General features: G+C 41.2%; 1 protein-coding gene across 1 annotated transcript; it reads left to right on the forward strand.

Moving 5' to 3' along the window:
- The first annotated feature begins 18,948 nt into the window (after positions 1–18,948).
- Positions 18,949–38,549, forward strand: Mex3c (mex-3 RNA binding family member C). Its single transcript, XM_055622944.1, has 2 exons — positions 18,949–19,705; positions 35,555–38,549. The coding sequence occupies exons 1-2, from the start codon at positions 18,979–18,981 to the stop codon at positions 36,778–36,780; spliced, it is 1,953 nt and encodes a 650-aa protein (XP_055478919.1). The 5' UTR covers positions 18,949–18,978; the 3' UTR covers positions 36,781–38,549.
- The last annotated feature ends 33,540 nt before the right edge of the window (positions 38,550–72,089 follow it).

A 72,089-nucleotide genomic window follows, 5' to 3' on the forward strand; every position in this document is an offset into this window, starting at 1 on the left:
TCTTATTGCCATCTCTCCATTTCTGTTTAATGAAACCCATTTCCCAGAATATTCTCCACTGCCTCCAATTCTGTGAGCTTTTTTAATTTGTCTGTGCAAATTCTAACCAACGTGCATTTCCCCCTCCACATACATACACCATGTCTTTATTAGTCACTCCATATTCATCAAAGTCATGGACTTGGCTGCCATAATGTCATAATGTGTATATTCATGTAACCTTCATTTTACTTAATAGACAACCCAAAGCAGAGGAGTAGTAATACTGGCAGTTATATGTTGCAACAATATTGTAATAATTGTCCTACTTAATTGTTACTCATTGTTAGTCTTTTACTGTCCCTAATTTATAAGTTAAGTTCCATCATAGATATATTTAGGAAAAATACATTATAGATAGTATTTTGGCATCTATAGGAATCTTGGAATGCAGACACATGAATAAAGGCAATTACAGAAATTTAGAGTTCACACTCCCAAAAAATCTTCATTCAATATTACTTTTTCTATGAAATCTTTTCTTCTCAGAAAATAGTATTTTGTCTTAGGAAATCTATAATATACTTATCTGATGGCCATTTACTAAATTTTTATTTTTTATATCTTCCTGTGTTTTTACATTTTGACCAATCTGCCTCCTAGATTTTGAGCCTCTTCTTGACTAAGCCATGACTTTGATTTTCATATTCCCCGCATGCTTAGGTCAGAGGCTTAGAAGGTAGCCAGTACTTACTGCCCCATGTCCTTCTCAAGAGTGTTGTATTGAGTCAGAATGATTCAGAGTCTCCCATCCCTGGCAAAATCTTAAGAATTTCAAATCTTTGGACTTCCCAATTAGGATCAGTGGTTTTCATGAATAAAGATAATAATTGTCATAAAATTCTAAGATTAAAGATAACTTTGGGAGCCAGGTGGTGGTGGTATATGCCTTTAATTCCAGCATGTGGTGGAGGCAGAGGCATGTAAATTTAAGTTTGAGGCCAGGCTGGTCTACAGATCAAGTTTCAGGACAGCCAAGGGTACACATAGAAACCTTATCTCAAAACAAACAAAGAAAAAACAACAAAAAAGATAACATTGGGAAGTTTTCACTACATAAATTCAATTTTGCCCGGTAATAAACATGCTACTAAACACAGAGAGGGAATTTACTACTAACTAAATTCCACTCTATGTGAGGTTTGGGTAATATGCCTTTAAATAGTTCATACCAACTAAGGAGATGGGAAATTAATTTTACAGGACATTATTAAGCTTTTTATCCACTACTGTTTGCTTTCTGAAAGGCTTTACAATATTTCATACAATAAATAGAAGTTACTAGAAAATAAACTGGTATTGGAAACTGTGGAAAAAGCATCCAAACAGTGGTTTATATGGAGATGGGGTTGGAGTATCTTTTTCAACTGACATTGTTTTGAAAATTGCATGAAACGTTGGAGATGATGAATGTTTACAATTTGCATCCATATTGTTGCTAACACAATAGCCTGTTAAATCCCTAGCCAGGCATATGAGCAGACTGCAGGCCATCCACATTATTCATCAAGAGGGAAAAATACATTATTCACAAATTTTAATTGCTCCTATGGCACCAACATCTTGAAAATGAAACATAAGAATTCGGCCTTGGGGAAGTTTTGCTGTGCAATGACTTTAGTGCAAACCCGACCAGGGGGACCATTGTCTGTATCACAGCTACCCAAGGACCTGAATAAAATAAATTAATAGTTTTAGCTCAGGTCCTTAGTGGACAGCTGGTATATTTTAAAACTCATTTGATTCACAGTGGAGCCAATGACTTCTACATGTGACCCAAAACAAATAAACCAGAGGCACGATTGACATAGCAGTGGTATTATATATACTCATCCTTAACAGAAGTTTTAAACCAGGTCAACATTCAAATACTTCACACAATGTTTTCACATTCCTCTTACCTAAAGAAGTGAATTCTCCAATGTTTCAAAATTATCTCCAAATTTGCTTCCAAAAACTAAATTACTACAAACATAATTTTGAAAATGTATTTATTTGTACATATGTATGTGCATAGATGAATATGTGTATGTATACCTATGTGGAGCTACCCACAAAAGCTAGAAAAGGGTGTAGATCCCTTGGGACTGCACTTACAGGTCACTGTGAGCCCCTCAGTGGGGGTTCTGAGAACCAAACTCTAGTTCTTCTCTGCAAGAGCAGCAAGGGTTCTTAATGATTGAGCCATTTCTCCAGCCCCCAAACATGATTTTTATGAAAAACAAAACAAAACATTCATTTTAAGAAAAAGCAAGAGTTTATTTTTCAGGTAAGAATCGCACATTCTCTCCAAGACATGCCCCAAAGGACAATTTTGGGAAGGGAGGTTGCCAAAATTAGGCTGGCCTTCTTGCCCAGAGGGTAGGCAAGGAGAAGGGGGGATTGAGAACACAGGTGGTGAGAAGTACCAAGCAGAGAAGATATCTTCAGATTCAGACTACAGAGGGCATGAAACTCTTGAAACCACAGAACTACTGGGCCCTATTCAGGTTGCCTGCAGTCTCTTCCAATGATGGCAATGCTGTCCTGCCAGTTGTGTAGGCAAACAATCTTGTCATCACATGGCTGTCTTCAAAAATATGTCCTACTACCCATAGCTTTGTTGCAGGGTTTTTTAGTACAACATAATCATTCTTGTCCCAGTGTCCTGAGATGCAGGACACTCAACAGTCACCAAAGGTTAGCCTGAGACAGTGATGCTGAGTTCCTTGCCTCAAGTCAATGAAGACTAAAGATGCAGACTTTTGTGCAGAAGCCACAGAGCAAACGTTATTAAGATTTACAGAAAAGGGGGAGATTGAGAAAAAATAAGAAATTAAAGAAAGTGATAGAAATTCCTAAAAGTTGGGAAGATTCCCAAAAGAGAGGGGGGACAAAAACCCCAAAATTCTTTATGTGGCAGAAACTGGACAAAGGCTGTGCTAATCTCCATTGAAATTGTTTAATTCTCTGGGATATCATAAGCCAAGTCAATGAAGGGCATACACACTCTATGGTTGTCCCCTAACCCTGTGCTGTTCATGTGTAGCCCATCCGGTTAGAGGAGATTGAAGGCCCTTCTGTCCATCTCTGACTTGTGCTTTGTTAGCTGTTGACTTCGACTCCCTCCAAGCTACTAGTCATTGGCTGATGTTGCTATCTCTGGCCTTGCAGGTGTCCCAAGTGCTGTTAAACACACTAAACTCTATTTGTACAGCTCCCAAAAAGTTATCTATGTTGTTCTTGAAGCCCCTGTCTACAGGATAGATTGTAGTCTCTTTCCTGGAACAGGTGGAGGTCTTTGTTAGGAGCTATCCTTATTTACAATTCACTCTAACAAGTAGCTCCATTAGAAGCAGAAATATATGAAAAGACAATGATGCTTTATATGTTTTTTGGAGGATTGTGGAAGAAGGGAGGCAGTCATACTGCTGTCATGGGCCCAAAGTCCTGTCCCTCCTCTGATCTGCTCGGTTTGATTGTCTCACATCCAGTTACAAGGCTCCTTATTATATTCAGTGCTCTTAACACTGCTGTTTTATTCTCTACCTTTTGACCCCAGCTTCTGTACTCACTGCAACATATGTAATTTGCAGTTTTTTATAATCTATAATTAATCTTATTTATTCCAATAGTTATTTTATCCAATAATTGCAAACACACTACAAAATATTTTCAGATGATTTCATAAAGAAAAAACAATTCACTCTGAAATCTTGCAATGAGGTTTAAGCTGAACTTTCCCATGTAACAACTCTGTAAATCAACAGTCATTAAAAAAAACTGAATTGAAAGTACACTTAATGCATGTTAACGCACAGCAAAGACACTAGATCTGCAATTCTACTAAATGTCAGTGGTTCTGGAGCCCACTTATTGTGGAGTCAGAGATGATGAAACTCCATTTATAATGGAGCAGAATGGAAGTCTACATGACGTCAAAAGAATATAATGCACAAAACGCAATTCAGTAATAATGAATAGCCATTCATTATTACAAAAAAGATTGTGGTGAAATAATTTCACTATGAGACGCTGATATTGTTCTAATATACATGCTAGATTTTAACACCAATAATTTACAGAATGAAGTACAATAAATTCAACATCCTAGTCTAGAAAACCATACACAAACCTATCATGAAAGAACAAAAATATTAATAAGAAATGAGGAAGTATAGATTCTAAGTTGTTTCTAACCATATTAATGATTGGAATAAGAAATAAATTTTACAAGTTAATGACTGACAGTTATCTTAAGCACATGATAAAATGATATATGTTTTACTCTGGAGAGTATGAGAAATCAATATATTTTTTTATTTAATTTTATTTTTTATTTAATTTTATTTTTATATTTTTCAGTTACATTTTATTAACTCTGTATCCCAGCTGTGTCCCGCTCCCTCATTCCCTCCCAATCCCACCCTCCCTCCCTCATCTCCACCATGCCCCTTTCCAAGTCCACTGATAGGGGGGGACCTCCTCCCCATTCATCCGATCCTGTTTTATCTGGTATCTTCAGGACTGGCTGCGAAGCCCTCCTCTGTGGCCTAACAGGACTGCTCCTCCCTTGGGGGGTGGGGAGGTCAAAGAGCCAGTCATTGAGTTCCTGTTAGAAATAGTCCTTGTTCCCCTCACTGTGGGAAACCAATTGGTTACTGAGCTACCACAGGCTACATCTGAGCAGAGGTTCTAGGTTACATTCATACATGGTCCTTGGTTGCATGTCAGTCTCTGTGTCCTGTGCCCAGATATATTTGGTCCTTGTGGAGCTCCTATCCTTTCCCCGTAATTTGCAGTTTTGACATTGGCCTATCTTTCACTTTTAACCTAGAGAGAACCAGCTCCTGAATCAACTTCTTGTCGTTTGCTTCTCTTTCTTCTTCCTACAGCCAATTCTCATTATCTTTGTCATGTCACATCTTAAGAGTAAAGTCCCATTTCACATGGATTAGCACTAAGGTCCTCCAATGTCCTACAGTGTCACCCTTATAGAATATTTATTCCCTAGCCTACTAGATGACTAAACTTCCTAACTGCCAAATCTGTAAGCAGGCATCGTCGTCTTGATGGTCTCCATGCTTCAAAATGCAGCCTGGCCCAAACGACTGTAGTTGGTACACTTCTTCCTCTACCACACTCTTACTTTTTGGTCATACATATATGCATTTCTAACCATATATACATATACGACATATATGTAATATTATCACCTTCTAACACAGTGATTATTCACTGTTTAGTTTCTGTGTCTTCCTTGTAGAATGTGTAAGTTCCATAAAATAAAGGATCTCTTTTTTACTCACTAATTTATTCTAAATACTTAAAACAGCAACAGAGATATAGAAAAGGCTGAACACTAACCTGCTAAATTAATAAATGAGGCACAGACTAGGTAACTGAGTCATCAAGCTAAAAACTAGCAAATTCCCTTTGCTGAATCCTCTCCATGGACTCAGAAAAATATATTCTATGGGTTAGGTTATTCTAGTAAACTGATAATTTGGCAAACATGCTCAAGTGAATTGGCAAACCTCAGAAGATTAAAAAAAAATTCTCGTTATATGGTGATGAACTTGGGAGACAGAGACAGAAGGACCAGCAGTTTAAGGATATCCTTAGCTACATAGTGAGTTCAAGATTAGCCTTGGCTACATGAAACTGTCTAAAAAAAGGGGGGGACATCATTTTACAATTATTAAATATTAAAAACTCAGGGAGATAATTAAAAGTGGAGAATATAGGAGAGTAAAGAATTTCAAGTCAGCTGATAGCATCCAGAAGAGCACAAATGAAGAAAGTGATAATGTTTATATTATGAGTCAAGTTTCTTTAGTGTAATCTAGTGTTTTTTAATGTAAGTTTAAAATGTATCATGTTTATCAGGTCTCCTTTGAATCATGTAAATATGTTTTTCTTGACTCTGCATCAACTACCACTTACTTATATTCAAGACTGATTTCAGTATGATATTTTCCTCTTTCCTTGCTTCCTATACTCTGTTACCTTCTTTAGCTTTTCCTGTTAATTTTTGTTTTTTTGTACACTGTATGTTTTATTTTCCATAACTTATTTCAACAAACTTAACATCTTCAGACAGTTTTTTTTTTTTTTTAAGTAGCAGTAAAAATAAACTTTTTTAAAATAGCTATGCCAGTGGAGGGCTACAGGAGTCTGTAGATAATGGCGTATACAAAGCTAATCAGAACTTTAAAAGGTGAATGATTTTCTTCCTGTTCCTCATATGTTCATTCAGTGTCAAGAAGAGAAAAATTGAAACAGGAATGAGTTTTGACATGTGTAGTCTTTCTGTCTTACCAACATAAAATGAATTGCTTAGAATTGTTGTTTTAGTTAAATTATTTTTATATTAATTACAGTTTATTCACTTTGTTTCCCAGCTGTAGCTCCCTCCCTCATTCCCTCCCAATCCCACCCTCCCTTCTTCATTTCCTCCCATGCCCCTCTCCAAGTCCACTGAGGAGGTCCTCCTCCCTTTCCATCTGACTCTACCTTATGAGGTCTCATCAGGACTGGCTGCACTGTCGTCCTCTGTGGCCTGGCAAGACTGTCCCCCCTCAGGAGGGTGGGTCAAAGCCACTGAGTTCATGTCAGAGACAGTGCCTGTTCCCCTTACTAGGGTACCCACTTAGATACTGAGCTGCCATGGGCTATATCTGAGCAAGGGTTCTAGGTTATATCCATGAATGGTCCTTGGTTAGAGAATCAGCCTCAGCAAAAAATCCTGTGCCCAGATATTTTGGTTCTGTTGTTCAACCTGTGGAGCTCCTGTCCTCTCCAGGTCTTACTATCTCCCCCTTCTTTCATTAGATTCCCTCCACTCTGCCCAAAATTTGGTTATGAGTCTCAGCATCTGGTTTGATACACTGCTGGGTAGAGTCTTTCAGAGGCCCTCTGTGGTGGGCTCCTTTCCTGTTCCCTGTTTTCTCCTTTTTCCAATATCCATCCCATTTGTCTTTCTGAGTGAGGATTGATCATCTTACCCAGGTTCCTGCTCTTGCTTAGTTTCTTTAGGTGTACAGATTTTAGTATGTTTATCCTATATTGTAAGTCTAGTATTCACTTATAAGTATATACCATGTGTGTCTTTCTGCTCCTGGGATATCTCACTCAGGATGATCTTTCCTAGATCTCACCATTTGCCTGCAAATTTCATGATTTCCTTGTTTTTAATTGCTGAGTAGTATTGTGTAAATTGTGTAAATGCACCACAATTTCTGTATCCATTCCTCAGTTGAGGGACATCTGGGTTGTTTCCAGGTTCTGGCTATTACAAATAAAGCTACTACAAACATGGTTGAGCAAATGTCCTTATTGTGTACTTGAGCCTCTTTTGGGTATATGCCTAGGAGTGGTATAGCTGGATCTTGAGGAAGTGCTATCCTAGTTGTCTGAAAAAGCACTAGATTGATTTCCAAAGTGATTGTAAAAGTTTACATTCCCACCAGCAATGGAGGAGGGTTCCCCTTTCTCCACATCCTCTCCAGGATGTGTTGTCACTTGAGTTATTCATCTTAGCCATTCTAATAGGTGTAAGGTGAAATCTCAGGGTCGTTTTGATTTGCATTTCCCTGATGGCTTAAGGACATTGAGCATTTCTTTAAGTGTTTCTCTGCCATTCGATTATCCTCTAGAGAATTCTCTGTTTAGCTCTGTACCCCATTTTTTAATTGGATTACTTAACTTGTTGCTTTTCAAGTTCTTGAGTTCTTCATATATACTGGATATTAGCCTTCTGTCAGATGTAAGGTTGGTGAAGCTCCTTTGCCGGTCTGTAGGCTGTTGTTTTGTTCTGAAGACAGTGTCCTTCACTTTACAGAAACTTTTCAGTTTCATGAGGTCCCCTTTATTGATTGTTGATCTTAGAGCCTGTGCTATTGATGCTCTTTACATTTTTGTGTGGGTATGCAGCTTTGCTTTACAGTATTTTTGTATTAGAATAACTAATAATTTACATTGAGTGTTTTAAATTTGTTCCCTTCAAATTTAGCAATCAATTGTACTAATCCCCCCCAACTTCGAAATCTGAACTTTTGAAGTTAAGATTGTCCTTCCCTTTAGATTCTCAATTAAATTTCCACATGTATTAGGAAAGTCCATCTAAAGTAGTAATATTCTCATTCCAATCTATATGTCTATCTCTTTTCTCTCACGATTATTAAAACTCTTCATACTATGTCAAGTGAGAGTAGCAAGGATGCAAGCATTCTTGCCAAGAGAAAGAAATTTTTCCACTCTTAGCTGCAATGTTAGACATAGATTTTAGTGGCCCCACAGAGGAGTACACAGCCAAGTATGTTAGCTAAGTTTCTGCTGCTATGATGAAACACCATGGCCAAAAGCAACTTGGGAGGAAAGGGTTTATTTGGCTTACACATCCATATCACAGTTCAACATCAAAGGAAGTCAGTGAAGGAACTCAAACAGGGTGGGAACAAGAAAGCGGAAGCTGATGCATCAAGTGCGGTACTGCTTACTGGCTTGCTCCTCATGGCTTGCTCAGCTCACTTTGTAATAGAACCCAGGACCACCAGCTCAGTGGTGTTCCACTCACATGGGCTGGGATCTCCCCACTAATCCTTTTTTTTTTAATGCCCAACAGCCATTAGGGGTGCAGATCAAATATCCTGTATATCAGATATTTACATTATAATTCACAACCATAGCAAAATTACAGTTATGAAGTAGCAACAAAATAATTTTATGGTTGAAGGTCACCACATGAGGATGTGTTAAAGGGTTGCATTATTAGGAAAGTTGAGAAGCACTAAACTACATGATCAGGATTCAACCTGATCTTATGGACTCATTTTTTCAATTGATAATCCCTTCTTTCAGATGACTTTAGCTTCCATCAAATTGACATAAAACCAGCCAGGATAGTGTGCACGTATGCACATGTGTATTTGTGCATGTGAAAGCCAGAGGACAACCTCAGGTGTTGTTCCTCAAGTTCTGTCCTTTTTTTTTTTTTTTTTTTTTTTTTTTTTTTTGGAGACAGGAACACATCATGTAGGCTAAGTTGGCTGGCCAGTAATTCCAAGGGTTCTGGTTGTCTCCTCAGTTCTGGGATTACAAATACCTACCACTATCACTAACTTTTTTTTTTTTTTTAATTTGGTTCCAGGAATCAAACCCAGGTCCTCAAGCTTGCAAGGGAGGCATTTTACCAACTGAGCCATCTTCCCAGTCCTTATCTTTTGTAGATAATCTTGATCCAAGTCTGAAAGATTTTATTATGAATAGATGTCAAGTCATCACATTGTTTTTCCTATACCAATTTATATGACTTCCTCTTTGGACTACTGAGTATATTGATTGACCTCATTATATTGGTCTCCTCTGTCTCTGTGTGTGTGTGTGTGTGTGTGTGTGTGTGTGTGTGTGTGTGTGTGTGCTTGGTGTGTTTGCAGGCACATATGTTCCATGGCACTGGTGTAGAGGTCAGAGGACAATATGTGAAAGTCCACTTTCTCCCTCTACCGTTAAGGTCCCAGGGATGAAATTTGGGTCATCAGACATGGTAACAAATGTCTTTACCAGCTGACCCATCTTACTGGCCCCCACACTGATTGATTTTTAAGTCATAATTCATTTAAAATCGATACAATATCGTGTATAATCTGCACTTTAGTATATTTACAAGGTTTTGAACCATCACTATCAATTCGAGAACATATCCATTGTCATACCAAGAGAACTTGGTACCTAATAGTAGTTACTCCTGTTCTTCCTCCTCTCCAGCCCTTAGATGTTCTAATCTTCTGATTACATCTACCTAATATGAAATTTGATAGAAATGGAATCACAATGGGTGGACTTTTATGATTTACTTCTTTCATTTAACAAAGTGTTTTTAACATTTATGTGTGTTGTATCTATGGAATTGTTTCATTCTTTCATGTAAATAATAATATTCTAACTTATTGTCACATTTTTTTTATCTATTAGTTTATGGGCTTCTGATTTTGTTTTTGCCTTTTAACTACTATAAAATATTACTGTAATGGACATTACTGTACATGTTTTTGTCTTTTCTTTTGATAGACGTGAGTGTGCATGAGTGTGTGTGTTTGTGTTAGTAGATTAAACCTTGTGAATACTAAGCACTCTACCACTAAACTACACCCTCAGCCCTCTGCATTTTTATTTTGAAAGAGGATCTTGCTAACTTTTCTGTTGTTGCTCTCAAACTGTGGTCCTCCTCCCTCACCCCTTCAAGTAGCTGGGATCATGGGCATGCTGTGGCACACGTGGCACCATTGATGGACTTTTTCCTACTAGGTAAGCCTTAAATATCTGAAATACAGTCTCTTCTTTGGTTTGGTAATATTTTATTGAGTTTTCTGTGTCTGTTTACATGAAATATTTTCATTTGTAATTTTGTTTTGTCTTTGTCTGGTTTTACTATGGGTACCAGACTCATAAAATAAAAAGTTCTCTCTCCTCTTTTTCTACAAGAGACTTTAAGATTGTATTAATTTTTCTTTAAGTAATTAGTAACTTTCTCCAGTGAAACTTGAAGGCATCTTTGCTGGGAGTCTTTCAATTATGAGCTCCATTTTATCAGATTGTATGTTTCGTCTGACTTGAACTTTGGCACTTTTAATGGCTGCATAATCTACACTGACTACCTCCATTTTGTTGTAGATATTGACAATTTGTGTCTCCATTTTGGTAAATATTGATAAAGATTTGTCAATTGTGTTGATCTTTTTTCCTGAGAAATATTGGCATTGATTTTCTCTGCTGTTTTCCCTATTTATAATTTCATTTATTTCTACTTTTTATTATTTCCTTCTATTTATGTATTTATTTTGCATATTCTAGTTTTTTGAGACTTTTCTCTAATATAGTTAGTGCCGCAAATTTCTAAGCTCTGCTGCATAAATTTTATTGGTTGAGCTTTCTGTTGCTATGATAAAAGCAACTTACAGAAGAGCAGGTGCATTTGATTCGTGATTCCAAGTTAGTCAATGATTGCAGGGAAGTCATGAGGCAGAGACTCAAAGCAGCTAAGCCACAGCCATGTCAAGGGCAGAGAACAAAAACAAATATATCCACACTAGCCAGTTCTCAACTCACTGTCTTCTTCTTTACAGTCTAGGGCCCAAACCCAAGAAATAGTGTCACCCAGTTTTAGGCTGGTCTTCCCACATCAGTTACCATATGACTATCTTTCAAAGTCATGTCTATTGGCCAACCTACTCTAAACAGTCCCTCATTGAGACACTCTTCCCAGTGGTTTTAAACTGTGTTAAAGTCAAAATTAAAAGTAACTTCAAATTAATGTATTTTTTTGTTTCCCGTGAGACATTTCAGTGACCCATGGGTTTATTTATGTGTTCCATACCTTCTGTGTATTTAACTATTTTCTCATTCTCTTTCCGCTACTGAGTTCTAGTTTGATTTGATTATAGCTAGTTTATATTTCACATAATCTTGACTCTTACATTTATTGAGTTTTTTTATAATTCAGATATGGCTTACATGTGTGAATGTTACAGTGGGCACTTAAATTTATATCCTCGTATTGCTCAGGAAGCACTATGTCAATATCAACTAAATTGTATTGGCTTGCTGTGTTGTTTGATTAGTTTTGTTAATGTTATTCATCTGTGTAATAATGGTAATTCTACTAAGTACTAAGGGAGACATGTTCAAGTCCTCAACTACACTCATGGATTTATCTACTTCTTTCAATTTTGTCACATTTTCATATTCATGTATGTTTTAAGGTCTGTTAGGTGAACTTATTGTCAAGACAATATGTTGTAATAGTCTATTTATCTGAAGCAACATTTTTATAGTTCTGTGTTGTACAGCATAAGTAATTTATACCAAACAGTCTAATTGCACAAACCAGATTCTTGGATTATCAGTAGACTTCATTTTTAAAGCAGTTTTGGAAACCCATCAAAAGTGAGCAGAAAGTAGAGTTCCTGCACATCTCTCTAGAGTAGCTTCACTGCCAGTGAAATCCATTATGCTCCAACTTTTCCTTCCTCTTTCCTCCTTAATCTCTAGAAATCACTAAAATTTGCACTTGCTTTTTACAAATGAAGGGGCTTTTGTCTGGTATCTTGTGCTAGGTAAGATAACTGCTATAACAAATGGATAAAAAAGTATACAATATTTCAAACTAGAAGACTGTATCAGTTTTTAGTGCTGTGACAAATATCTGGGAAAAAACTAGTTAAAAGGAGAAATATTTGTATTACCTCACAGTTTTAGAAATTACAGCCAATGGACGGTTGATTCTATTGCTTCCCTTGTGCTGAGACACACTGTCATGATGGTAAAGCATAGAGGAGCAAAGATGCTCACCTAAAGGCAGCCACAGAGCAGAGAGCAAGCAGCCTTGCCCTAATGGGAAGTTTCTGCTTTTTACTCTATCCAGTCCTCCACCCTATCCCATGGTGCCAGTCCACATTCAGAACGGATCATTTCCCACAGTTGCTGACCAGAATGCCAAGTGTTCTGAAATATCCTCATAAACATATACAAAAGTATCTAATCTCTAGGCATCTCTCAACCCATTCAAACTGATAATTAACCATCACACTGAGGCACTGAGATTAAGAGGATCACAGACTGGGTTACATAGTGAGATGCCATCTCAAAACAAAAAGCAAACAGACTGGCATGAAATAAAACTAAAGATTTAGATGTAGTCCAGATGCAGGCAACCTCATAAGTTTGTTAAGGAAACAGGTGGCCATTCGCAAAATAATAGTATTATGTTCTCCCCTGGGGTCTATGACCTAGCCAGCCAGGAGTCTGGGGCAATTAATGGTACCAGGTATACATTCCACTTTGTGAAACTGTCTTTAAGTCCAATCAGAGTGTGGTTGGTTAGTCCTATAACATTCGTGCCATTATTCTTCAGTGGGCATATCTTGCAAAGCCAATCATTATATTATAGATCAGAGTGCACAGATGGGTAAAAGTACCAACTACTTTTCTCCCCCAATAACATGCACAGAACTTTTTAGAACTGTGAAAGCTATTTAGTTGGAAAACCTCCCCTCAACCTTCATCAAAGAAGCTTCCTTTTACAAGGATTCGTTATGATGAATTTAGATTGAGGTTGAATCTGAGTTGCCAAGTGGATATACCCATAAGGTGGCACGATGTGTATATCTGAACTCAATGGAAAGAACAGTAATGGGAATACAGATCTAAGACTTGTTAAGATACCTTGGGATGGAGCAAATCTCTTATGTGGAAAGACTGGAATAAGCAGAAAGCAAACGAAGAGAGATCCTGAACGTGTACTAAAATGTAAAGTGAGCCCACAAAGTAACTGGAGGCACACTGTGGAAACAGGTGGAAAAAAAAACAAAAAACAGAAGAAGTCTCCAGAAGAATGGAGAATTGCTTTCAGGAACTGCCAAAACAAACAAACCAACCAAAAGCACCAAGTCCTGCATGGGTAGATTAAGGCCCAGAAAAGTTAAAAGCACCCACCAAGGACTAGGAATATAGCTCAATTCATGCACCAGTTTCTGCATCAACTGGGTGTGACAAATGACTGTAATCCCAGCACTTACAAAGTGGGAGCAGGAGGATCAGGCATTCAAAGTCATCCTTGGCTACATAACAAGTTCAAATCTACCCTGTGCTTCATGAGACCTGAAAACAAAACAAAACAAAAAACAAACTTAAGGATCTGGTAAAAAACGATTCTAGTGAAGCACCGAGAGCCATGGCTAGATTGTCATGTAGAGTGAAGAAACACATTGAGTACTGACAGTTTATCTGGAATAGATATGAGATAGTGTGGCAAGAGGAAGTGTGATTTCAAAGGAGAGTTTCTGTAATACAACAGATTTGAGCATGTTTCTGGGACAATTTTGAGCATACTGAAGAGCCTGAAATCCAAGGTAGCCATCCCCAAGAATTCTAACTCCCAAGGCACCAAGGAGCTATTATACTCTTAATTTTGATACTCCCTGAGGAAGCACACACCCACAGGTTAAGCTCCTTCATTTTGAGCTCTTTGAGCAGGTACCATTGATCCTGACCCTGCAGAAACTCAGCCTGCCTTGAAAAAAACAAAGTATCGTCAGCTCTGGGAAAAAAAAAAAAAAAAAGAAAGAAAGAGGGTGGAAGAGAAAAAAAAAGGCAGGCAGGAGGGAGGAAGGAAGGAAGGAAGGAAGGAAGGAAGGAAGGAAGGAAGGAAGGAAGGAAGGAAGGGGAAAAAGAAAGAAAGAAAGAAAGAAAGAAAGAAAGAAAGAAAGAAAGAAAGAAGGAAAAGAAAGGAGGAAAAGAAAGAAGGAAAAGAAAGAAAGGAAGAAGAAAGAAAAGAAAAGAAAGAAGGAAAGGAGGAAAAGAAAGGAAGAAGAAAGAAAAGAAAAGAAAGAAAGAAAGAAGGAAAGAAGGAAAAAGGAGGAAAAGAAAGAAAGAAGGAAAAGAAAGAAAGGAAGAAGAAAGAAAGAAAAGAAAAGAAAAGAAAAGAAAAGAAAGAAAGAAAGAAAGAGAAGAGAAAGGAAGAAAGGAAGGGAGAGAGAGAAAGAAAAAGAAAGAGAACCAAAAGTATGTGTTAAATAACTTTTATTCGCCTGATTTATTGTCAGTCTCTGAGGCTTACTGCCTGTCTGCTAACCTAGGCATAATCTTAGAAGCTCCTAGCCTTTACACAATCTGATCTAGGCCTAGAATGTTTTCAGCCTCTCAGACTTACTGCTGAATAAGCTCACCTGTTCTAGTTCTTTCTGAACTCTGGCTGGCTGATTCAACTCAGCTGTTTGGGGGCAAACTCCTCTCCAAGCCAGACAGAGTCAGTATGTCTTCTTTCAGTTTCTCACTGAGAGCTCTTCTTGACCTCAAACTTACTCTAGCAGTATGTTCTACTCTTTTGGCTCCTTCTCATTCTCTGGCTCGTTCTGTCTTCACCTGTATCTAGCTTGTTCTCTATTCAACCTCTGTCTGTGAAACTCTGCAGGTAAAAACTGCCTCCTCTTTTTTTCTCTCTGTGCTGCTCTCTGGCTTCAACTGCCTCTGATGACCTGCACTGAACTCAAGAGCGAACTTCAACCTGGCTCTCAACTCACTGACTAGAACTCAAGAGATCTGCACTCTGTCTCCTGAGTGCTGGGATTAAAGACAAGTAACGCTGGATGGGACTGGGAGAAGAGGGAGGGGGCTACAATCGGGATATAAAGTAAATTGTAAAAAATAAATATTTTTTAAAAAAGACACCACACCAGGATCTAAGCTTTTCTTTACCTAAAACTTGCTCCATACCAGGCTGGCCTTGAACTCGGAGATCTGCTTGCCTCTGTCTCCTGGGATTAAAGGTGTGTGCCACCACTGCACAGGCATGTCTGCATTCCAGCTGGATCACACCCAGACCTAGGTTTTTCGGTGTGATCTCTTGCCAGAGCAGCTATGTTCTAAATTAAAATTCCTCTACAAGTATGTGTTTAGTTTAGGCTACCGGGAGAGGAGATCTCATTTTCAGTAATGCACTCTTAACAGTCCTCATGACAACTTCACACTTCTCCGCTGCTTTTCTGCAAGGACAATTCTTCAGTTTTCCTTGGTTTGTAGTTGATTCAGTCTTAATATAAAACTGGACAGATTTAAAAGTTCAACAATCAGCCTGCTATTGGGTACACAGTAGTTTCAAATAACCTCAAAACAAATGCTCATTTTACTGAATTGCAGCAGCAGCAGCAGCAGCTAAGGAAAAAAGGGGAAATACTACTCAGCTGCAAAGTTAATGTATTGCATGGCTGGGGAAGGGCAGAAGGAACTGGCTTGTTTGACGGATTTAAATGGAAAGCCCAGGTATACATTATAGCAAAAGAAAAACCAGAAGTTGCTTCATAAGCAAGATTTAATACAATAAGTTTAGGCCCAAATGGGAAGGTTGGTAAGTTTCAATATCTCCTACCTTGTTCATAAATCACAATATTGATCACAAATAAATTAAAGCATGAATATATATTTGTGTATGGGGAGCATGAAACCTCATTTATTATGTGAAAGTGAAAGAGAAAGCAAGTTTTAAATTGTGAACACCAAAGTTAAACCATTTAACATCTTTTTAAAAATCTTAAATGAATCTTATTTTTATAAACCCGGTGGACCAGCACTCCAGCTACAACTTTTGCTTTGGGTCCTGGGAAAGAGAATTTAAGACAATTCACAAAAAGAGAGACTGCCAAGAGTTTCTATTTGCATTCTACTATATTCCTTCCCAGTGACCAATATATCCACTACATGTTTTATTTGGCTTTGCCCCTTTATGGATATGCTTTTGTAAAAATCCTACCCAAATAAGCTGAAACATCAGGCAATAAATACTGCATATTCTATAAGTGAATGTGTAGTCATTGGTTATTCACTGATATGTTTAAAAGACTCAGGCCCCTTAAGACACCATTAAATATGCCCTTGAGGTAAATCTCCGTTGTGGTAAACTAGTGAAATGTCTGCCTAACTGGAAAAGCAGGTAAGATCACAGTGACTGGAGAGAAAAAGAGAGGAAGGACAGACGAAAATGACTGGTATCATGGAGGAGAAAATGTATTATAAAAGGGAGAGGGTAGATAGAGGCAGGGACATCTGGGAGAATCCAGGGAGGAAATGACCAGACAGAGCTGGGCCATGTAGGAAGGAGAAAAAAAAAAGAGATGGGAGAACCAGGTGCAGCAGCCAGGCGGCAAAAGGAGCAGATAATCAAAATGCCTGGCTTACACTGAAGAGCCTCTAGGGGAAGAACAGCCCAGCCTTTGGGCTGCTCCGTTCAGGGTAGAGTGTGCCAGGTAAGCTACCCATACCCTGTAAGACATTAGGGATTGGGGGCGGTGGGAGAACCTAGAAGCCAAATTCGTCTTGATATGTTAAATAGGCAACTGAGCTGATTTATCCCCCCAGGTTTGAAACTTAACACACACTTCATACACTCTTAGTAAGACTTCTATAAACCCGGTCAAACTTTTGAACAGTGTTTTCAACCCGTAGTGCAATTTGAAAACAAGCTGTTTGTTACAAATTCAGGCCCCCAACACAGGTATACTAGACCAAAATAGTCACAATATGCTTCTTCCTATGTGAGTGGTGGTCATTGTCTTTTAAAACTTGATTTGCCTATGTGAAGCTAAGGCTGGCCAGAACCGGAGGGCAGTCAAGAGCCCATTCTCCTAGGACTGTCACTGTAGCTCTATGCCACCACGCTGACACTGCTTCATTCCATGCTCCACAGCTACAGCTACAGCTACAAACGAGCATACGGGATAGCTAGAATGCGGAGTAACAGAGAAAGTTTAGTATTAGTTAAAATTCTTCAGCACTTCTGATGGGAGATGGAAAGAGGTTTCTGCAAGGTTCTTGGGGCACAATAATAGTGAATGGGGAGTCACAGCTCAAGCTTCCTTTGTGCTGTTGTCCTGATAGGAGCCAAGACTACAACAGGCATAACTTTGGGCAACATGATTTATCTAGTAAATGAATCCAAAACAGTGCGGGTCTTAAGATACATATCACACCTCAGGAGATCGAGTTTTTCATGGTAAAATGTACCTGAAACGTGGCTGCTGAGAAGCAAAATGAATCGACATATGCTATAGATGGAAAATGCACGCTGCTCTCAAAGATTTAGCATTAAGAAAAAAAAAAATCCACTAACTGTCCATGTCAAAATGACAATATTTGGTACGCACTTGAGGAGGTGTTATATTAAAACCGTCTCTTTCTACCAGAAACTTTAGGATTCCACTGTTGCTCGAATTCTCTCACTGGGACCACGCGGGGGGTTAAGGCTAACCTGAAAAGGCCTAACTGGTACTAAAGGGAGGGGTAGGGCCTGGGTACAGCTGTGGAAGAGCAGGCACACCCAACCTATTTCCTCTCAAAAGCCCCGAGGACTTAAAACTCGGCCCTCCCCGGCCCCAGATTCAGGAACCAGCGCCGCCGGGGAAGTTGGACCAGCCGGGCGTGGGCGGCCAACCTGAGGGAGGAGCATCCCGGGGAGGAAGATCCTGAGAAGGCCCGGGAGCCACGCGGCTCAGGAAACCACCCCCGCGAGGGGACAGGAGGACGCCGCGGCTCCGCCCCCGGCGGCTCGGAAGACAGTCGCTTCCGCGCAGCGGCCGGCGGCCCCAAAGCCCGGCCCCGCGCCCCGCGCCTTCCCCAAAGCCGCCCCGAGCGGGCCACAGAGAGGGAAGGCGCGGGGAAAGGACCCCGAGTGTGCGCTTGGACCGCTCGCGCCTGCGCAAACCCCCGCTCTGCCCTCGTTTCCCCCCCCCCGCCCCCGCCCCTCGGCTGGCACGCCTTCCTCCCGCCCCTTTCCCCAGGCACCCGGCTACGTCAGAAAGAGTGGCGTCTAGCTCGGACAATCACAGTCGCTCCGCTCGCGAGCGCTCCGGGCGAGAGGAGGGCGGGGCGTAGAGAGGGGACGGAAGGAGCCGGCTTCGAGGCCCGCCTCGGTCTCGTCATCCAATCAGAGCGGGCTGGAGTGCGAAGGGGCGGGGCCCGAGAAGAGGGCGGGGGCGGGGCTGAGGGAAAAGGAGCAAGAAGGCTGCGGGACGAGAGGGCGGGCTCCCGGAGATTAAAAGCAGCCAATCAGAGCGCGCCGGCTTCATTCGGAGAGCGGCGTGGGGCGTCGCCGCCGCCGCCGCGCGCGCCGGGGGCTGGTTAAGGCCATGAAACAAAAGAAACCCTGAGAAGGGAGCCGCTGCCGTCCCCACCCACCCACCTAGTTACCTACCTCGGCTCCGGCCCCGGCCCCTCCACCCCGCCCTCGCGCGCTCCGGCGGCCCTGGCGTTCCTCAGCCCGGGGCGCGGGCGCCGCCGCCGCCGCCTCCCCCGAGGAAAGGTGTTTGCGCGCTGAGCGGGGCCCGGGCCCTGTCCGCCATGGGGCCCGCCGCCCGCCGCGCCTGACGCGCCCGCCGCCGCCGCCGCCGCCATTGACAGCGCGCCGCCGCGATGCCGAGCGGCAGCTCCGCGGCCCTGGCCCTGGCGGCGGCCCCGGCCCCCCTGCCGCAGCCGCCTCCGCTGCCGCCGCCCGCAGGGGGCCCCGATCTCGAGGGGGACGGGCTGCTGCTGCGGGAACGCCTGGCCGCGCTAGGCCTCGACGACCCCTGCCCGGCGGAGCCCGGCGCCCCGGCGCTCAGGGCCGCGGCGGCGGCGGCGCAGTGCCAGGCCCGGCGAGCGGCCGGGCTGGCTCCGGAGGAGTCCGCTCCGCCGGGCCGACCGGCGACCTCCGAGCCGGCGGAGCTGGAGCTGGAGGAGGACGAGGAGGAGGGGGAGGAAGCGGAGCTGGACGGAGACCTGCTGGAGGAGGAGGAGCTGGAGGAGGCTGAGGAGGAGGAGGACCGGCCGTCGCTGCTGCTGCTGTCGCCGCCCGCGGCCGCCGCCTCCCAGACCCAGCCGATCCCGGGCGGGCCCCTGGGGTCGGTGCTGCTGCCCGCCGCGGGCTTCGATGCGCGGGAGGCGGCGGCCGCGGCGGCGGGAGTGCTGTACGGAGGGGACGATGCCCAGGGCATGATGGCGGCGATGCTGTCCCACGCCTACGGGCCCGGCGGTGGCGGGGCCGCCGCTGCCGCCCTGAACGGAGAGCAAGCGGCGCTGCTGAGGAGGAAGAGCGTCAACACCACCGAGTGCGTCCCCGTGCCCAGTTCCGAGCATGTCGCCGAGATTGTCGGACGCCAGGGTGAGTGCGCCGCCGAGGTCTAGCTGGGCACGGCCCTGGGCGTGGGTGGGAGACGAAAAAGACGAGTGTGCGGCGGAAGAGCGAGCGAACCCGGAGAGTCCGCTCCCGAGGCCGCCGAGAAGGGGTCTGGGAGGAACCGAGGGTCGCCGAGGAGCAGATGGGTCACCTTGCGAAAACCCACGCCGCTCCGCGCCTTCAGCCTGACAAGTGTTAAGTTTCTCGGGTCACCCAGTCTAGTAGGGCTCACTTTCCTCGGTGTGTTCGTGGAACACCAGGCCGGCATGGCCCCAGAAACCTCGGTAAGGTGGTAAGAAGGTTAGGTCAGAAGTTGTGGGGACGGTATTGTCTTCCGAAAGCTTGGAGCTTGCAAGTTCAAGTAGCCGGGTGACCCGTAAAAGCGATCAGCCTTCTTTAGAACTGCTTGTGCAGATGAGAAACGGACAGACATGGAGGCATGTGCAAAGCTTATTCGAGAGGGGAGAGATGTTCAAGTGGCCGCATCACCACCTCCCTCCGCTATTCAGAAACTTGGCTTTTGAAGAGCACCCCAAACTCGGTTGGTACCCAGTGGACACATTTCTCTTCTCAAAAAGAGATAGTGTCAGTCTTCTGGAATACTTTAGCTTGTACCGTGAAGGAAAAACTGGGCAGTTAGGTAATTAAGGAACTTTATGCATTTGTACAGTTTTCAATAAATTTTATTCACTTGCCAGCACACCCGTTCTGCAGACAGACTCCTCCCACATTGTTCAGACAAAGGACCTATGTCTCAGATTCCAGGAGTAGGTTTGTGAAGGTGGGGGAAGGAGATGCACAGAGTACCTCTGTATCCGACATTTTTAGGGAAGGTTCTCTATGCCTGAGTGTAGTTTTTGCCCCATCTACTACCTGGGGAAGGGAAGATACTACCTGCTGCTGCTTCTGCTGCCGAAATCCTACATGGTGTAGCCTGCTTGATATGGGCTCTTGTTGAGGTCAAATAGAGATGATGGCGTGGCTGGTGGAGTGATCTCATTTTCCCAAGTGGTCTAAAGTACACATAAACAAAAAATTGTTGAAACAGTGACTTCACCTGTAAGAGGTGGCTCGTTTTTACTGGGACACCCACACACAAAAAAAAGCTTGTTCCAGGTTGTTGGGCTGATCATGATAATAGTGCATGAGACAACTTGTATGTACATAAAATAAAAGTGTGGTTTATTTATAGAACAGAGAGAGGTGCCTATTCATTTAAAGTCATTGAAAGCGTGCTTGATTTTGCTGGATAATGAGTTTGTTAAGTAAGCTGCTAAGACAGACTTTCTGCTCTTTGTTAGAAACAGTTTAGTAGAATGGCAATAAGTGAATGTGACAATAATGGTACCAACTACATGAAGGCATACAGTCTTACGTCCAAGAACATGACCCATAGAGAATGCTTAGTAAACAGAGAGGCAAGTATTAAACATGTGAGTGCAAAGGAGTGCCTGCTAGGTGGTGATTGGAAAGTCACCCAAATTTCATTAGTAATTAGGATCTGGTAAACTGGGGTAAATGCAGATGCCCTGGGAAGTGATTGTTAAGGCCATGAAATGTAGATTTGAATGACATGCTGAGAAAACAGCTCAATACAACTTAATTCAGTGTTCATGGTTTGCCTGCCATAGCAAAGGAAAAGAACATATGCTTGCTAGTTTCACCACATGACAAGGTAATATATCTTGATAGATTTAGTTTAAAATGAACTTTTGTCCTTTACAATCATAAGCACCTTAACTGTAAATTGGTGATGTTTACACAAATTTAATTTGCAAGCTTTTATTTTGTGCTGTTATATCATAATTGTCTTAGTTCTTAGGGCCATGCTCTTTGGTTAGTAAGGAAATAGGAATTTATGTCTTCAAACATGGAGACAAATTGCTGACTGTTTCTCTTGTACTTAATATTTCCCAGAGTTGAGGGTACTGTTAAAAGTATGTCATCTTCCTCTATCTTATCTTAAGAGCAGAGTCTTGCCCTTTTCCTGCTTTGAGCCACTCAACTAGTGGATCATTGACCTCTTCACCACCCCCGCACCCGAGCAGCATGGTAATAAAACCTGTATTTGCTCACTCCTATAGAGAACTAAGTGACTAATAGTCACATCCTTTTACTGTATGAAAATTTCTTGTGAGACTACCTGTCCTAACTGAGGTTTTTTTTTTTTTTTTTAAGTGAGTTTTTTAAAAGTTTGAGTTTTTCTTTGGAGGAGCTAAATGTTTATCCTTAAAAATTAGCCATTCCTGCCATCTTACTCATTACCTGAAGTCATAATTTTCTATTTGACATCTCTTAATTAGTTTTGGAAATAATTATGTCACAGATGGAGACATTCATGACTTCAGCTCTGAAGCAAAGAATATAGGATAAATGGAATTCTGAGTCATGCGTGCAGTTTAGCAAAGAAAGTGCTACTTGCAGATAGCCTCTGGTTCTTTTGTCTTTCAAAAAACAAACATTGCTTGTATTTTGTTTTTGTCAGTGAGATGGGTTTTCATCATGCAGCTTGGCTGCTGGGCTCACAAACATACCTCTATACCTAACCCCAGAGGGTTTTCTTTTGTTTATGTGTATAAGTGTTTTGCCTTCATGTATGTATGTATGTGTGCCTGATGTCAAAGAAGTCAAAAGAGGGGGTAGGTTCCCTTCGAAATGGAATTAAGGATGATTATGAGCCACCATATGGTGCTGGGAACCGAACCTAGGTCCTCCACAAGAGAGGCAAGTGAGTGTTATTAAATGTTGAGCTATCTCTCTAGGCCCAAGAAGACCATGTTTCTTTTAAAATTATGTGCCTGTGTGTGTGTATGAGTTGCAGGTGCCTGCAGAGAGGCTAGAGTCAGATATCCCTGAAGCTGGAGTTACAAGCACAAGCCACCTGGTGTGGATGCTGGGAACTGAACCCAAGTCCCCCTAACCCATGACCATTTTTTCATCCCTCATCTCCATGGACCACTGTTAATAGTAACAGTTGATAGTTAATAGTAATAGTAACAGCAGAGCAATTTGACCTGTTTTCCTCCCAGAAGCTATGGCCTTTGTACATGTTAAATTGGTTTTGTTGGTGTTAAAGTCTAAGACTGATGGCTCAGTGGCTAACGTGCCTAATCCACAAGCATGAATTTCTGAACTCAAATTCCCAGCACCTACAAAAAAAAGCTAGATCTGATGCCTTACGATTATCCCAGCACTGTGAGACTGACACAGGAGGATCCTGGAGACATGCTAGCCAACTATCAGTCATTGGGCTCCAGGTTCAGCAAGAGACCCTGTCTCAAAAGACAAGGCAAAGAACTAAAGAGGAAAATATCCACTATCAACCTCCAACCTCCACATGGGCATGCACGGGCATGCACAGATGTACACATGCTACAAATGTAAGATCGCATTTTATAAATAGGAGATGTCTCTCTTTTTAAATGTAGTGCCTGCAAAACATTAATAGTGGTTAACAGGTTTGATTGAAGTTCACGGGTTTTATTTTATTATGATTTGTCAGTTACTGTCTAGGAGTCTAAAAAGTGAATTACAGTAGAACACTGGATCTAATTTTTACTTTACTAACAATATTAAACAATGTAAATTGATTTCAGATGTTCATTTTCAGCTACTTTTGACAATGTTTTTAATTGATAGTATGTGTTCTTTAACCTTATAGGTCTAGGAAAGTTTTTTTTTTTTCATTGCACACTTTGTCAAAAAAAAAAAAAAACCTTGTACCCCCATTATACATTTTATATATATATATAAGTGTATAATAAATAAGTTAGCAAATAAGGTAAAATGAAAATGGGTCCTTTTATCTCTGTGTTGATATTTTTATACTCTAGATGTCACTGAGCTATACCATTTAGAAAACTTCCTCATTGGTTGAGTTCCCTTGTTAACCACTGATCTCCAATGACAGTGTGTATTAGTGGATGGGGGGGAAACCTTTCCATTGTTTCAAGTTGTCAGTAATGTTTGATTAGGAGAGACAGGATACTTGACCTTGCTGTGCATAGATTTCCCATCCAGAAGTACATATTTCTTTTATTTACTAAAGAAAAAATTTCAAAACAGCACTGAAATCATGCTGTCTTCCCCCTGACTCCAGGAAGGGTTTTGTTTTTGACCCCTTTGCTAAGTACTACTGGATATTTTACCAGTGCCATATAACTGTTAGGCAGACTGTTAGGCGGGTTATAGGCATTTTGCAGATTAAACCTAAGGTTCTAAAAGTTAATTTGTATATTTAGTAGTTCTATGTTTAGACCAGTTTTAAACAGCGTGATTTTCACTATTAGTAACATAATCTCAAAATGAAAAATTTGGGGGGAAAAGACAACTAAACTATGTGCTGTTAAAAAAAAAAAGTGTCCAGGGATATAGGCCAGTGATAGAGCAGGCATGACGCCCTAGGTTCTATCCCCAGTGCAATTAAAAGAAAAAGGAGAGAAGACGAGGTAGGGTGCTATTTCAGAAAACACTAAATAGGTAAATAGATCATGGTTAAAACTTCCTTTTTTTTTTTTTTTTTAAGGTGATTCTAAAAGTATTTGTTTTGTGGTGACCTCTCACTGTGTAGCCCTTGGCTAGTCTCCTGTCTCAGCTTTTAACTTAACTTACCATTAGTTACTATACAGAGATTTACAAAATTCAGTGTGGTAATTAAGTCTTTAAGCTACTTGGTTTTTCTATTTTTGTTTGAGGGAAAGTTTCCATGTTGCCCAGGCTTGTCTCAAGTCAAACTCCAGATTTCTTCTCCACCTTATGAGTGCTAGGATTATAGGCACATTATCCCACCCAGCCAATAATTTTCTAATACTGGATTTACCAAGCCCAATTGAATTAAATATATACATAGCATAATACTGCTTGAGTAGTTGTCTGTGACTTCTCTTGAGAAATTTATATTACTCTTAAGTAACTATAGAATCTTTTGTGCCAGTGTTTAAGTTTAGGACAGTTCAATATATGTGGTTATTGCCTTTGTCTAGTAAGCAGAGGACTACAAATCACTGCATGTAAGGAAAGCCTCATTTGACTACATATATGAAATAGTAAGACTTAACTTTAAAATAATAGAGAATTTGTTACTGACAAATTCTGTAAGGAGTAAGGTAAAATTTATGAACTCTCTAGCTAAAAGTATATGGCCCAGGCTGTCCTTGATCTCCTGGGTACTGTTACTGCCTCTTCAGTACTACAAGCACCTGCCAGCTATTCCCTGCTCATAACATTTTTGTAGTTAATATATTTCTTTTACCTTCTGTGCAGGTTCTAGATGAAACGTAAAATTTTACCTAAAAAGATTAAGGTAAAATCTTTTACTTAAAAGGTACAAGATCTTCAAATTTACAGTATGTACTTTCAGGAAAGGGTTAGGAGAGAATCATTTACAAATAACTGATTCCACTTAAAATTTGTATTGTTTTGTTTCTGAATGATGCCAGAGATCTAACCTAGGACCCCATGCATGGAAGATAGGCTCTCTACCACTAAACTACATCCCTAATCTGGTATTTCTGAGAATTTTATTAACATGTTCTAAAGGGTAGAAACATCTATAGTAAGGAAAACTCTCTTAATATTTGAACCTCTTTAACATACTTTAGGGGGAATCTTAGAAACGCTAGTTTGGGAGTGGAAAGATGGTCAGCAAATAAAAACAGGTGTTGCCCTCTAAAGAGCGGACCAGGGTTCAGATCCTAGCATCCACATTGGACAGCTTGCAAATGCCTGTATTCCAGCTCCAAGACATCTGTGCCCTCTTCTGATCTCCTTGAGTACCTGTACACGAACGTGTGCACATACTCACACATAAATAATAAAAACACATCTTAAAAATCACTACTTTATAACTTTGAGCCATTCTTTTGGATTGCCATTGCTCTTTTTTTAACATTCTAACTTGCTAAAGTATAAAATTAGATAATTTCATAGAGCTTAGAATGTAAACTTTATCCAAAAAAGAGCCCCTATAGTCCTACAAATTACCAGTTAGATTGACTTCATGTTTAGTCCCAGCTTTGTAGAGTTTATAATACTTAACATCTTTCACGATCTAAATATTAGGAGTTAGGGCTGTGTGCACATGCACACGTGTATGCAAGCGTGTGTGTTTGCAGAAGCCGGAAAAGAATCTTAGCTGTCTTCCCCCATCAAATCTTTGTTTTATTTTTTGAGATGGTGTCTCCTATGAACTTGAAGTGCCACCTCCCCATTTTAGTTAGGCTGGCTGACTTAACAGTAAGTTGTGATCCACCTGTCTCTACGCCATAACACTGAGTTACAGACACAGGCAGCCATAGCTGGCTTTTGTGGGTGCTGAGGATTTAACTTCAGGTCTTCTTGCAGGTAGACATACACACATACAGCATTCATGCACACACATAGACACGTACATACACACACAAACACACACTGAGCATAGAGATGCTCTCTTTTAGACTTACCTAATGTTCATCAGACTAAGATATGTTGAAATTGAGTTCTTACAATGTGAAAGCTTTTGAATAGTCTACTGTTACAACAGGAAAGGACTTTAGAAAATCAAGTGATATGCCTCATGTTCATTGTACTATATTATGAAATGTGAGATAGTGTTGTTTTTAGAGGAAGAAAATGGAGAGCAGTGAAAAGAGTGTGAAACCAAGACAGTTTGGGTTTGAGATCTAACAGCAGCTAAGATCCCATCAACAAGCCAATTAAGTTAGCTGGGCATGGTGGCGCATACTCTGCACATGGTGGCAGAATTCAAGGACAGGCTGGTCTATAAAGTGAGTCCAGGACAGCCAAGGCTATACAGAAAAACCCTGTCTCAAAAACAAAAACAAAACAACAACAAAAGTCAACTAAGTTATTTCCTGCCCTTTCCAAAGCACTCGACTATGAAGAATAAGTGAAAATGTGTGTAGGAGAGAGGTTTTAGAAAACTGAGTACTTTATAAATCCTATTATTTCAAAGCCAATTCCAATCTCCCTGGTATTAGTTGAGTTTACTCATGAAATACTTGGTAAGAAACAGTGGCAGGATGCAAATGACCTGTGTTTGGGTTAGTTTTGAGAGGGAAGGATGATAGGGGATGAACCTAGGGCCTTCAACATGACAAGCATATGCTTTACCAGTGAGGTTTATAACCTATTCCAGTAAGCTCTTTTAATATTTTAATTTTTTCTGTTTCTAACAACTAAATGAGGGAACTAGCTTTTATAGTACTAGTTACTCTCACATGACAAGTAGATTGAGGTTTCATGACCTGTTTGTTTGCTTGTTTGGTTTTACTTGTTTCTTTGGTTGGTTTTTGTTTGTTGAGACAGGGTTTCTCTGTTTCTTGGCTGTCCTGGACTAGCTTTGTTGACCAGGCTGGCCTCGAACTCAGAGATCCACCTGCCTCTGCCTCCCTGAGTGCTGGGATTACAGGCGTGTACCACTGAGCCTGCTTCATGTCCTATTTTAAATTCACTAACTGATTCATGATAGTTTGTCCACGCAGTCTTCCATTTTCAGTAGTCACTAATTCTTCCTTGAGGAAAAGCTAGACCTACACTTGTGAAGTATAGTCAGTATCTGAACAGTTGTTTTAGATTTTAGAGAACAATGAAATTCTTATAGGAGGAATTTGATGAACAAGAGGGGAAGGGGGTTACCTAGATATTATATTGAATGACCTAACAAGGAAACAGCAGGTTAATGGTCAGTTAGAATCCAGTCCTGCAGATTATGGGGGTGGGGGGGGGTCCTAATGTTTTCTTTGAACTAGACCAAATTATTTCCCTGTGGTAGCTGTAACACTGAGTTAAGCCATTGTTTGTGTGTATGGGTTGTGTTTCATACCGGCACACTTCCTTCTGAAAGCCAAAGGTCAGCCGTGGGTGTCATTACTCAGAAATGGTTTAGTTTGGCATTAAAGATAAATTTAATTTTTATTTTTAGTGTTTTTGTGTATCTGATAAGGCTAGAAGAATATCAGATCCCCTGGAAGTAACTTACAGTTGGTTGTAAAATGGCCTAATGTAAGTGCTAGGAACCAAACTAGGGTTTTCTCTGGGGCAGTTGAAAGCACTCTTAACCATTCTTCTAGTTCTCCAGTCCCCCACCTTGACAGCACCCCTAGAGATCTATCTCCTCTGAGATTACAATTGCAAGTGCACTGATAATCTGCCTTTTTTTTTTTTAATGTAGATTTTAGGGATTGAACTCAGTTCCTTTTGTTTGCACCACAAGTACTTTACCAATAGCTGTCCGTCATTCCTGTTTGTTAAACTTAAAGCTATACACATAATTTCTACTTTTCAAGTTCTCCTGTGTTACTTGGGGGAGAGAGTATGATATGTATGCTAGGAAGCTATTCCAAAAGCTTAAAGATCTGAATAGAAGTGGAAGAGGAACAGCATCCATTCCCTCTCAATTTTAGTCACCTGAAACTCTCAAAATGCTGAACTAGCTTTAATGTCGCCCACTGTACCAATGTGCACTCCCAGTTTTCTGCTTTGGGCACTTCCTCCTTACTTGGCAAAACTACTTTCTTTGAGCCTCTTCAAAATGCCTTTGAAGTCCGACTGTGCTTCTGTGCTGAGGGCAGAGGTCAGTGTTAGGTTTTTGTCTTTAGTCACTATCTTTTGAGATAATCTCTCAGTGAACCTGGAGCTCAGTGATTCAGCTAGATTAGTTTGCTAGCTAGCCTCAGGGATTGTAGCTGATGTCCTCAAGCATGTGTAGCAACCTCCTTACCATCCATCTCCTGGGCCCTTGAAGCCTTCTTTTATATATTTTAAAGCTGTAAAACTCACCTCCTTTTGTGTGCTCCCACTACTTTGTAAGTCTGTGTTCGTTAAAGCAGGTGTCACTTGGCGTCTCTTGGTCATGAGCTCCTTGAAGTCAATTTCATTAATGACCAAGTTTCTTCTTCTACTGTAAGTAAACCATGTACTTTTTAGGGGGAGTATAACATTTAAATAGACAAACTCGGACATTAAGCTGAACTATAAATTTCAGATTAATAAAATGTTCTTGAAGCCCAAGAAGTGATTTAGCTAGGGATACCTTGAAATCTCCAAACCTCTCCCTGGCCAGAGGCCATTTGATTACTATTCCTTAATTGGGTTTAAAATTCCCATGAACTAATCAATACGTCTTTCAAAAGCTGAGGCCTTGGAAGAAAGGAAGGGGTGATATAATTAGCAGAATAACCCCACACATCCAGAAATTTGTAACTCTAACCTACCATCACCACCAAAGAAACAATTGAAGTGTTTGCTTCCCTTGGCATGTTGCAGGTGGGCTGAAGGACATGGGTTTAGCTGTGTAAAGAATGTCTAGGATTATCTGGTAGGCCCAGTTGTAATATAAGTTCCTAAAAGTAGAAAACTTAACAGCTACCTGTGGGCTTGAATAGAGATGAGAAGAAACCTAACTGCTGGCTCTGAAGAGTTAAAAGCTAAAGTGATGTAGATGGTTCTAAAACCACCAAACCTAAATTCTGCCACCAACCTAAATCTGCAAGGAAACATACCTTCTCCTAGAACGTCCAGAAATACTTACATACACACACACACACACACAAAAGTCTCACACAGGTTCCAATGGGGTTAAAATCAAAACAGTGGAAGGATTCGTGTATGTATGTATATATGTATATGTATATATTTTGAAATAACTAATAAATTTTTATCATTGAAAATACCATTTATAGTAATTAGTGGTAGCATTGGGAAACTATCTCAGAGCTAGAGAGGGTACTCAGTGGGTAATAGTTCCTGCTACGTAAGCATGAGGATCTGAATAGATCCCAGCACAAGTAAAAAACTAGGTATTGGCCACCAGCCTAGCTTCTGGCTAGGAAGAAAGTTGCAGATGATAGAGCAGGACATCTGATGTCATCATCTGACTTCCACAGACAGATACACACCTACACATACACATGTTTGTCTCATACTTCTTGAAACTAGAAGATCATCTTCAGAATCATTGAATCTTGGAGGTCATATAAGCTTTAATGATGGTAACCCATGACAAAAAGTATCTCATCATACACATATCCTGCTGAAACACAGGGAACACACGAGAGTCAAGGATTGGTTGGTTAGTTTTTAAATGTTACTTGCAACACAACAAGTTGATGCTGCAACTCACAGTTTGTAACTAGTTTCCTCCTCTTCCTTCCAACTCCAATCCCAACAACAGAGCTACCCTTTCTTTAGAAAGGGTCTCTTAACCTTGAGAAGCCAGATAGAATGTCTTGTTATACCAAGGAGGGAGAAGACAAGTTGTGGCAAAAATTGGAGGGTTTTAGCCTAAAACAGCCCTAGCAACAATAATTGGGAAAGTGGGTTCATATGCCAGCAAGGTAAGATGGAGGTTTTATTGCAGAGAATTTATTAGTTTCTGCCTTGTAACTACCTTCAGTAAAACTTTGTGTGTTGGTTTTATCTTTAGCTATAAGAAACAAAGTAGTAGCGCTTATTTTTAAAACTTATTTAGGGTGTTCAGGCCTCAACCTGCCAACCCTAGGTGAGAGAGGTTAGTGGGGAGAGAGGGCTTCTTAATTCTCCCAGCTCCTTAGGGTCAAGGGTTTTTTTTTTTTTTTTAGGACAATACTACTCTCCATCAAGAGCAAACATAGCCAGCAGTGTCCTCCAAGACACTGCACCCCGAAGTGTTTCTCTCCATCTGTCTGCTCCAAACTGCCACACTTCCATCTCTGGTCTCTTCAAACCGCTGCACGCTATACCACACTACTCTTTCTCTTTCTGGGCTCTCATATTTATACTCTCAGAGCCCTAGACCACAGCCTTCTCCACATGCTGCACATGGAAGGCCAATACCAGCTGCCACAAACCACGCCCTGCACAAGACAATTAACTGTGGACAAACTGTAGCCCAACTAAAATTTAGGATTAGGGGCTGGAGGGATGGTTCAGAGGTTAAGAGTACTCGCTGTTCTCCCAAAGGTCCTGAGTTCAATTCCCAGCAACTACATGGTGGCTCATAACCATCTATAGTAAGATCTGGTGTACAGGCAGAATGTTGTATAGATAATAAAATAAGTCTTGAAAAAAAAGTAGGATAAAAACAAAAACATATTGACATAACATAACTGAGTTTACAAAGAAACCAAATCTTCCATTACAAGTAGCCTGTACATCTAAGAGTTGTAAAACTGTGCTTTGACTTTGAGATTTTGAAATTACTCGTCCTGCTGCTGTAATTTAAAATAATCATAGCAGTGCTAGCTAAAAGTTTTAAATATTCATATATTCTAATCATACTTACTTAATTTGCATACACAATGAAAAGTCCCTGTCCCTCCAAGTCAACCAATTTTACAAATACTTTATATTTCATTCTACAGCTCTCTTAGGTTCATGCTTACCTAAACAATAAGTAATAAAATACTGAGAGTATCTTGCACTTATTGGTATAACTTCAAGATCACCTCAACAAATGGGAGGTGGCAAAAGATAATTTTGATACACAAACTGCCCTCTGCAAATTACCCACCTTGGCCAACTAAACATTATCCCGCTTTCACTTGCAGTCTTACTGTAATGCTGACATTGACAGCAGTAACAGATGGGAAAAGTAGCTTAGCTACTACAGAATAAGAACTTCCATCTTCAGAACAGTGTTTGCTTTGCTGTAAACTGTTTCTTTTACCTGTTTGTCTCTTGGAGTTTAGTGTTTTAATTTATAGTGGAGAATACAGGAATGTAAGAAAAATTAGCTGATTGTGAGAGGAATTGTAAGCATTTAAAATTTCAGCTATTTTTATAACTTTAAAGTATTTGAATTTTCAAACAGAAATTCAGTCTTAAATATTCCATAAAGCTCTGTTTACCTCGCTACCTACAAAGAAATTATAAAATGAATTTGTTACTTCAAGTTAATGTCACTTTTTGAAAACTACCTAATCAAGTAGTCCTCACCTTCACAATGTGTTTCTAGGAATCATATATCCAGCTCAGCAGCTTTATGTCATAAAGAAGCTGTGCTGTGATGAGTGAAGTTTCTGTGTTGAACTGTCATATAAAATTTAGGGAGAGAGAAGTTCTTGCCTCTCCATTTGGTTTTGGTTTTTGTTGTTGTTTTTTGTTTGGCAGTGCCTAAAAAGGCTTCATTTTTAAAGGGTTTTTTTTTTGGGGGGGGGGGGGGGGGAGGGTAGCTTTTTACATCCTTCCCCTGATCTGCAAAACCAAAGTGCATTACCCTTTGTGGTAAGGTGTCTGGCCTTCCTATCACAGAAGTGATTCAACATATTCTGTCTTTCCAATGACCATGCATCAAATACCTATTTTTCAATACCAACTATAGGGTCAAATAAGTGTTCTGTGTACTACCAGCTAGAACTAACAGTTACTTAAATTACTGTCTCAGTGGGATTTGGAGTTTGGGGGGTGTTTTGTTTTGTTGTAAGGTGTGGTGTGATGAAGTGTGGAGTGTGGTGGTAGGGATTGAACCTACCTACGTGCCAGGCAAGCATTGTATACTCCCAGCTCTCTACAGTAGTTAGTTAGCAAGCTGTCTTAATCATCTGTTGGTTGATACTAGTAAAGATAAAAAGGAAACAAACCTAAATTCTTAATGATACTTTGCACCTATAGAAATTGTCATGTTTTTTTCTGCAGGATGAACCAGGGCTACCTGTTATTAGGAATGAGGTGTGTGTTTGTTTAATTGTTTGTCTGTTTGTTTGTTTTAAGTTTGTTTTTTCCTCTGTGTGTGAGTGTGTGTGTTGTGTGTGTGTTATACTTGTGTGGGCAGGAGCCTTATTTAGATACACTCTCTTTGCTGAACCTGAAGTGTGACTCATAGCTAGCAAACCCTAGAGATCCTCCTGTCTCCACTCCCTATTAGCACTGGTGTTATGACTGCTTTTCTCATGGCACTGGGGATTTGAACTTACTTAGGTCTTTATGCTTGTGCAACAAAGGACTCTTACCCAAAAAAGGCATGTCTGCAGGCCAAAAATGAGGTTTTTAGGAGGCTGCCTTCTTACAGAGTTGTAGCCGGGAGTGTGGACTCATATAACTAAATGGTGCTCTTTGAATCTGCTTGTTTAATTGATAGGATGTGACCAGTTAGTTGTTTGTTTGTTTGTGTTTTTTCCTTTCAGATTTTCATAGGCATCTCTGCCAGTTACATGCTGTCCAAGGAATGTGATCTCAGTTCTTAGCCCCAGGCAGCACCTACTATGAGGAAGATTTGACTGTGTAAACAGACAAAAGATTAGCTGTGATCACCTAGTTCATGTTATTGTAGAGTAAAAACATCTAACTCATCTTTTACTCATTTAATTTTAATATAGTTGATTGTAGATGTAGTCTTACCATAGCACTTAAAATTTCATGTTTCACAGTAATATAAATTTTACTTGTGATTTCTTGATAGATACTATGAAACAACCTCCTCCCAACAGCCCCTACTCTTCTAAATGCTTTTCTTAAAGTTTTGGTTTGGGCCCCACAGTTAGAGTAGTTTGTTTCTTCTTTACCTAGTACTATAATTTTTAAGTTCTACTTGTTCTCTTAAACTACATAACCAGCAGTAAGATTTCTAAAAGTATAATAAAATGAAGAAAAAATTAAGAAATCTAGGAAAAGCTTTCTGAGGAAGGTGTTCCTCCATCTTGATGTCACACTCAGTGATGTTTGAGTACATTTTGTTTTCAGAGAACCTGGGTCTGGATTTTCATGGTAATGTACCTAGGACACATAGTAAAAAGACAGCCATTTCTTTGTAAGTTCTACATTTTCTTTGAAGGAGGAATAGGAACTTGATTAGTTTGTGGTTAGGATTCAGAAGTTGCATAGTAGGTTAAGTTATTTTAAATATGCTGTAATATTTAATTTTTAATATTTAAATATGCAAGAGGCTCATGGGCTCAATCCCTCACACTGTATATCACACACACCCCCAACCAAAAATCCCACTGAGACAAATTAAAATTAAATTTTAATCCTTTCAATATGGATGCAATTAATAATATGGGACCAGAAGATGGAAGTCTAGGGATTAAAGAGGGGGATTTGGGGCCCAAAATAACATTTAAGAAAGGCCCAGTGTTCTAATACAGAGAATAAGCAACTTTCCTTTCTATAAATGTTGCATAGCAACCCTATAGTATATATGGATATTCAGTTTCCCAGTGCTTTGGAAATTGAGAGGCAAGTATATAACTATAGGAGTGGAAAATATCATTCATTAATAGTTAATAGGAGTTAAACAAAACAGCTGGGAGTAAAGAAGCAAAAAAGGGAAGATTTTAGTCAGGGAAATGAGGGACCATGGATATGCCATAAGTTGAATTATGTGACAGAGTAAAAGAGTTGAGGAATGGGTATAGGGTGAAAGTAAAAAGTCAGGAACCAGCTGAAAAAGTGCTTTGTGTGCCATATAGTTTGAACTTCAGTGTATCCAGAACCAGTAAAATACCCCATGCAAAGAAGTGATCATATAACCCATCCTAGATTGAGAAATCATCATCTTACTGAGGAAAATAAAAATAACTGGACTAAGGTAAGGCTGGAGATACTTGAGATTGTATATATGTATTGCAGATATGTGAGCTCAAAGTTATATATCTTAAAAGCCTTAGTTTTGACTTACCCATTAGTGACTTGTTGGGGACAAGAGAGAAAGAGAAGGCTTAAGAAAAAGGACTGCCCAAATTGTGAGTTCTGTTTTCAGTAGCATTACTTTTTTTAACTTTTTGGAGGAACTAATTGTATGATGTATTCATGAGAACAAACTTATTCTGGGAATCTGCTTGTTTAATTTCTTTGAAAACTAACTCGGATTTTTAAGCCATAGTTGTGTGCTTGACAGTTTGGAGACCTATGGAATCTGCATAATTGGCAGTGTAGTTCACAGAAACAATTAAAGTTTTATTTGAACTCAGGTACATTTGTACGTTGAACTTCCAAAGCTTCTAGTTTGCATTTGGAACTGGTGTTCCTCTAGCCATTTTCCATGAGTTTGCAATATTTGGTTTTTTTTTTTTTAAATGGGTCAATAACTTTACAATAAACACAAAATCATTCTACATTACTTTTTTTTTAATCCTATACTTTTATGGTTGTCTTCCCAAATATTTAAAATACTGTCAATAAAATTTTTACAAAGGAGTTATGTTAAAGCAATAAAATAATCTATTGAAAGTCATAGAATTTGTAAAAATTAAAATTCCTAGTCTAATGAAAAGACCGTTGTTTACTATATCACACAGACCTCAACTCTGCCTCTACCACTGATGTGTGAACCAGAACAAGTTATGTAATTTTCCTGAGCTTTTGTTTTATTTCCTTAGTAAAATGAGGTAATACTCCAGTTCTTAGAGTTCTGAGCGGGTTAAATGAAACAACAAATATTCTTATAATATTTTAATAACCCTCTGAATCCAGTTAGTACATGACAATAAAGGTTAGCTATCTCAACTATATTCATATTTTTCTTGCTGCCAATATCTTTGCAAAGTAAAAGTTCGTTAGTATTGTAAAACTCAACCCTACTGATGGTATAGTTTACCTGTAGAGTACTTTGTACATCTTTCCAGTGTACTACTTATGTGAGAGAGAACAAACTAGACTTCTTAGTTATGACCTCCCAGTAGAGGTTCCTTCTCTTCCCAAAAGAGAGAATGCCAGACAAGTATGCCTCCATCTCCAACAGTATTGCATGGAATTGGGGAAATGTCACCATTTAGTGTTAAGTTTTATGATAAATAAGAAACTATTAAGAACTGTATCCTGCAGGGCATTTAGCTTATTTAGTTTATAGAACTTTTCATAGTTTGCCTTTACAAATATTTTTGAAGTAGATAGTGATTCTGAAATGTTTTCTTTTAACAGGTTGTAAAATTAAAGCACTGAGAGCCAAGACAAACACATATATCAAGACACCTGTACGTGGTGAAGAGCCCATTTTTGTTGTCACTGGTCGGAAAGAAGATGTTGCCATGGCCAAAAGAGAAATTCTTTCGGCTGCAGAGCACTTCTCTATGATCCGTGCATCTCGAAACAAAAATGGCCCTGCACTGGGAGGGTTATCATGTAGTCCTAATCTGCCTGGTCAAACCACAGTCCAAGTCAGGGTCCCCTATCGTGTGGTAGGGCTAGTGGTTGGACCAAAAGGAGCAACAATTAAGAGAATTCAGCAACAGACTCACACATACATAGTAACTCCGAGCAGAGATAAGGAGCCAGTCTTTGAAGTGACAGGGATGCCCGAAAATGTTGATCGTGCACGAGAAGAAATAGAAATGCACATCGCCATGCGTACAGGAAACTACATAGAGCTCAATGAAGAAAATGATTTCCATTATAACGGTACTGATGTAAGCTTCGAAGGTGGCACTCTTGGCTCAGCATGGCTTTCTTCCAATCCGGTTCCTCCCAGCCGTGCAAGAATGATGTCCAACTATCGAAATGATAGCTCTAGTTCTCTAGGAAGTGGTTCCACTGATTCCTATTTTGGAAGCAATAGGCTAGCTGACTTTAGTCCAACAAGCCCGTTTAGCACAGGAAACTTTTGGTTTGGAGATACACTACCATCTGTAGGCTCAGAAGATCTTGCAGTAGACTCTCCTGCCTTTGACTCTTTACCAACATCTGCTCAAACTATCTGGACTCCATTTGAACCAGTTAACCCACTCTCTGGTTTTGGGAGTGATCCTTCTGGTAACATGAAGACTCAGCGTAGAGGAAGTCAGCCATCAACTCCTCGTCTGTCTCCTACATTTCCTGAGAGCATAGAACACCCACTTGCTCGGAGGGTTAGGAGCGACCCACCTAGTACAGGCAACCATGTTGGCCTTCCAATATACATCCCTGCTTTTTCTAATGGTACCAATAGTTACTCCTCTTCCAATGGTGGTTCCACCTCCAGCTCACCTCCAGAATCAAGAAGAAAGCACGACTGTGTGATTTGCTTTGAGAATGAAGTTATTGCTGCCCTAGTTCCATGTGGCCACAACCTCTTCTGCATGGAATGTGCCAACAAGATTTGTGAAAAGAGAACGCCATCATGTCCAGTTTGCCAGACAGCTGTTACTCAGGCAATCCAAATTCACTCTTAACTATATATATATACATAAATACTATATCTCTATATGGACTCATAAAGGCATGGGTATAATGGTACCCCCAGTAAACTTCCTAATGAATTCTTATGACTGTTATCAGGCTTTATTGGGATTAGGCTAAAGTTGTTAGTACACTTATAAAAGGCTGCTATGGTAACACTAAACCTAAGTGGTCTCTTGTCTATTAGTTTGGTTTGAATTATTAATACTATCTTGTAGACTCAGAGACATAGCTTGTATAAGAATTGTTAAAGCTAAAGTTCTACTTGGCTGTGTAACCTATGAGCAAAATGTATACATCTGAGATTTTAGTCGGTGGGTCCCAAAGCCTAGCCGCATTAAGAGTTTATGGAGGGTGCCTGGCTTCACAGATGACTGACACTTCCAGTGCTGCCTTCTTCACACTGCCAGTTTTGACAAAACAGGTTTGTTTTTTATTTTACAACAACTTCTGCCTAATTCTGCAGGATTGCAAGTAATTTTTTAAAGCATTGTGATTACTTCTTAGTGATAATAGGGCTGATGGCAGTTTACTAGATCACTGGTTATAATTTGGGACAAAAACTGCTACATTGACGTTCATCTCGCCCAGAGTGCTCAAGGCTGGTATGTTCAGTGGATCAGGAATACAATTGTCTTTGATTGTGAATTCCTACCCATTGCCTCAGTGAATGTGGAAATGGCTGCCTGGGTTTTCCCATTTCAGGATGGGCTTTGGGATGCATCTGTATTGGCTGAAAAATTGAGAATGCGAACATTCCATTCATTACTCTGATCAAGCTATTAATTAATATTTAGACTGTAGATCAAAATGTGAAACATTTTATGTTCAATCCATATTTGTCTTGCACATTATAAATATATTTTTATTTTTTAGTAATGTAGGGGATGGGGAGGGAGATAATAATGCCCTTGGCATAATTCATGAAAGCAGCTGTGACAACCTCTAATCAGTTTACTTCATTTCAAACCTATTTCCAATCACAAGGAAAGATTTCTTTAAAATACACTTGTACATTTCACCTGTGGATGTTTAACGTCATCCTCAGTATGTCCCCAAATTTGCTGGTATTGAAAGGACAAAACATTATACTGGTGGGGTTTTCTACTAATTATTTTTGAAGCGTTATTTTCCCAACACAAAAGAGCTTTTTTTCTCAGTATAACAAAAATTGAAATCTTATGTGTATTCAATAGTAAATAGACAAATTTTATTTTTTATTTCCACTTGAAGAGTTACATTTCGTATAAAGTTTACAAATAACGGTTTTTATTTTGATTTTTTTTCAGTATAAAAAGAGTTGCCTTGATGGCATATTATGATGTAATGCTAATTGCTTGTAGGATAGTTAATTGTCAGTATTGAATCCTAATCTCTAGCTGCCGTCTTGTAGATATGGACGAATGTCACCAAGCATGTGTTTTTTATTTTGTTGCATCGTACACTGCAACTAATAAGCCAAGGAATCGACATATATTAGGTGCGTGTACTGTTTCTAAAAACCACAAACTAAGAATGATAAATTATCAATATAGTTTAGTATTTGCTAATTTTACTACACTCTTTTGTTATGTATATGTAGGGAAGTCATAGGGATTATAAATTCAATTTGAGTAAAGTTTAAAACCATATATTTTATGATAAAGGGCCTTTAACTTAAGATGGCCAAAGCACTGATATTATATATTTGCTGTAAAGAGAATTATAAGAGTTTTATTTTTCTGATATTAAAAGTTACTTAATAAAGACTTGTTTCCATTAACTTGAATGTATTCTCCTTGGTGGTTTTTTATATAACTCACTCTTATCCTTTAATCTTAAACAAAAAGGAACTACTTAATGAAATTTTCTTATCACATCTTCCTCCTCTAGTTATGCCCTTGGTCGTAGTGTTATGAGAGCATGGACGGGGAGTGTGTGTGTGCACACACGCGTGCTCCTGGTGTTAAACATGTCTTCCTAGCCCCCACTTACCTTTTGTGTGGCTGGCTGTCCACCCTACTTCCTGAGACACTCGACCTGGAGCTCATTGATTCTAGTAGACTGGTTGGCCAGAGAATGGGCCAACCTCGCCCACCCCCAGCATTGGCACTGCAGGTATGCACTGCTGCACGTGATTCTCACAGGGGGTCTTCATCCTTGCACAGCAGGCCGTCTCCCCAGTCTGAAAGTACAGGTTTTAAACTTCGGACTAAAACTACTTTCTGAAAGACCATACGTGGTTGACAAAAATATTACACCATTTGCAAAATTGATTTGATGTTGATTTGGAGTAGATTGTTGTCATTTGATTAAAAAGAGTAAATATTGAATCTTTAAGATTGGTGTAATTAAAGTATTCTTATATTGTAGAGGTTTGACACCACCAGAACAAGTCTTTATTGTAGGTTTTTTACTACGTTTGCCTTTAAACTTAGTTAAATTCTGAAGTTATGCACTTCTTTTTATCAAGATTTTTATCAACAGAACCCCTATGCAAAGTGTTGAGCAAATGTGGAACAGAGCAGAATGATTGGGTTAAGAAAAATAAAAACAGTAGACAAGTAGGAGCTAACTTACTCTGGGTTTTCCTCCAGAGCTAGATACTACCCCACATGCTACCTGCCTTCCAGTCCCTTAAGTTTCAATTTTTCTCATTCAAAAACCTTATAAACATCAAGAAGTTAAGAGTAGTAAGAACGTTCTATCTTTTCTATATCTGTATTTCTACAATTTAATGGTTGTAGTAATGCTGTTATGACTACTTTATACCTGAGCCATTTATTGTTGGTTGGTCCGTAAGATACTGGGAAATGGGGCATTGAAAAGATACAGGACATCAGAAAGTAATGAGATCATATTTTTAATACATATTAAGAATACCTTCCTGGGGCCTGGAGAGATGGCTCAGTGGTTAAGAGCACTGTCCTTCCAAAGGTCATGAGTTCAATTCCCAGCAACCACATGGTGCCTCACAGCCATCTATAATGTGAACTGATTCCCACTTCTGCCAGGTGTAAATACAGATAGAACACTCATATTCATAAAATAAATAAATCTTAAAAAAAAAAAAAAAGAATACCTTCCCATTCGAGGATCTCTTAGTAATTTTCCATTTAAACTGTCCATGTGGAATTATCAAAAGATTCAAAGTAATTGAATTTTCCTGCCATTGAGATGTCTGCTACCTTCCTACTCTCTTGTGCCTTCTCAATTTTAAAAGGTACCATTTGTGCAGTACCAGAGCATGTCAGTGGGAAAAAGAGTGGTCAGAGAATATCAGAATTCTTTGGTCAAAGATGGAGATCATTAAGCAAAAGAAAATACCTAAAAATGAAATCACAGATCCGTAGGCCCTTATGACTTGACTTTAGATCTCTGTTCATGATGTCTCCTGGTAAATGGGGCTATTTGTAACCTAAGAACAAAGGAATTACAGAATTACTTTTCCAGGTGCCTTTGGGATTCCCTTAAAATTATTAATCTTTTTTTTATTATTATTATTTTACTATAGATGGCTCAAGAAATACTGAACTGAATTCACTAGCAGGCTAAAATCTTTCTTAGTAACAAATCATGTAAATAGTACAGCTAAGAGGTAGAGCACAGGCCTAGGTTGTATCGAGGCCCTAGGTTCAGTTTCCAACATTCTTTGACAATTTTATGTATGTATAAAGTGTATTTTCATATTTCTCTAGCTCTCACAAATCCTTGAGCTTTTCCCCTTCGTGTCTATCTATAATGTCTGCTGTGTGCTGCATATGTGCATTTAGGTTAGGTTTAGAGCCACCACAGTCATACTGTCTTAAGGCTGAATAAATCCTTAAAATGTAGGACAATTTATACTGATCTGTTAAAATTAACAAATACTTACCTATATTCAAAAGTGAAATTTGGGGTTTCCTTATGTGATCCTGAAACAAGAGGATAATTTAAGCTGGAAATTAATTTGTAGGTATTCCCATTCTAAAGCATTGAGGCTCATAACTTTTTGTGACATTTCCCAAGATGAAAGTTGGCAAAATTTTGACCTGATTTCTCCCCTACAATTTTGAGGAAATTACCAAGACACAAGTGAGATAGTTTGAGGCCTACTTGAATCAGATGTGACCTGCTGAAGTAGGTAATTACTGAGTTTTGTAGATAAATGGAATTTAAAATATAAATCTCAAGGGCTGAAAGAATTCTTGATAATTTTATAGTTAGCTAATTCTAATAAACATGTATAAATTAGGTTCAAAGTGTGAGGTTTATTAGATAATAAAGCATATTTTTATGACCAACATATGCCTTAGCTGTACCCACTCTATCTCTAAGCAGTAGAGTACGTAAATAACCCATACTTGCTAAGAAATTGTTTATGTTCGCGAGATAAATGTTTCTGAAACACTACTTAAAACCACAGAAAAAGTAGATATATTCCTTATTTCTTTCATGTTGACTCTAAAAAATTGCTTTGATGTTAAGTTTTATTCATGGTCATGTTGTTAGGAAATGGCTCTTAACGTGACTCCACCCCCAAGACAAGATCTTGCTTTGAATAGCCCAGGCTAGCCTCAAACTCAGAAACCTCCAGCCTCCTGAGTACTGGGCATACAAGTGTCCAGCTATCCTTTTGGTTTGGTTTGATACAACCGTGGGAATGGACCCATATATTGTAGGCAGATGCTACCACCAAGCTATGCCCCCAGCTTTTAAAGCTACTTAGCCTTTGCTACCTTCAGGACTTTTCCTGTATCTAGGCTACAAGAAAACCAGGATTGGATTATGACTGAGCCCTTGATTATTTTTGGATTAAATGGCAGCTTGACCAATGTGATGCTTGGTGATGCCACACATTTGTTGCAACTCCAGTGCAGTGGAAATGCTGCATGGGAACTCATAAAAGATCTTACCTAGAAGATAGACAGATCTTTGCCTGGTTACTTTTCAGCATAAGGATTAAGATTCTCCAAAATTCTTACTTTGAGAGATGCTGTCATTTGAATTTGAGGAAGCAGTCTCCAAATACATGTTTTCCCCAAATTATTCTCAGTGGCCTTTCTTGACTACATTTAAATCAATGAGGTGTAAGGTTTCTTTAAGATGAGAGACTTGAGTGAGAACTCAAGTCAAGGTCAAAACTTTTTTCCCAGCAAAGATTCCAAGTTATTTTTCTAAGCTATGTCTTTATTCAGAGCTTGCACAAAGTAGACAGGACTTTGATGATACTCCTCTCTCGTTTCTCAACTTTTTAAGTGATTTTAGTCCTTGACCTTTGTATAATCTCTGTCCAAGGAACTTGGCTCTTAGAGCCTTCCATAGAACCTATAGCCATCACTTGTGCTCATTTTTAAACTTTTATTTCAAGTATTTAATCCTCTATGTTCCTTCCACCAACCTTTTAACCCTAGGTAAGAGATGGTTAGTGGAGAGAGGAGGCACAGACCCCTTTACTTCTCCCAGCTTTTTAGGGTCGGTGGGTTCTTTTGGGGCTATCCCAATCTCCGTCAACAGCAGACATACAGCAGTATGCTGCACTGAAATGTCTGTCTCCTCCAAGCTGCCACACTGCCCATCTCTGGTCTCTCCAAACTGCCACCCCTTCTCTTTCTGGACTCTTGTATTTTTATTTCTTACAGCCCTAGACCACATCCCTTCTGTGCTGCAAGAGGCAGTCCTTTACCAGCTGGCAAAGACCACACCCCAAAGGAGGCAATTATCAGCTGTGGACAAACTGAAATTCCTGGGATTAAAACAAAACCATTTACACAACACAACTGAGTTTTTAAAGAAACCAGAACTTCAATGACAGTCAGTCCACCACCACTGCTATTTGGACACACTGATGCAATCCTTTCCAAACAAAAGATGGAACCACTTAGACTGATGGTTCCCAACCTTCCCAATGCTGTGACCCTTTAGCACAATCTTCATGTTGTGGCGAACCCCCCAACTATAAAATTATTTCTGTTGCTACTTCATAACTAATTTTGCTACTGTTAAGAATTATAATTTAAATATCAGCAGTATGCAGAATATCTGATGATCCAAAGGGGTTGTAACTCACGAGTTGAGAACCACTGACTTAGACTGTGTCTCCGTCATTTGGAGATTTTTTTTATTTGAAGTTGATCAGCAAAGGAGATTGTACCACCCTTTGAGTTCATCTGACTTCTTAGCATTTCCCATGCTTTCCAAGTCCTGATAACTGAGCCCAGGTTACTTCTAAGCTAGACCTACAAATCTCCCAAGACACGGTGATAGAATTCCATTAACCTGTAGTCTTTGGGCATCCCTTATAATTCAAGTTCTCTATCTTGCTGACTCTGTACTTTGGGTGTTGTTTTCTCTATGAAGCAGAATACCTCACAGACTGTGTGAATTTCAAAGGAATCCTAGAGCTGCTGAAAAGTAGCTAATTTGGTCTCTTACGTAGCTAGCCTTCTGGTTTTAATTCTCTGTAAAGTCCAGCATGACTCTGAGCAATATAGAGTCAAAGCAAAAACCTCGAGTTAGGAACTGCCTCCAGCCTTGTGGCCACCACAGTATAATCACGCATGGTCCTAAGACTGTAGGCACTGTTCTCTCCATTTTGCAAAACACAAATCTGAGTGTTAAGAATTTAAATAATTGGCTTAAGGTAAAAATTAAAATCCCTGGAGTCTTAAGCACATTTTCAAAAGATTTCATTGAAAATGTCTCTGTTATTTTCTTAATTCCTGGAACTATCAATCAAAAGATTAGCAACATACTTTAATAAGATAGGGTTAATTTGTATTCTCAAGGCGTTAATGTCCATGAAGGGTTTGGCCTCCATTAAGGGGCCAAGTCTTGTTCCAAGTTGATTTTGTGAACTCACTGGTTATTAAAGTGAAATGTCAGAATCAGCCAAATTGTTATGGAATTGGAATTTTTATTTTTATTTATTTTTTTGCTTTGTCTTTGTACATGAGCAGTTTGTGGCCCAGCTAGATAACTGTGCTTTGTTTTTCCAGAGAGCTATGCAAACTCTCACTTTGTATTCAGAGTATGTAGTTTGCCTCACCCTAGGGAAGAATTCACACAAGAGGAATGGGGCTCATACCTTACTACTCCATGATGCCCCCATTTTCTCCACCTGCACATGTTTTAATTAGGTATTTTATTATGCCTTTGTTAATATATAATCTTTTTTTTCTCTTATTAATTCAATTTACATCTCAGTCATAGGCCTCTCCCTCTTCTGCTCCCAATCTGACCTTCCCTCCTGAATCTCCTCTCTCCTATTCCTCAGCATAGGGGAGCCCCCAACCGAGACACCCCAGGATATCTATTCAAATGAGGACTGAGTTCGGCTTCTCCTGTGGCCTGGTAGGGAAGTCCCATCAGGGGGAAGTGATCAAAAAGCAGGCAACATAGTCCCTGTCAAAGATACCTCCCACTCCCCTAATCTCTTGGCTCACATGAAACCTAAGGTACCATCGGGCTTATCTTCTTAGGGTCTGTGCATCATAGTATGTCTATACTGTACTATATGACTAAAATCTGCTTATAAGTGAGTATATACCATGTGTGTCTTCTGGGTCTGGGTTACCTCACTCAGGATGATCTTTTCTAGTTCTATCCATTTGCCTGCAAATTTCATAATTTCCTTGATTTTAATGGATGAGTAGTTCAATTTTCAATTCCTATAGTTTTTCTATTCTGACCTGCCGTTTCCATTGTTTTTCACGTCTGTACAAACTTAGTTTCTGTTGTCATGACAAAATGCCTGAGGTGGGCACTCGAGAGATGACTCCATGTTTGAGAGCACTTGCTGTTCTTCCAGAGGCCCTGGGTTCAGTTCCCAGCACTAATGTGGTAGCTCCCAACATCTTATAATTCCACTTACAGGATGTGATGCCCTCTTCTGTCCTCCGGGAGCATCAGGCACACAGCATGCATGTAGTACACAGAAATGCATGCAAAACACCCACACACATAAAGTCATGTTCTAAAAATACCTAAGTTGACGTAGGAAGAAAGCTTTGTTTCTACTCTGTGCCAGAGGTCTCCATCATTTGGTTCCATTAAGAACTTGTGTTGAAGCAGAATATCATTGGCCTGTGGTGAGGGGGGATCCAGCTCAACTCATTAATGGGCAGGAAGCAGAGAGGAGGGGACTGCAGAAAAGATAGGAGCCTTCAAAGTGTGGGCTTCTCCCCACCGCGTCTCACTATTTAAGAGACCATTCTATTCACCAATGGTTTTATCCAATGGTGAGATAAATGCCGTATGTGTCCAATCTCAGTAGAACAACTAGCTGGAGACAAGACTTCAACGCAAGCCTTCAGGAATATTTTATAGCCAAACTAGAGTGACATCTTGCCAAAGAGCTACTTAAATCCATCCACTGAGTCGTTCTTAATTGGGTCTAATGTCTTTAATGTTCCCTTGAATTCCCACTGATTATCCTGAAAAGCCTGGGGTGGTTCACGTAGTCGTAGGATGCTGCCAGATCCCACACTTAGAAGGCTGTTTCCACTTCCTCCTTCTCTGGTCAAAGCCCGGATTCTCTCTTTAGGTCCAGGTTTCAACCTTAGCATTACTGCTGTCAGGGCATGGTAAGCAGGGGACTCTCCTGCACAGTGTTGGGAGATTCCCAGGATTTTCTGCCTTCTGCATTTACCAGATGTCAGAATAAAGTCAAGACACCGTTGACTTCTGACATTGCTGGTTACATCCTAAAGGGTAAATTTGCCCCTTCCCGATAACCATTGCTTGAACCAAATGGAAAATGGAGACCTTATTTATAGCCTGTTGTCCTGAACAAGCCCTAGGTACTAGGGCCAGTGAACGTGAAAGTTTTCAGTAAGCTAAAATATCTGCCACTTAATTATTTGAATTAAGCATGCCACTGAATGTTACACTCTGGAAGAGAAGTAGTACCCTCTGACAGAAGAGAAGACTCAGTTTGTGAGCTTCTCCACTATACCTGTGTGATTCTGGTATGTATGGCCTTCACAGGCTTCCACACTGCTTCCGGCCCTGGGCAGCTTGCCTTCTTGACAAGTGGACCTGAGGTCCACTTTACAATCTGTCTTGCACCCCAGGTGCCCAAGAGCTGCTTGCTGCTGGGATGCCTGGCCGTGGTGCCCTGAGGACAGGCCTTACAGCCACTAAGCGCCACACAGAAGAGACTAGCCCCTAGCAACATCAGGTTTGCCCTAATCTCTTTGGTAAATGATGATCCATTGTTTACAGAGCAAACAAGAATTAAGCACACTGCAAAAGTTTTATATATGAATCTAATTCCCATGAATCTACTTTTCTTCGATTCCAATATTTCATTTAAAAACTTGGGGCACCCATACTTTTTCTCTGTTTTTTCCCAGTAAGGAGAGATCTTTACATCCTCCACCTTTTGGCCTCAGACTGTCTTGGGCGTGTTGTCCCTTGGGGCTTTGAGATTCCTCTCAGGCAAGGCCTTCCTCAGACTTATTCTGACATCCTTAGTTTGCTCTCCATTGTCAAATGAAAAGAGACCCCTAAAAGTGAGTCTTTGTGTACTCTCCCAGATCTGTATTCAGTTTTGGGGACAGTACCAAGACCGGTTGGACCTAAACCCTGTGGGCTTATTATTCCCTAGGGCTTTGAAGTCTACGAGGGAGTGACCTAGTAAAACTCCCTGGGGGATTTCTCTTATCATCCAGATCTTGAGGAACTCACTCTTACCTGGAAAGGCTCAGACCCAAAGCTGAGAGAGTGCTCAGCCTGTCACCTGCCTTATAACAGCAGACAAATCCTTGAGACAAGGCAGCCCAATATTCTTGACCACTGAAGTCCCCTATTGCAAACTGTTCAGGATGATTGGAGATGCAAATTATTAGTTCATCACCTATAAATAATCTTACTTGTACTAGTTTAATTAAGCACAGAAATAAGCTTTATTTAGTCTCCTATATGGTTTCAAGTTTAAGTAGATAGTACATAGCTAGAAAAAAAACAATGTTGCTCTATAGATAGGTGAGTGGGTAGGTAGGTAGATAGGTAGGTATATAGATAGATAGATGATAGATGGTCTTCAAACACTTCAGATATCTTCAGAATATGGCATTTAAAGATACTTTAATAAAAAGCTTTTCTGACAGAGAGACATATTTGCTCCTGGCAGCACCTCTAATCTACTTCAAAGAAGATGACAGGCATAAAAAAAAAAAAAAAATGTGGCAAGATAGCCACTGGGGGAAAGAAAGAAAAAAAAACAAAACAAAACAACTGTCCTTCAACTTCTGATAGCAGGCCGTCTGAGCAAACTGTGAACGAGCAGAACACTGGAAAATTGACTCTCCAACTTTGCAGAGACTAAGTGGTCAGTGCTTCAAAATTCCTGCTTCACAGAAAAGCCTGTCAGATATTCTGGGCCAGTAGGCTGAAGATTGGCCCAATGACACCAAGCAAGCTCTGGTGACTATCCACGCAGTTAACTGTCGTTATTTCTATAGTTATGGAAGCTGTTTGCGCTAAGCTTCCTATATGGTTAGGTAATATTATTTCCTTTTACATTCTTTGATGGGGTTGAAGACTAGATAGTCATAGTCTCACTACAATTAAGTTTAGTTGTTCAGGAACTAAGACAATGTTTTAGGTCTAAAAAGACGTTTTAAGGTCTAGATTGATGTTTTCAGGTTGATAGATGTAAGACAGTGATTTAGGTACAGAACTTTGACTCACCAGAATAAGATAGATAATGAAATACTTTTTCCAAGGATGCCAAATATGAATGGACAGGGCATTGTAAATGTAATTCTTACCTGCTAATTCTCATAATTATTCCATTGCATATAGTTTATTAATGTGAGAGGAAAAGCCATTTTTTAAACAAAAAGGGGGATATGTAATGGAAGTTTTGGTTTCTTTGTTATGTAAATATGCTTTTGTTTTAATCCCAAGTGTGGGATTTTAGTGGACTATAGTTTGTCCACAGCTGTTAATTGTCACCTACCTTTTCCAGCTGGTAACGGCCTTCCACATGCTGCAGGGAGAGGAGCATGGTCTAGGACTCTGAGATTATAAATATGAGGCTGAGAAAGAGACAGTGTAGCGTAGCTTTCTGTGTGGCGTTTGGTGTGGCATTCAGTGTTGGTGTGTGGTGTGTAGCAGTTTGGAGAGACCAGAAAAGAGAGAAACACTTTGGGACACAGCGGCATGGAGGAACCTGCTAGCTATGTCTGAGGTTGATGGAGATTGGTCTAGAGCCCTAAAACAACCCCTTGACCCTAACTTGCCTGGAGAAGTAAAGGGGTGTGGGCCCCCTCTCCCCACTAATCTTTTTTTCTCTCCTGCTTAAGGTTGGAGGGTTGGTGGAAGGGATGTGGAGGCCTACACATGCAAAGTAGAGTTTTTAAAAAGAGTGCTGCAGGTGGCTTTCCCAGGCCCTCCTGCACTGTGGGAGGCCTGGTTCACCTCTCCCCTCCTAAAATGTCTCTGAACGTTTTTCATAAAAACTGCCCTTGATTGCTTAACTCCCCACTTACCCTTTCAAGAGTAAAACTAATGCCAGAGAAGATGTTCAAATCCCCCGGGACAAGCTCTCAAAAAAGTGCTTTACCATTTCCTGTAGCTGCTGGGTCATGGGAGAACACTGCCCAGCTTCACAGGGGTAATATTTGTCTAGGGCTTCTGGCTACCCGGTCCTGAAATCACTGGATCAGGTTCCTCTCGCCTCAGGGCCAGTGGCTTCTAGAAACAAATGAAAAGGGAGCAGAAGACACTCTGTTTCAATCAGAAAGGCGGCATAAGTGGAGCCCCTGCCTGTCATGAGCAGGAGATGGGTAAGGCCCCAGGCTGGGAAAGAGCCTGCTTCATTCTCAGTTCTCAGGCCTGGAGCTCCTGGGGTGGGGTGGGTGTGGGGTGTCACACTTGAAAGCTCTGTTTTCTCCTTTTATTCCACCCTGGGCAGTATTAACTGGGACTTTCCTGCCAATTCCTGTGAGCCATCACCTCACTTTAAAGATAGAGTAGGGAGGAGACAGAAGTTTCCAGAGCGGAGACTCCAGACCTGTAGTACCAGAAAAGTAAGTAGGAAGCTGAGGCCACAGAACCCCCACACACACACACACATACACACACACACACACACACACACACACACACACACACACACACACAGAGCTGCCCCTCACTGTGCCTTCTTTCAGAACATTTCACCATTTAATTTCAAGTTCACAGCTTATATTAAATATGCTAAAGCCCCTTGGATGTGAACTAACTCATTCACAAAATACTGCCTGTTCTACGGTGTTCATTGTAATCACACCACAGGATGTCGGTCCCTGTCACACCCCTATCCTGATCTGCTCCTATGTGCTTTGGCTCTGCAGTGTCTTATTATCTGAAGCACCCTGCCTGGTCCCCTTAGCAGAATCAAAACAGCAGTGCAAGGGCGATGGGGGGGGGGGGGGGGCTTTTGGATGGTCTTGGTCCCACACCAGTGCCACTAGAAGACACCCCACTCTCTGTCACCCTCAAGGCTGAGCAAGGGATTTGGTTAGATGAGACACATTCTGACTAGGAAACTCGGAACTACTCAGACCCTGGAGGAAGATCATCAGATTTCAAACAGCTCGGGAGAGTGTGATAGTCACACACAGGGCTAGCTGGACTAGCCCTGTAATTTTTTCAGGGTGGACCCGCAGGCATTTTCAGAGAGGGGTGGACGAACTAAGGAAACAGAAATCTGGAGAGTAACCAGGTAGGCAGAACAGAGAAAAACAGCGATCTTCAGTCCAGCAGTTCAGATCATTAACTGCAAGAACCAATAATGAAAACAGGTTGACCGAATGTGTTTTCTGCACCAGATCGGAAATTCTGGCAGTGATGGGATTACTGTCTGGTCTCACCCACAGCCCTTATGTCAGTTTGGGCAGGCAGGTGGGATGGCCGGGGATAGAAGCTAACAGCTCAGTCCTCCTGGATCTTCAGGAAAGTACTGTACCAAGATACCTCACCTCATCCAGGCCTCTCCTTGCCATCCCTCCATCTGCCTCGTCTATTGAGCCAGACCCAGCATTCGGCCTAAAGAAGCAAACATATGAAAAAGACTGTGTTCTTAGCCACCTGGGTCCTCACCTCTCGCTCAGCTCTCATCTGGGGTTTAGGAAAAAAAGGTCTCAATACACTGTTCTGGCTGAAATTGAATCTCACCTTTCTGGGCAGCTGTGTAACACTGGTTTTAAATGGACATGGACGCAACCAGCCAGTTTGCATGGCCAACGTAGGTCATTATAAACAGTGATTATCTTATTGAGGTGATGCAACTTGTTGCAACATCTATAGTATGGGCCCAGATGTGGGTTTGTGTCTTTAGGAGCATGTGTGCCCTATTAGTAAAATTGAAATAGAACCAGCCAAATGCCACTTTCTGAAGCTGCTTGTTGCATGTTTTGGGACTGTTGCAGGGTGTGGTTGCAATTCAAACTGCAACTTGCTTTGGTGTCCAAATATATGCAATTGTTGTCTTTTTCAGGGCACAGGTCTCCTCAGGTGACCTGTGGGCATTGAGTGCTGCGGGAAACTATATGGTTTCTAGAAACCATAAAAACAAGCCAGTCCCAGGAGCTATATTTAAAGACTTGTTAGTTTCTAGAAACTGCCACTGCAAGCCAGAGTCCCTGATTGTCAATAAAGTAGACCCATGTCATTCATGAACAGTCCCTCTTGAGACTTCAGAGGGGGCAGCAGTGTTAACATCTATGTTCTTTCTTTAAAAAGGATGTTTTAGTCACTGTGTAGGCCCTGCGTCTGTCATAACCAGCTAGCTGCCTGAGGTGACACAGAACCATCCGTAGCTTCACTAGAGTATGAGGAAATAATTAGATTTGTACCTTGGCAGGTGAAATATACAGACCAGGGGCCTCCTGAGTAGCTTGGAAATGGTTCAAGTATCTCTGCACAAATGACAAAGGCCTATAAGTATTTTGTCAAGCTGAATATCAGAGAGAAAAACTTTATTTTTAACAGGATGCCCTAGAATTGGCCAATCTTTCTGTTGGAGTGACCCTTTCCATCTCAAAACATTTCCTAGTTATTGTCTTCCTTTGTAAGATCAGGAGTGCAGATCCTCAGTGGCCACTTTGTTCAAAGTCCCATTGTTAGTCAGCTGGAGCTGAAATTAGAAGCCAGGACCCCATGCTCTCTCCTGCAGAGGAGGGCCACGGGAAGCTGCCTTTCATAGACATGAGCTTTGGTCTCTGTTGCTCTAAACATGAGTGTGAGTTAAAAGACAGTTTCTTCTGAGAGGCAGGAAACTCAGCGATAAGCAGACATCTCTTCACATAGGGTCAAGGCACAAATAGTTTGTGTGAGACAAAAGTAACTGCAGACCGCACAACAGCCCCAAGTGATACCAGGATGTGAATTTGGTAAGATATCGATAGGTCACAAATATTTGAGGTTATTTGTTTAACAGTTTCTGAGAACAAAACTTCACACTGTCAGCTCCTAAGTCCACATCTGAAGAGGCTCTGGCCAGGCCAGGTTTGGCCCACAGGCTGTAGCTCTTAGTGTATCCTGTCAGTAGCTGTACTTTGAGGATAAAATCTTAATGACAAATTAGGTGAGGAAACTGAGAAGGGAAAAAAAACAAAAAACAAAAAACACCACAGGATGCCTCAGACAAGGAGGTAGAGATATTGAATGGCTAATGACCTCTTGTGCTTGGGACTGTCCAAAGACAGTGGCTGTCTACTGTGCAGCCATTGCAGTTGAGGAACCATCAGAAGCCTCTCAGACCTCAAGAGAGCAGAGGCTCTGAGAAGCTGGCATCCGCAGGCTAGCTGACCATGTACCAGATGAAATCTCACTCCCGCTCTTAGCTGTAAAAGCTCTCACCTTTCTTTCTCCCCACACATCCACTTTGGAGGGTCCTTGCTCACCACAAGAAGGCCAAAAGGCCAGATTGTTCCACATTGCTCTAATGTTTGAGGTATTTGAACCGTGACACTCTGCAAGTTTCAGATTTTGAAGTGTTTGGATTTCAGATTTTCAAACACACAACACACAGCTAAGATGGTCCATGGAAATATTCTAGAACCCAAAAACTGTGGACACCTGAGCCACTCCTAGTTCTCGGCATTCTCGATAAGAAATACTTAATCTGCATCTCAGGTAGTTGCCCTGAGTGACTAGGATGGCTTATCATTTTACAGGTGGAAAACTGAAGTGGCTACCCAAGGCAGAGCAGAGGAGGAAGTTTCAGATCCACTGTTAACAAACTCCTTTTTCTCTTTCTTTTCTTTCTTTCTTTTTTCCATTTTCTTTTAATTTTCTTTTTTGAGACAAGGTCTCTCCATATAGCCCTGGCTGTCCTGTAGCTTGCTTGTGAAGACCAGGCTGACCTTGAACTCACAGAGATCTGCCTACCTCTGCGATGCTAGGATTAAAGGTAAGTGCCACCATGCCCAGCTAACTTCAAATTCCTGATTCATCTTCCCAGCAACATGGTGTCCACAGAAACCACCAAAGGCAGGGTCCGTCTGCATAAATACCACAGCGAAGCCTGTGTTTATACATGTTTGTTCATTAACGGTATCACAGACAGGCCGAATATGTCTGTGATGGATGACTATGTTAATGCCGAATCTTCCATCGGATGCCCCACGTTTAACTCCCAGTGGAGCCACCTACAAAGGTGTTCTGGAGTGTGATCATGCTGAGTCAGCACAGAGTAAAGATAGGCATTTGCCCACGTTCATGGCCATCTGTGGCCAGCAGCACTCTGTCAGAGCAGAAGGCTTAAGCAAGCTAACTGAGCATCACGGGACCCTGGACCATCCAGTTTGTTGTTCTCGCATGGAGCTCCTTTGTAGGGCGCTCCATTATAAACCCTCACGACAGACAGTGCTCAGGCCCCATGAGAAGTAGTGCGCAGAGCCTTCCGTACTGCCCAGCCTGCAGCACCAGGTGTGGCCACACTGGGCCCAGGCAGAAGCCTGCTCGAAATTGTCCCCACTCCCCAGAGCCCACACACAAGGTCTGTAATGTTTTCCAAACACGTGCAAAGGCCCAACACCTTCAGAAGCCTTCAGAAGTGGGTGAATGTGGGTGTGCTCTGAGCACAACTCCTGCTCACCACCGTGTGTGTGTGTGTGTGTGTGTGTGTGTGTGTGTGTGTGTGTGTGCAGGACATCTTTCCACCATTGCTGCATCCCATGCCGTGTGACTCCTCTGGTTCTCAGGTGCCTCCTGTAGAAAAGAAAGTATTATTGGGCAGAGGAGAAGGAAAGGGTCTGCCTGCCAACTCCGTCCCGCCAGAATGTGACTTCTGCCCATCCGTCTGCTTATCCAACCACCTGCTGGCTCAGCCTGTGTGGCCTGCCCCTGGAACAGAATGATTGTTTGACAAGCAGTGTAGCCGTAGCCTGCCCCACATGGGTCGCATAGATCTCCCCACCATCCATTTCCAACATGCTCCCCACGCCCTGCTGTCTCAGCAGAAGCCCCCAGCTAACACGCTAACACACAGACATGCCTGCACTGAGCCTTTCAGTCCCAAGACCACCTTCTCAGAAGGAAACGCAAAGGTCAGAGGTAGAACGAGTTTTGAGTTTTTGTTTTTGTTTGGGGTTTTGGGTTTTTCTTTTTGTTTATTGTTGAGTTTGTTTTGTTTTCTGACACAGGGTTTCTCTGTGTAGCCCTGGCTGTCCTGGAACGGCTGACCTTGAATTCAGAGATCCACCTGCCTCTGGCTTACCAGTGCTGGGATTAAAGGTGTGAGCCACCACTCCCTGGATTGTAATTTTGTTTATATGGCGCATACTGCCTCAGGACTGAAGGAGTCATAATTAATCTGTCTCTCCTTAGAAGAAAAAAAAACAGCAGGGTGAATTCTAGGCCTGCCTGGGCTACAACATGAGACTCTGTCTCAAAACACCAAAAATAACTTAGGGCTGAAGATAGTACTCAGTGGTAGGGTGTTGGCTTAGCATATGCAAGTCCATGGGTTCAGTTCCCTAGACTACAAAAATAAAAATAAAAAACTCAGAAATATCAAGGGGCCACTCAGATGCTTCTGGGCCAACAGGTTTTAGTAGTGATGCCAGGGGCTCCTCATCACAACGCCCACGCAATCCACTTCCCACGGCCCCTGCTCACAGCCAGTCATGGCATTTCTCACAGTTCTCCCTTTCTGCAGCCAGCGTCACGGCCACAGTCAAGGCATAGCAGTCTGCCTCTGATGTGAGCTTGGGGCTGTGTGGCAGGAATCCTCAATTCCCCACACAGGACCCTGGTCTTTTCCTTCCGGACAGTGGATATTTCACCAGCCGCTTGTGCTATTTCAGTTCAGACCGTGGTTGTTTCCAGACGGCCACAGCCTCTCCTAGCAGCTTGTGTAAATGCTCACATCATGCCCTTTGGTCAGGAAGGGAAGCAAGCTTCCTGTTGCATCTGATGCACCTGAAACCACAAGACCCACTTGCCCTGGATCAGGCCAGGCCAGTTAAAAGGTTGAGACAACGATGAAATGAACATGTTTTCAACACCTTGTCCATCTCTAGCATAATTATGCTCTTCGGGCAATGTTCAGCTTGAAGCGCTATGTGAGCACCAGCCCAAGTTACAGAACAGACATCCTCCAGAGAACACTGGTATTTATTCGGGAGGGTGGTTGCAAAAGGAGTATGTGTGCCATAGAAATTATGGTAAAGGCAAGGGAAGTTTAAAAAAAAATGATGAGGGGGCGGGTGAGGTGGCGGAGAGTCCGCCATGCCCACAAGCCCTCCACAAAGAGCTGCAGTCAAGTGAGGGATGCTGGAAGTGAGAGAAACGGCCCTTCTCCGGGAGAAATCAGCAACTGGTTATCCAGCACGTGGTCAGCTCTGAAACACACAGCCAAGGAGCAATGAGGCCGAGCAGGTTATATTGAGGAATATATGTATGTCTGTATACACATGCAGTAACAATTGAGGGAAAAGGGCCGTGAGTTTGAAAGAGAGCAAGGGGGAACATGTGTGAGGGTTTGCAGGGAGGAAAGGGAAGCGGAAATGTTAGCACTGATCTCGGGAATGTTAAAAAGTTTAAAAAAGAAATTGTCCTATGATCTCTACATGCCCTTTCACACTTGCAGATCATTAAAAAACACATAAAATAATAGTAAATAATATGAGAAGGCTTACATCTGATACTTGACCAATACTAAGACTGCTACCAATGTGAGGCCAGGCCGTTGCTAGGCAGAAGCTCCCTTGTGGAAGGGTGTTCTGTATAAGGGGGTGCTGGCTTCTACACAAGCTTGTAATTCTGACAGCAGTCTTTACAGTCATTATCAACCCTTACTTTGTATCCTTCCAACTTTATTTTTTGATAGGGTTGATGTAAGTGACTCCATTTTTATTCTGACAACTTTTTTTACATTTCTTTCACAGGTGTGTAACCGTATTGAATTATTTCAGTTTTGACCATATCTCCTCTATCACTGCTGATTAAAGATCCACTGTTTTGTTGCCTGGCATTTGGGGCCTGTGCACTGTAATGTCCATAGTTATTTTCAGTCCAGGGCTCAGTTTCAACATTATTTTAAAAGTAGATAACTGGACCTGGGGAGATGGCTCAGTGGTTAAGAGCAATGACTGTGCTTTCAGAGGGCCCAAGTTCAATTCCCAGCACCCACATGGCAGCTCTCAACAGTCTGTAACTCCTGTTCTAGGGAATCCGATACCCTCACACAAACATAAATACAGGTAAAACACCGAAGTACATAAAATAAAAATAAATAGTTAAAAGTGGCTAACTAAATCTTTACATCCCCTCCAGTGGAAGACATTTGAGTTGCAACTGTTGAGCCAGCATGCACACAGTAGCCTGCTCCCCAGAGCCTTGAGAACATATGACAGTATAGGAGTCCAGGGGGGCAGGACTTGCTCAGCTTCGCAGTGAAATTCACAGATGGATTACTCTCTCATTCCCTTTGCATCTCTCTGCGCTCTGCCGAACACTGTGCCCCTCTCTTTTCCCCTAAAAACCATGTAAGGATCCTTGAGGAGATGTGTTTCCTCAAGGCGATCTGTCCATAGCTGCAGAGTCACAGGCTGCTGGGCTCAGGATTCTGAGAGGTCTTGTGTCCTTTTCTCCTTCGTGACTAGGTCTTCACCAGTGAGAGCTGAGCGCAGGAGTATGGAGTCCGGCCTGAGACAGGTATGGTATGGGCAGCTACTGCACAGAGGAAGTGCGGGAGCTGCTACTCCACCACAGTCTTGTGGCATTTCTGAAATCCTGTTTCCTGTCACAATCCCAAGGCAAGTGCTTATGTTTTTAAGTACATTTTCAGCTGCAATTTCTTTTTCATCTTTGAGTCGCTAGTTTCTTTCAAGGTCTGAACTTTCTCCCCCCACTCCCCACCCTCAGGGGAGTCACCAAGAGCAACTGGTGGTACCCTAACCAGGAGCAGCTAGGGAGCTGAGCCCCCCCCCACCACTCCCAAGCTACTCTGAGGAGAGCCACAGACAAGCTGAGTGCTGAGTAGGCCCTTTGTGTTTGGGGTCCATTTGGGCATGGTATGTGGGCCCAGCCACACCCAGAAAACACAGAACAAAAACAGGCCTTCAGGGGAACCTCAGCTCCTTAGGATGTTGAGAGTGATGAGGGACAGTCCCAGAAGGAAGCAGCCAAAGCATTTCTCACAGGGAAAGCCAGAAAAATACACACATTTTAAAGACCGAGGTCTGCAAACACCCAGGGAACACCATGCATATTCTCTGTGACGATTTTGGTTTCATTTGAATGAAAAACTTACAAACCAATGTGAACATGTTCGTATCATATGTAAAACCATCTCACAAACTACTATAGACTTCAGGACTGCATATCTTTGAAAAACAACAGGCCCTACCTTTGTCTATTCTATCACCCCTTCCAAGTGAGATTTATGCGTCTTCCCTTGGATCCTCCTTGTTATTTATCTTCTTTGGGTCTATGCCTCATAGTATGCTTATCCTGTACTATATGGCTAAAATCTCCAAGTGAGTACATACCATGTGTGTCTTTCTGGGTCTGGGTTATCTTGTTATCCCTAGATCTTAGGGTCCCCAAAGACCACCAGGAGCTGGACCACATGTGCAAGAACAAAGAGTTTTATTCCAGCTTAAGCTCAGTCTCTCCACAATCACCAGCACAGTGGATCACAGAGGAGAGCCTAGAGCAGCTGCACGGCAGGGTTTTTATTGGGGTTTGAGCAAGAACCAGGAATTCCCAGCTTAGCAGTTACACAATTGGATGACATTCAGCAAGGGCAAGCTTGTTACAGAGTGATTGGCTAACTAACTTAACTAATGTTGAGCAAGCTATCTACAGACCTCAGGAATGTTAGGTATTTTCTGTGCCTTGAAATGTTCTATTACAAGGTCGGTGGGCTGCCCAGCATAAATGCCCCACCCTGAGATAAGATACCTTCCCATTCTTGTGGGAATCCTCAGGCTGTTCCTTGGGGAGGGAATTTTATGGCCTTGTTCCCTGAATTGGTGACCTGTGACCTAATTTCTGGAACTGATGACTTTGGGGAGGAGGGTATCAGGCCTGGTCCTCTCAACTTCACTCAGGATGATCTTTTCTAGTTTCATCCATTTGCCTGAAAATTTCATGATTTCTTTGTTTTTAATAGCTGAGTAGTGTTCCATTGTGTAAATGTGCCACAGTTCCTTCTTTTCTTTTTAAGGTTTTATTTATTATTTATTTATACAGTATTCTTCCTGCATGTGTGCATGCAGGCCAGAAGAAGGCACCAGATGGTTATGAGCTACTGTATGGTTGCTGGGAATTGAACTCAGGACCTTTGGAAGAGCAGCCAGTGCTCTTAACCTCTGAGCCATCTTTCCAGCCCCATGCCACAGTTTCTTTATCCTTAATCCAGTTGAGGAACATCTGGGTTGTTTCCATATCCTGGAAGATGAGTAACATAGAGGATCCAAGAGAGGATGCATAAATCTCACTCTGAAGGGGAAAGAGAATAGACAGAGGTAGTGACTGAAGAGAGGGAACAAGGTAGGAGAAGGGGGCGCAGAGAGTTAAGAGGGTAGAGATCAGACCTTTGGAGAGCAAGGGCAAGAGAAGGCCTGTAGAGAAAAGAGAAACTGAGGGTGAGGGTATCTCTGTGACAAGCTGGAGACCTAAGTCAGGGTAGAATATGAGGGGGAAGAATATGAGGGGGACTCAAACAGAGACTCCTGGTGAAAGATCCCCGGAGGGTATCTTCCGTCTGAGAGACCCCCTCCCAAGGAACAACGAGGCCATTCGGATGTAAACAGCAAGAGGCTTTTATTTTGATACACGGGTACCCGGAGCAGCAAGGTCATTCGGATGACTTTGCGCGCCCCCTGGGTGAAAAGCTGAGGTTTTTATAGGGTTTTAGAGCAGAAGCGTGGGTACAGAAGCGAGAAGCATGGTTACAGGGGGCTGATTGGTACGTTTACATGAGACCACGGTTTGCATCAAAGTTTGGCAGGGACACCAAGATTCCAGGAACTGGGTGGTCGAAACAGTCATGATGACCCCTTGACGTGGCCCGCCATCTGTTGTTTTCCTTAGGACCCTTATCTTAACTGGAACAGTCTCACAGATATCCATGAGGGTGATTAGCACAAACTGTTTTTTAGCTCAACTGGGGCAGCCTGACGGCAGATATCCCAAGTGGGTGACACAGCTGGGTTTCTTAGTAATTTTTTAGTTTTCCATTAGCCTTCAGAGTTCTACAAAACAGTGGTGTCCCACAAAATGGCGTTAGCTATGTTTAACTTAGGGTGAGGCAGGGGTCTTTCACTGGTAGCAGAGACCATAGAGACTTAAAGAGGACACCCTCTAACTAGACTAGTGTTCTTGTAAAGGGCGGGGAACACCAGCCTGCCCACAAAAACTTCAGCCCTAAATTTCAGTGCCTATGGGATGTGCAGGGATAAAGATAAAGCAGATAAAGCAGAGATTGAGGGAATGCCTAATCAATGCCTGGATAGACCCTCCCTATCAGAGAGTGCCAACCCTGAACACTACAAAAGATACTCTGCTAAACATGCAGAAAGGAGCCTGACAGAGTTGTTCTCTGAAAGACCATACTCAGCAGCTCCTCAAAAGAGATGCCGAGACTCACAGCCAAACATTGGGTGATGCCTGGGGAGTCTTGTGGAAAAGTGGGAGGAAAGAGAAAAGGAGGTGATAGGAGCTCCACAAGAAGACCAACAGAGCCAACAGGGCCCAGAGGTGCTTGCTGAGCCTGAAACATCAACCAAGGACCTTGTATGAGCTGCACCTAGGCCCCCTACAAAGATATAGCAGATGAGCAGCTTGGGTCCTCTAGGAAAGAAGTGTGGACTGCATTGGACACAGACTCACTTGTTAACTTTTACATTCTTTCCCCTGGCAGGACTGCCTTCCCAGGCCACAGGGGAAGAGGACACACTCAGTCCTGATGCAACTTGATGAGCTAGAGTAGATGGGAAAGAGAGCTTCCCTTTTCTAAGGAATAAGCAATGGTGGGAGGCAATGAAGGGAGGGTGGGACTAGAAGGGGAAGAGGGATGGGGCTACAACCAGGATGTAAAGGGAATAAAAAATAAATTAATTTTAAAAAGAAAAAGAATAGGCAATGATTCAGGTAGTGTCGGATACTTGAGAGAGGGAAGTAGGGGGATCAGTCCTAGTTCAAGTTCAGCCTGGACACCAAATCAAGACCCCACCTCCTTAGAAAGAATAGAGCAAACTACTTCACTTATAAACACCATGCTGGTGTCTTCTCTAGTGAAGTCACAGTAAAGACAGCCATTGTCCCTTCAGGATGGTGTCTTCACAGACCTTAGATTCAGAAAACAATTTCATTAAAGTGCTTGACAAGGTTGGGTTGTTTTGTGGGGACCTTGGTTTTTCCTTTCTGTGCTTATCAGTGTCCTTAGTTATATATGAGCTGTTGAAGTACTCAGCTTATATAATTGTATGTGGTGTTAATGTTATATGTGTCTATATTAAGTAATATTTGTGTTTAATGTGATAAGCAAGATAAATTACATCAACTCTAGAGTTCTGCTTTTATTTGTTAACAGTTTTGTGTATGACTCAGTTTTAAAACCTGCTGCTTTTGTATTTGAATCGCATCTCTACAAGTACTGACAACAAAGGTGACTGCTCTGAGAATTATGAGGTATTTGGGGCCTTAGAAATAGCAAAGGGAAGAGTGCAAGAAAGTGTGCTGCCTCCAAGAGTTTACCAGGAGGTGGAGCTCTAGAACCTTGTTCTAGACTTCAGGGTTCTCCCTAAGAGGAAATCACTCACTAGTCCCCAGCCCTACACAAAGGCAGGTTGGCTGTGATCTTTGGTCCAGACCCCTAAATCTGAAGCCCAGGCTATTGAACCAGCCCTAAGCACTCACTCCGGCTTAAAGTCAGTGATCCTGGGCACGATCCAAACTCTGCTCAGGATGGCACAGGCCATCTCAGGTGCTCTTTTGAGTTATTTTTACTTTTTTACACCATGTTTACTCAGACAGATGAGCAATACATGCAGCTCTCAAGCCTAGTTAACAACATACCCTCAACGTCTGAAGCAGGAACATGTGCTGGATCCGAGTCACCTTTCCCAGACATTTTTCATGGGACTCCCCTGCCCCAGTCATAGGGATTGAGCCTACTTATAGCCTCATACATGCTTAAGCAGATACTTGATTGCTGAGTTGTATCTTATCTTTAGTCTTTTTTTTTTTTTTTTTTTTTTTTTTGGCGGGGGTTGAGGGTATGGGACAAGATTTCTCTGTGTAGCCTTGCCTGTCCTGGAATTCTCTCTGTAGTCCAGGCTGGCCTCGAACACACAGCGATCTGCTTGCTTCTGCCTCCCTGAATGTTGGGATTCCAGGTGTGCTCCACAACACTAGGTAGTACTAAATTTCTACTTCTAAAATGACAGAATAAGTGGATGGAGCAATTGTTTCAACAACTAAGAAAGCTAGACTAACAATAACAACTACAACAATCATTGAAGGTATCAGAGAGCTAACAAAAGAATGAAAAATGACTAAGTCATGATTTCTGGAGGGACAGTGGTAGTAGATAAGAAAAGCATCACGGGTCCAAGGACGTTGCTGTTCACAGATACCAAAGAACCTATAGCCTATAACAGAGAAGCTTGCTCAACCATGTTTATTTCTGCTCCAGTCACAATAGCTAGGAAATGGAAAATGAAAATGTAGTACATGTACATGATGGATTTTACTTACCTGTAACAAAAACCAGACCTGTGATAACTGCAGTTAAGTGGAATTGAAAAGTATTCTATTGAGTAAGCCAACCCAAGCACAGGAAAACAAATGCCACATTTTGCTCTCATATACGGATCTTAGCACGGAAGTTCTAACTTTACCTTTCAACCTGGTGCAGCTGTAGAAGCTGGGAACTAGAAAGAGGCCATTGGGAGTAGGAGACCCACTGAGAGGAGAGTAATGGAAATAGGTAGCATACAAGCAGAAGAGGAGAGTCCTGAGGATGGAAATGTTGAAGCACAGAGGGATTCAGGTAACAGGGGAGACGAGAGGGTATGGGTAGAGGTAGAGTTAACAAAGAAGAACAGACTATGAAAAGGCCGTATGGAAGCCTATCTTATGACAGTGTTAAAAAGCATAATTTATCTGCTGGCCCAGATAAATTATCTCAATTGATTGTTCATGGTCAATTACAGATTGAACTCCTGTTCTACATTCCCCCTTCTCACTACTGCATGTGACTAGTCTAAGAAAAATAATTATAATTTTTAAAGGTTAAAAGTAGATGCTCTGCATGCCTGGAAAGAGCTGCTCCTAGAAGTTATGAGTTAGTACATAAAAGTTCCAGCACCTGAGTAGATACTTCCTTATGAGTTGTTGGTCAGTGAGGTCCCAGAGGCACCCAAAACAATACCTATCTTTCCATTTCTCTTGGTTGCCCATGAGTACTAGATGACAAAACTCTGTTGCTGAAGACACCACAGGTGTTGGTTGCATGCTATGTAGAAATCAACCTGAACTGAGTCAGAAGCTTCCTCCATACTGGCTAACCATCATAGTTACAGAAGATGCTAGAGGAAGTTAGTATGATCTGGAGAGGACAGGAGCTCCACAAGGACCTAATATATCTGGGCACAGGGGTCTTTTATGAGACTGTATCTCCAACCAAGGACCATGTATGGATATAACCTAGAACCCCTGCTCGGATGTAACCCATGGTAGCTCAGTGTCCAAGCGGGTTCCTAGTAAGGGGAACAGGAACTATTTCTGACATGAACTCAGTGGCTGGCTCTTTGACCTCCCCCCACCCCCATGAGAGGAGCAGCCTTGCTAGGCCACAGAGGAGGACATTGCAACCAGTCCTGAAGAAACCTGATAAGCTAGGATGGAAGGGGAGAGATGGAAGGGGAGAGACCTCCCCTATCTGTAGACTTGGAAAGGGGCAGGGAGGAGATGAGGGAGGGAGGGTGGGGTTTGGAGGGAATGAGGGAGTGGGCTACAGCTGGGATACAAAGTTAATAAACTCTAACTAATATTTAAAAAATAAAATAAATAAGAACTCAAAAAAAATAAAAATAATAAAATAGTAAAGCAAATAAAAAAGATGCGAGGGGAAAAGGTGTCAATAATCTTACACAGCTGTGAACCCTACAAACGTACAATACCAATCTGCCAGGCAACATATGCCCCCTCATGCAATAGTTGCAGTATTGTTATGGGGATAACCAACCACCCCATGATTAGAGTTGAGGCCCACTCCATTGGAAAAAACCCATACCTAATATGGTACACTTGATCAAGATATAATATCTCCTCTAAGGCTTAGAGAACATTTCAGGAGACTATGGAAGCAAATGTAAGAGCTGGACGGTTAGGCAGAACGGATGTGGAGTGCTGTCTGCTGAGCGAGACACATCGATTGTGATTATAAAGTAGCTGTAGACACCTACCTGCACTAGGTTTGCACTAGATGGGCCCATCAGTAGTCAGGCACTGATGGCGGAAAGTCCCAGGGGGCCCACCTCTTCACTGCCAAAGTATTGACTACTGATAGGTTCAGGGGTAAGAATAGTTATTGCCTTTAGTGATGACCCCACTGGGCTCCAGCGGAGAGTTTCAATCCAATAGGCACATGGCCCTGGTTAAACTAGATATATCACAAAACAAAGCCGAAAGTCATGAAACAGGGAAAGGAATAGGCAGGTATGAAAGGGAGACAAGGGAGAAGAGTAATCAGAATGTATAAAATTTTCAAAGAACAAACTTAATAAAAAAAGATCAGCAAAACTCAAATTATGAAAAAAATTTGTAATGCAACACCAAAAGGAATCTGAAAGGATTCTAGTAATATCACGACAAAAAAAAAAAAAAAAAAAAAAAGTTAACGTTAAGAAATATCACTACAGGTAAAGAAGTATTGTAAAACAATGAAAGGTCTATTTTTCTGAACGACCTAGCAAATCTAAATTTGTACATAATAGCATAGCCTCAAAAACAGAGAAAGGAAAAATTAATAAAAGTAAAAGCAAAAACCTAGACAAATCTGTGATTCCAGTGAGAAGACAATAGTGTGTTTCTCCTTCAATTTTTGGAAAAAATATACAAAGTCTGAACGAGTTAATAGCACTTACCTAAAAAGGAACTTACATAAGCTTCAAGGACTCTGTTGGCCAGTCCACTCGCTCCTACCCCACACTCCATCTGCCCCACACCTTCCCCAAAAGCTACGCAGAGGGTCAACAATATTTAGACCCTTTGACTCTACCCTGATGCCTACCCACCCTGACCCCAGGCACCCCAGGGAGCCACTGAGTTGACTCTCCCCACTTGCATAGCAATACTGAGAGTCTGAAATACTGAGCTACATGCACACCTCCAACCTTATATAAAGGCAGCCAAGACAGCAGGAAAACAGAGCAGAATCAAACCCATTTAATCCAAGTGCACTGAAAACTCATATCAAACATGCAAACCAAAAACCTATCTCCAGAAGCCCAGACCCCATCACAAAAACACAAGCAACATGAAAGAAAAGAAAAAAAAAAAAAAAAAGACAATATGGTTCCCACAAAGAACAATCCTATATGTTGTTATGAGAACAACATAAACAACTCCAAGACCCTGAATTTTAGAAAGGCATTATAAATATGTTCATGGAGAAAAGGATTCAAACACTAATGAACAGCTTAGGACAGGAATAAACTCCTGGGTGAAATACAAGAAAACAGAAACAACTAAGTGAAATAACACAATTCAGGGTATAAAATGTGACTTCAACTAAGAGCTTGAAATACTGAAGAAAAAAACCTAAGCTGAAATATATATGGAAATAAAAATTTCAACAACCCAATTCAAAAAAAAAAATCAATGGAAAGGTATACAAATAGAATGGATCATATAGAAGATAGAGGATATCAGGACCTTCAGACAGACATGGCAAAAGAGTTGGACCACTTAAAGAAAATTATGTTGTTGTTTTGCTTTTTTTTTAACTCATAAGTGGAATTTTGAGACACCACAAAAAGACCAAATCTATGAAGTATGGGCATAAAAGAAAAAAAAAAATCCAGGTCAAAGACAGAGTAGATCTAAAATAAAATCAGAGAAGGAAATTTCCCTGAACTAAGAGATGCCTATTCAAACACAAGAGACCCACAGATACAAGTAGGATCAGAAAAAAAATTCCTGCATCATATTATATTTAAAACACTAAATTACAGAACAAAGAAATGACACTGTAAGACTCAAAAAAGAAGCTAAAAGTTGCATGTGAAGTCAGTCCCATCTGAGTAACAGCTGACTTCATAATAGGAACTGTAAAATCCAGAAGGGCTTAGAGCAACATATTGAAAGTCCTAAAAGAGCACAGATGCCAGCCCAGACTACTCCACCAAAAAAAAAAAAAAAAAAAAAAAAAATCTGCTATAATGGAATGAGAAAGAAAACCTTTCCATGATATAAACAGGCTAAAAAAATTCATGTTTATGTCCACCAATCCAGGTCTGCAGAAAATACTAGAAGAAATACTTAGAAATGAAAAGAATAATAAATGTAACCAAGAGGTGACAGGATGAGAACAAATTAACACTGTCATAATAACATCATCCTAGTTAGCCTCGTGTCATCTGGCAAGTTTCAACTGAGTAATTGTCTTTATCAGATTTATCTGTGGACATGTCTGTAAGCAGTTGTCATGATTGTCTTAATTGGTATAGAAGGACCCAGCCTGTTGTGGGTTGCCCATTCCCTACACAGGTGGTCCTTGGCTATATAAAAAAGCGAGCCAAGCATGAGCCTACCCATCAGCCACTGAGTCAGGAAGCAGTGCTCTTCCATAGTTTCAACTTGAGTACCTGTCTTGACTTCCTTCCATGACGAACTGTGACCTGGAAATACAAGGCAAGTAAATCCTCTCGTCTCCTAAATTGCTTTTGGTCAGAGTGTTTTATGACAACAGAAAGGACGCTAGGACAAGTGGTCCACAAAGTAGAACCACAAATACAGCACAAATGTGGTGCAAAGATAGCAATTGACACACTCCCCTCAACATCAACCTAACTTAAAGATTAATGACCTCAACTCCTCAATCAAAAGATGCAGGCTAGCTCAGAGTTAAGCAGAGAAAGATGAGCAAGCTAAACCCAAATAAATAGCTGGAAGAAATCATTAAGATAAAGTCAGAAAAGAATAAAATGGGAACCACAACAAAATATAATGAATCAATGAAACAAAGAATTCGTTCTTTGAAAAGTTAAACAAGATTGACAAATGCTTAGCTAAACTCACCAAAAGAGAGAGGAATCCCAAATTAACAATATTTGCAGATGGAAAGGGAGCCATTACAACATTACAAGAGATATCTATAAAACTGAGAAAAATCATTAGGTCTTATCTTAAAAACATACATTGTACAGAATTGGAAAAAGAAATTGGTGGATTCTTAGATGTATGTGACCTACTAAAATTAAGCCAAAATGTGTTAAATAATTTAAACAAATCTATAATAAGCAATGAATTTAAAATCTCACAATTAAAAAGAGACCAGGCCCAGAGTGAATCACTTCTACATTTTGTCAGACTTTCAAAGAACTAATACCAATGCTTCTTCAGTTATTCCATAAGGTAGAAAATAAAGGCCATTAACCAAATTCTTTTATTTTTTACAAAGCTAATATTACCTGGGTACTGAAAGCAGATAACAATGCAAAAAGAAAAGAAAAATATGTAACAATTTTCCTGATGGAACTTCAACACAAAAAGTATCAATACAATAATTACAAAGTGAATTTAACATACCATATATATCATTAAACCATAATCAGGTTGGGTTTTCCAAAAAAAAAAAAAAAAAAAAATCAGAAGGAAGGTGGGCATGAGGGCACATGCCTTTAATCCCAGCACTGAGGAGGCAGAGACAGGTAGATCGCTGTGATTTTGAGGCCAGCCTGGTCTATAGAGTGAGTTCCAGGACAGCCAAGGCTACACAGAAAAACCCTGTCTCAAAAAAAAGACAAGATAACTAAATGAAAGGGATATAAATAAAAATAAAATATTTCTATTTGTATAAGATATGATATGATATGATATGATATAATTTCATACATAGATTCTAAGGACTACAAAAAACCCACTTTTTAGCAAAAAGCAGGATACAAAATAAACACATACAAATCATTAGCCTTTCTATGTATATACCAATGATACCAATGACAAACTAAAAAACAAAACAAAAAACAGGGAAACAGTTTCATTTACAATGGCCTAAAAAAATGTAATAAACCTAACCAATAACATGGAAGACCATTACAATGAAAACTTTAAAACACCGAAGGAATTGAGGAAGACTCTAGAAGATGGAATGCCCTCTTTTGTTCATAGTTGGAATAATCAATATTGTGAAAATGTCAATCTACAGGTTCAATGCAATCCCAGTTAAAATTCCAAAGATGTTATTCACAGAAATAGGAAAAAAAAAAAACTTAAAATTTATATGAAAGCATAAGAGACCTTGTATAGCCAAAGCAATCCTGAGCAGAAAGAACAGTGGTGGAAGTATTACAGTGCCTGATTTCCAGCTGCACTACAGAACCATAATAGTAAAAAGAGCAAGGCACTACTACAAAAACAAGCCTGTAGTTTATTGGAACCGAGGATATGACCCAGATACAAACCCACACAACTATAGCCACCTTCTAACAAAGACACTAAAGATACCCATTGGAAAAAACCAGCATCTTCAACAGGTTATCCTGGAAAAAAAATAGCTACTTGTAGAATGGACACTCTGTACAAAACTCAACTCCAAATAGATCAAAGACTTCAACATAGGACCTATAACTGCTAGGGAAAAAAGAAGTACTACACTTCAAGATATGGCAGAAACAGTAAAGACTTTCTGAGAAGGACTCATAACTCAGGAAACAAGTGCAATAATCAACAAATGGGATGTCATGGAATTAAAAACTCTTTTGTAAAGTGAAGGAAACTGTCAATCAAGTAAAGAGATAGCACAGCAAATGGGAGAAATTATTTGCAAGGTAAGTATCTAACAGAAGGTTAGTATGTAGTCTATATAAAAAAACTGGACGAAAGAAAGAAAGAAAGAAAGAAGAAAGAAAGAAAGAAAGAAAGAAAGAAAGAAAGAAAGAAAGAAAGAAAGAAAAGGAAGGGAAGAAAAGAAGGAGAAAGAGAGAGAGAAAGAAAGAAGAAAGAGAGAGAGAGAAAGAAAAGAGAGAAAGAAGAGAACGAGCGAAAGATAGTTCAGTCAAATAATGAGCTGAAGAGCTGTGACGGCTATTCTTGACTAAACTGAAATGAACTAAAGCCCAAATGACTGGGCACATCTATGAGGATTATTTTTCTTAATTATATCGCTTGAAGTGGCAAAGTCCTCTTCTAACCCAGATTTTTGAGGTGGGAAGATCCATACCTTCTTCCGGCACCCTATGTAAAAGCTACAGAAGAAAGCTTGCTCTCTCTGCCTGCTTGCTCCCACCCTCACTAGCAAGTCCATTCCTTCCCTGGCATTAAATACTTCTTTGGGACATATACTGAAGATGAGCTGAGACACTCAGCCTTGTGAACTGATTCAACTACTGGATTCTTGGACCTTTCATTGGCAGACAGCCATTGTTGGACCTTCTGGACCACAACTTGTAAGCTACTCTAATAACTCATATACATACATACATATATATATATATATATATATATATATATATATATATATATATATATTCTCTTCCTCTAGAGAACCTGACTAAATCAAGAACTGAACAAAGAGTTCCCAAAGCAAGAAATACAAATGGATAATAAACATTTTTTTAAATGTTCAACATTAGCCATCAGGGAAATGCAAAGTTAAGTACTTTGATAATCTATTTCGCCCCTGTCACAACAGCTATCATCAAGGACTGGGTGACAACAAACGCTGGCGAGGATGTGAGGAAAGGGTAACATTTATCCACTGTTGATGGGCGTGTAAATTGGTGAAGCCACTATAAAAATAACTGTGGATGTTTTTAAAAAGCTAAAAACAGAACTACCATATTTCCCAACTATACCACTCCAAGGCATATACCCAAAGGATTCAATATCCTACTGCAGAGACACTTGCTTATCAGTGTCCATCACTGTTCTGCTCACACTAGCTAGGGAATGAGTCAGCCAAGAGGCCTGACTGAGGTGCATCAACTGATGAATGGGTAATGAAAACTTGCTAGATGTACACAGTGGAATAAACTTTAGCTGTACAGAAAAACAATTGTGGAATTTGAAGGGAATAGATAGAGAGCTATTTGAAGGGAATGGGCATAACTAGAAAGTATTATACTATGTAAGATAGCTCAGCCCCATCAAGAAAAATGCCATTGATTCTCGTTCACATAGAGACCCTAGCTTCAATTGTTTAGATTCGTGTTTAATTGGAGTCTCTGTAAAAGACAGAAAGCTAGAGAGGCTACATAAGATGGGAGGGGGAGTGTATGATGTGGAAGAAGGCATGCAGGAAATGGGGTTAAATGTTTAAAGTGGGATAAGACCATAACTGAGTTTACAAAGAACCCCAAATTTCCATCACACAGCTCCCTCATTGTTTAAAACCCTACCCGCACGCATAGATGGGGACCAGCAAGATTGCTCAGTGGTTAAGGCTACCTGCTCTCAAGTCTGATGATCTGAGTTCAATCCCCAGAACCCACACGGTGAGAAGAAAGAATAAATCCCCAGCAGTTTCCCTCTGACCTCCATGTGAGCCCCATAGCACATGTGTGCCTCTCTCCCATGTGTGTACACACAGACATAGTTAAAATTTTAATTTGAAAAATATATTTTGCCTAAAAACTTAAATTTTAAAAAGTAAAAAAAATACATATATTTTTATACAAGTAAAAAAGTAAGGCCTCCCAGTTTCAGTGTTAGGGCTAAGAAAATCCACAGTAGGCACTTGTGAAAAGTTTCTGACAACAGAAACTTCACCTAAGGCTGGCTGTGTGGCTGTGTGGCAATGTGGCAGTGTGGCAGTAGGTTCAGGAGAATTTCTTCTATATGTTTCAAAATACAATGTGTTGCTTTAAAGGTCTCCAAGACGCATGTTTGTAAGCAGAAATCTAAGAATTCCTGAAAGATAACTATACTCACTGGCTAGTGACTATAAACGATATAGAAAAGGATCCTTTGGTCTTGGATGCAGTTACACATCTCTGGGAAGATGACATAACAGCTAAGTTCAACTTCTGGCTCTGTGTGACCTCAGAGAGGTCAGTTCCAGTTTCCCATCTCTGTGAAATTTTTTTTTTTTTTTCGTGAATAAAGAAACTCTTTTACCTCCAAAGCTTGGAACAAAGCTTTGTAAACTCTCAGGTCCTACAGACACCGCCAGGCGGAACAGTCCAGTCAGTACCCTGCCTTACCTTTGAGGTGGTGGGAGCAGTGTGATGGAGGAAACCACAGAGGAACCCACAGAGGAACCCACAGAGGAACCCACAGAGGAACTCAACCAACGAATTGGAACAGAAGCTTTCCCTGCCGATCAGGAGGGGCTGCTAGCTGCCCTCGGCCCGGTTATGCCAAGGAAGCACTGCAGCCTTTACCTTAGTAAGATAACACGAATTCCATCTCTGTGAGGGATCTCACGCTGCAGGAAAAAGTCGGGCTTGACTAACCCCAACCGTCAAAAGCCTTGCAGGGACTGACTGTTGAAACAAGGCCCACAGCCACAAATCTAGACCTCTGCTTGCACAAGCTCACTTGAGTGGCTGTGATGACACCTTTATGTCCACAGAGCATGACTTTGCCTGGACGGACGGAATGACAGAGTCACAGTACCAGAGAACACTGAGGTACTGAGTCCAAGAGGAGTGTCCTGGAAACAGCCCCTCACATCCTTAAGACACAGGCTGGTTTAACTAAAACCTGCCAGCTTGCCATCTTCTTCTATTTCTTTCTTTCTTTCTCTCTTTCTTTCTCTCTCTCTCTCTCTCTCTCTCTCTCTCTCTCTCTCTTAATGAAAAATTCGGTTTAGAACATGAGGCATGAGTCTCCTCTGAGTGGCCACCAAAAGCTCTAGCCTCCTCGAGCTAATGCTTCCTAGACTCGGGGTGGGGGTGGGGGGTTTAAATCAGGACTGAGGCCTGTAAGTCTTGGAGAGAGGAGGTAAGCAAAGGTGAGTACTGGACGCACTTTGTAAACTCAAAAGCTCTGGACATTCTTTGTTCACGTCCTTTGGGGTGGTGTCTGCAGGGCCCCTGGAACATTTTGTCAAGAAAATAAAAAATTCAGATAAGGTTTAGCCTAGAAAAACATTCTTTGACTTAAAATTTTTTTTTGCTCTCATCAGAAAGTATTTTCAATTCCTCTCTCACCTCCAGGACCCTTGCTGGGCAAAGACCACCTTTCTCCACTACAAGGCAGGGCTGCAAGCTGTCCCATTCCCAGGTGAGCTGCTCAGAGCTGCTCATTGTTCACAGACTGAGAACTTACTCTAAGCATCCCCTAGCACTCTGTGAAGAGTGGGATCTCCAAGCTCCAGCTGCAACCATTCACGTGATTCGGTATTCCAACCTGTCTGGGAGTCCAGGAGTTTGCTTCAGAATGCCCAACAATCCCCAGTGACTCATGGCCTCTGTCATCCTGTGTCTTCACAGACATTGTCCTTCCAAGCCTCAAGGGCTCTGCACTCCAGGAACATTGGTAACAGTGTCTATGGCAAGGATTTATCATGTCATCAAATCACCCAAAAAGAGTTGGAGAGCAAACTAACTGATCTGGCCAAGCCCTTTGGGGTGAGTACGTCAGTGAGAAAGCACGGCCCCAGAATGGGAACACATAAATTCAGCCACCCAGGGACATATGCTTGGAAAACAATGGGTTTATTTTAGAATTCCCTCCATAATGGGTCCATGGAGCCTCGCTCTGCAGGAACAGCTCTGCTCAACCCATGAGTGTATCTCTGAGAGGTTCCATGCCTTCTCTGCTCCATACCCATTTTATAAGTTCAATAATCTTCATTTATAAGCATTGTAGCCAAGATTGGCCTTGAACTCAACATTGTCTCCCCAGCCTCCTGAGTACTAGGGTTATAGGTATAGGCCGCCATGTCTGGCATTGTTTATGCATTTTGGTTTTTTCTGAGACAGGGTTTCTCTGTATAGCCTTGGCTGTTCTGGACTCACCTTGTAGAGCAGACTGGCCTTGAACTCACAGAGATCCACCTGCCTCTACAGGTGTGCACCACCATGCCTGGCTTGTTCATACATTTTTATAAAGGGAAATTTCACATATGGCCAGAAAGAGCAGCAGTGTGCAGAACCCCGTCCTGTTTCATCAGTGGCTGCTACCCGCGAACAGATACACCTTTTTTTACTGGAATGTTTTTGAAAAAAAAAATGTTACTATTTTCAAAAAAAAAAATGCCCTTAATTTAATAATAAATCCGACCTAGCAACATTATCTGGGACACCCAAACTTCTTTTCAAAGTCAGTCAGACCCTCACAACCAGGCTGTTACAACTCAAGCTTGCCTCTGAAGAGATGACTCTTCTTTCCCTTTTTCCCTGTTCTCGAGTTTCTTTTCCTAGCTGCCTTTGGCTTCTTTGGGGCTTACAGAATGGGATAGTAGCCTGGGAAATATGTGTTGCAGGTAGCTCTTTCCCCAAATTCCCAGTGCAGAAACTTTGTCTCATTTTTGCAGATCTTGCCTCTCCCTAAGCTGCCCCCAACGCTGATGAGCAGATGGTGGAAAGAGATGCTGTCTTGGGGCCTGGAGAAGTGGCTCCGCAGTCAAGAGCACTGGTTGCTCTCCCAGATGACACAGGTTTGATACCCAGCATCTGACAGTGACTCACAACCACCTGTAACTCCAGTTCCAAAGGATCCC

This window comes from Psammomys obesus, unplaced genomic scaffold (genome assembly GCF_907164565.1).
Source record: "Psammomys obesus unplaced genomic scaffold, mPsaObe1.curated_primary_1811, whole genome shotgun sequence".
NCBI classification, from domain to species: Eukaryota; Metazoa; Chordata; class Mammalia; order Rodentia; family Muridae; genus Psammomys; species Psammomys obesus.

Bases quoted from the DNA above. Each gene is read 5' to 3' on its own strand.
- Mex3c (XM_055622944.1), top strand. From the start codon at position 18,979: ATGCCGAGCGGCAGCTCCGCGGCCCTGGCCCTGGCGGCGGCCCCGGCC. The intron at 19,706-35,554 runs GTGAGTGCGCCG...TTCTTTTAACAG, and splicing joins CGAGATTGTCGGACGCCAGG to GTTGTAAAATTAAAGCACTG.